The sequence below is a fragment of the Castanea sativa genome, chromosome 9 (genome assembly GCF_040712315.1).
Source record: "Castanea sativa cultivar Marrone di Chiusa Pesio chromosome 9, ASM4071231v1".
Lineage (NCBI taxonomy): Eukaryota > Viridiplantae > Streptophyta > Magnoliopsida > Fagales > Fagaceae > Castanea > Castanea sativa.
Genome location: NC_134021.1, coordinates 9,010,582 through 9,081,686, shown reverse-complemented (window position 1 = coordinate 9,081,686; position 71,105 = coordinate 9,010,582). Strand labels below are relative to the sequence as shown.

Genomic DNA, 71,105 nt, shown 5'->3' with positions numbered 1-71,105 from the left:
ATAATTGCAGTGTTAAGAACTTTAAAGAGATGAAGCATCATTAATAATGTCCATAGCAACTTTAAGGAGATGGGAATGGAAGGTTGAAATGATTTATCATGATATTCACAGATGGATAAGAGTCACAATAAGAAACAATATATAGAAAATCCTCCACTTCAATATAGGCCTACAACAAGGCTCCATCATCAGGTCATTTCATATTCCAGCAGATGCTCCTCCTACCATTTTATGATGCAAACGATTTCAGGTCCTATCCGCCTTATTATTTCAAACATTGCTCAGTGGACTGATAATCAATTATGCTAAATGATAGATCAGACACCAGGCTTCATCAGTCCGCTTCTCCATCCTTATTGTCCCCATTTCCACATTGTGATTACTAAAATTTACAAATGCATCAAATCATTCAAATAGCGTTTCATTTATTATTTTCATTCCTATTAATTGAAATGACTGATGATAGGAAGAAACAAACATGATGATGATAAGTGATTTGAACAGCAGTCTTACCAAAAACCAGAAGCAAGCAACCTCCCACCAATGACCTTCGGAGGCCTACCCCATATAGGTGCTTTGGGATTCTTTTTAAATACATGTTTCTGCTTGTTAGCTCCCCTAAATACCAGATACCTGCCCAGTTGCAAGGAGTGCATTTTTACTAATTGTTCTTAAAAAACATTAGGTTAGGAATTTCCAAGTACCTAGTATAAATTGAAAGAAAGTTACCCAATCAGAAATACAAAGCAATTTGCTATAACAGAAGCTGTTGTAAGCTCTGGCTTGTTATTCAAAAGCCACCAACCCTACAAAATCAAATATTATTGGCACATACAAACTATAATCAATATTTAAATTATTTTCACAATTTCAAGTGCATCTGACAAAATTGTGAATGTGTGTGATTGTGTCCTTAAAGCATGCATAGGAGTAAAAATAAAGTAATGCTTCTTAGGGAGTAGGGATTTATCATTGGTGATCTTGCACAAAGAACTGGGAAAAAAAAACACGTCGAAAAGAATGAAAAGATATGGTTCTAAGGAGCACTAATAATTTTTTTTTTTTAAAGTAAAATAACAATAAAGAGGCTGTTAAAAAAGCATTCGTCGTACTGGGAAGCATAAAACATTGAAAGACTCTTAAACATTTAAGTACAATTCCAGCACTAATGTATTGTATATATGGCAAGAGAGAACACCTACAACACTGAATGCTGGAATGTTTAATGCTGTGATGACTTACAATAGTTGGATAGGACTTGGACATTGAAGTGGCAACAATAATGCAGTGTGAAATACCTAGGTAAGGGTTTGAACACTACTTGGAAATGGAACCATTTTCTATCTTACATAGAACTCGGGCTCAGCCTGTCTTGTGCTACATAGTCTTTAATAATGGTCAACACTCTGAATTCAAAATCACTAGTTTAACCAAGCAATTAAGAACTACTATGCAGTGCATCACGCCTGTGTGTACAGAGAAACTGCAACAACCTCTCATATATCTAAACTTTAGATCATTGTAACATGCCTGAATGCTAAAACTGAAAGGAATCCACACTAGATCTCCAAATACCAACATGAAGCCCAACCTTTCAGCAATTATGTCCCATCTGTAAAAGACAAACACATATGTGAAGATAAAAAAATATGAAGTGAATTATACATGAACTGCCATGGATGCAAATCAGGTGAGCTGAAGTAAGATTTCAATATTGGCTTTTAAAGATTATGTTGGTACTTAAATTAGTTAATTTTTTAAGGTAAATACTGGGTTATTTAAAAAAAATTTGGTCTTTCAACTTCTGGAAAAATATCTACTAGAACTTTCTGGACATGTCAGCAAAGAGAATAGTGGCACCATATGTGCATTAATATGCATTTTTTGGGAACTTAACCAAATCGAAGACCTCCCAGGGCCTCATATTGCCATTTCGTTCAACTCACACTCATTTCTTCACAAAGTTTCAGCAGCTAAAAGTTGATTACTAGGAAAACTAAATTATAATTTACCTTGGGATGTGCTTTGTTTACTGCACATATTCACCATATCTATATATATTTGGTGACCTTCAGTGCAAAAAAGGTGAGGGATGAGCTAGGAGTTAGATTTCAGGCACAAACTTCAACTGTACAAATTGGATTGTCTTAGACTTGCCAAAGTCTGGACCAGCCATTTTAGAGCATTTTATTATGTAAAAGACAGTGATTTTTATTGCCATACAAGAAAATGTGGAATTCTAATCAATTAGAATTCCTTGTCACATAACAGATTTAGGTTTAGCTCTGATTGACCTTTTCAATTGTTATATAAAAGATTACATTTATGACAGACAGCATTTAAATGGGAAAATTTAACGCTGGCATGAACTTGGCCAGAGCTTCAGAATTTGGGTGAAGGTCTTGGGTTTATACCAGGCTTCATCAAATTTTAAGGGATCTAAACTTAGGGCTGAACCCAGGTAAACCTTCACACAGCTCAGCATGGCAATGCCTCTATTGAACTTCTTCAAAAATATCTTCTCTTTTATTCTTTTTAGGAAATGGGTGTTCCCTATAATCCATTTTATGTGGTCTTTTCTTTTTGGATTGTTCATGAATTACTGTTTTGTAACACACCAAATCGGCCAATATTGGATTTTAGTCAATATCTACTTGCCCAAAGGCCTGCCAATACCAAGATCATTACTGGTACTGGAAACCACAGTCAAGCATGCCAATTCCTACTTTTAATATATCATCAGATTAATGTAGGGCATATTACAGTTAGAGGAAGAGAGAAGAGCTGAAGACAAATTATAGCGAACAAAAGATGCTTAAGGATGAATGCAAAACCAAATTTTGACATGGGAGAAAACTAGATTGTGGAATGATTCTGCTGCAAAGACATGGTACTGCACTTACGTGGAGGTCATGTATTCCTCATAAAAAAAGTAGTCCAGGATGTATAACTGGAAAAAAAAATGTGGACAGAATATTCAGCAATAACAAATGATGCCTAAATAAAAAGAACTGAGAAAATATTAATAAAAGGATTACTTAACATCACCAGATTACCACACAGAAAAGCTGGTAAAGAATCATAGATTGGCTTAGCGTGGCATCCTGAATACTTCTTGCAAGAACTGATAGGTTGATAATTAGCCAGCCCATCATTCCAGCTCTAACAAAGAAAAATCTACAGGAGCGTTCCATCATGTTAAAAAAATTATGTCCACTAGAAATTATAACAATGTCAGATTCAATTATGTCATGAAGTCCATCCCCAAAATGTTAATCTGATGAGTAATGATAAGAATGCCAGATAAATTAAGCCATCCCACTCACGATGTTGACAAGGGGATTAATTGAAATGTTGTTATGAACTGATTAAGAATGTAAAATAACATGCCAGGTGGGCAAGAAATGAGAAAAGGCCCAATCCATGAGTGTAACAGGAAAAATAGAGAGCCATTGTATGTGCAGAATAGAAGTCATTACAAAACTCAAATTCATTGCTATATAATATGATTTGTATTCATTGACAGAGAAGAATATGCCCAGAAAAAATGAGAACCAGATCACATACTTGAGGTCAATGCCCATAAACTGAGGATTAAGCTGAATTCCAAACCACCTATTAAATGACAAAAAGGGAAGCAATATCAAGATAATTCCTCAAAACATGTTCTCCAAGTAATGAAGCATGGATACTTAATCCTTCATCATTAATGACAACAAAATAGAAAAAATATACACTTTATTCTTCATCATTGATGACAACAATAGAAAAATACAATTTAAGTTTTTTTTCTCTTCAAAGAAAACCTTGCCAATCAATCTTCGTTGCATCAGAGAAGTGAATGATTGGGAACTAGATTCTATGACAGTATGGTACAGTTACTAGATGATATATACAGTACAAAAATTCAACGTGGGGAGGAATATGAATTGGTATGGATCCCTTTGAAAAATCATGGCTTCTAGGTGAAGAGCTACTACAAGGCATTTAAGAGGAGGGGGGAACTATTTTCCTTGGCAAGGCATTCAGAAAGTTTGTGATCTGCCAAGGTGGCTTTCTCGCATGGTGTGTGGCATTAAGGAAGACTATGACCACAGATAATTCAAGAAAGCAGGAGATACTTATTATGGACTAGTTCTTTGTGTCCAAAAGGCATGGAGAGAGTGTAGCTCCTCTCTTTCTCCATTATGTGGTGGCTCAGAAATTTTGGTCTTTGGTTTTTTGCTTGTCTGGTGCTCATCAGACAATGGCTTACTTTGTTATAGAGTTGTTATCATGTTGGAAGGGACATTTGGGTAAGAAAAGTATTGGAGGAATTTGGAAAGCTGCACGTTTGTGTTTAATGTGCCTTTGGAGAGAAAAATTATCACTGTTTAGAGAGGAAAGATCTACATTCAACGAAGCTGAAGTTATTATTTTTTACAATATTATTTGAATGGATTTCTGCTTCTCATCTGTTTTCTACTATGGATTTTCTAGAGTTCCTAAATACTTTTCATTAATCTTTATTTTACTTTACCTTATTTTTCTTTCTTCTTGCTTGTGGTTTTCCTTTGTATAATTTCTATGTATTAGGGTTGTGCTCCTTTCATGCTTTTTATAATGAATTTAATAACTTCTCAAAAAAAATTGATGTTGACCGAGGAGTTATTAGATCGTTTCACCATGTAGAGTAAACTACAGCTTGGGATAGGATAAGAGCATGAGTTTTGTAGGTTTAACTTGCCATAAAATTACTGCCTCTATTTTAGTAATATGCAGCTTCTCCTTTCACTGTGGATAAAAGAAATCTTTTGTTTTTTTCAAAGATTCGGTAGTTACAATGGGGGAGGGGGGATTTGAATCTTTGATGTCTTTGTTGGAACACCAGGAAATCCCAATTGAGCTAGAAGGCTCTTAGCTAGAGAAACCTAAAAGGATGGGCAGGAAAATATCAATGTAAATAGTAGTCCAAATTCTATTTCCTATGAAAACAGAAGTCCTTGAACTGTTTTGATATTACTTTGAATAAAATATTAGGGGTTTCCTTAATACCAGTCATGAATTAGGTTCCCCGTGAGATGAGGTTTCAGTGAAGAACCCTGATTTCTTGACTTGCAGCCAGCAGCATACAGTGCCAAGGTCACCTAACATTAGAAAACAAGAACAGTGAGAAAATACATGAGCTGATCAGAAAGAAAGAAAAATCTGCAACTTATAGCAAAAGATTGAATTATGGAATATAGTGTTACAGGAAAATAAGGTTTAAATCCTACATATTAAAAGGCCAAGAGCTTTATAGCTAAATGGTGTTGCCCATTTCTTTCCATAATGTGAACTACTTTAGTTTGGAAACAAAATATAGAGTGAAATCCTGAATACTGAAAGATGAAAAAACAAAAGAATTCATAGACTGGAGATGAGCAGTAAGAAATATATATGACACGACATAAGCATGCAATAAGAAAATTTTCATCATTACTTATCAAACAATCATCACGAATTGAAATGAAGATAGAGGATGGTCATGCATTGTTATTGAAGAATAAACCAACTGCTTAGTGCTTTCCTCTCTCTCTTAATATTTTTCTATGGAGGGTGACTACTTTGAACTAAGTCAATTTTCCTACAATTCCCATCCATCCCCATTAGGAACCACTCCAAACATATTCTGTGGTGTTGTAATGTCCCCAAATATATGAAGATTCTCCTGCATGAGAACCATACCAACACAGTTGAACATCTAAGTGACAACTTTACAAAAAGTTTATCACATTTGAATCTTCAATCATTTGGAGAATAACATCAAAGCATAAATGTCGGCACGCATGTCACCAATTTAGATGCATAATTTAGTGCTACAGTTGAAATTGAACAAACTTAAATTCCAAATAATCAATAAGTACAAAAAATATCAATTGTAACTTACAATACAACTTAACAGAAAGGTTGCTGATAGCAGCTCAAGCCCTCTGTCTGAAATCACCTGCACGCATTGTTAAATGTTAAAATCCACATGTGCTGTATGTCAAGACTTGCATTGCTTAATCTCCACATATGTTTAAACTGGCACCACAGGAGAAGAAAGAAACAAAACAAACCCCTGTGAAAGCATTCAAAAATACAATTTACAAGACATTAACAGTGGTTTTGTAATGGGAAATTGATCCAAGTACATCAGGGCAACTAACACACCCACAGAAGTTTATGCCAAAACAAAAAACAAATATGACGACTTAACAACCTAATTGTTATTTTGAAGTAGGATACGCCAAATGCGCATATTGCCTTTGATTTTCCAGCATAGGCTTCGGGCGGCTATGAATCTCCAAATCAGTGCCAGACCATAATAGTATAAGAAATCCTTTTTTCTGCTATATGACACAATATTTTTAGAATTTCTGCCCATTATGGGAGATTTGGTAATTCAACTGCATGTTCTAGAGCTTATTCAAATACATACAATCCTAAGTATAAAACTTAGGTGCTGTACTTTAGGTTCCCAATTATATTCAACCACGTGATTGCATTGACCAATACAGCACAAAAGGTATTATCCTCCCCCAAGGACAACAAAATCCAACTATGGGCCCATTGGGTAAAGCAGCCACGTGGTTGAATTTAATCGGAGAATCAAAGATACGACTCCTAAGGAACTGTACCTAAGTTTTGTCCTAGTCCTAAAAACATTTAGCCTTACTTGTATTAAAGTAATAAAAATAATAATAAAAACAACTGAAAGCAATGAACACATACAGTGGGTGATATGTAATCCATCTTAGCAGCCATCCCCAGAAGTGCAACCAGCAGAAGAAGTGACAGCAAACCTTTTAATACACAGACATAAACAACAAAATTGAATACCCAATTCTCAAGAAAAAGAAAATGTAATACACTGAACCAAACACACATAAATATATAGACAGACCATTGCAGCGATAATGAAGACGGGAACCGTCCTGTAAGATTACACCAGGAACTACTTTTCCAGGTATAATAGTTCCAACAATGGCCGAGTATGTAAAGAATGCGGCTAAGATAGCAAACTGATGACCCAAATGTGTACAAAAATGAAAAATGGTTAGAAAATCTATGGATCAGAGATGGGATTTCGGGGATTTGGGATAGATTGGTTTTGAGAGAAGAGTACTCACTGAGGTTAATGAGGGAATTAGAGCGTGGAGAAGTAAACCCAGATCCATATTCCCTGTGTTTGTTGATTTTCCTCTGAGCTGAGAATAGCAGTGCGGTGTACTCAGTGCGGTGAGCTATATGGGACAAGTCTATGTGATTTGACTCTTGGGGTTCAACTCTAGTCTCTTTTTCTTTTCTTTTTTCTTTTTTTTTTTAATATATTGATATGATAGGAAATGATTAGTTAGTTTAGAAACTATTTTTAGATATATTCTATGAGAAACTATTTTTACTTTTTAGATACTTAGTTTAGAAACTATTTTTAGATACATTTTGATGGGAAAATAGTAAAAATAATTAATTTTTTTAATAATTTTTTTATATTTTTCATAAAAATTGTGTTCAAAACTTTTATAATATGGTTTATTAATAAAAAAAATGTGTTAATAATTGTCTTAAAGACACCCATTGACATAATTCTTTGATAATTATAACAAAGGGAATTTGAACTTTAAATTATTTATTGGAAATAGCAAACTCACGGAAGTGCCAATTATTTAAGCTACAAGACTCTTGGTGAGTTCTGATCTAGTCTACACAACAAAATCATATCCCAATGAGTACTGTAAATAATTAATTTTTCATTTTCTCTATTTATATCACCATAGTGAAAGCATTATGCATTTAAATTTGGTTACTTTACAAGGAAGAAAAATAAAGTGTGAGAGTTTGATTATTGAAGCATAAAGTGATACTCTGGCTTTATTTGGTTGGGAGAATGAAAAATGTTGGAATAATAGAAAAGTCTTAAGATAGAAAGAAAAAAGTCACCATATGTGTTTGGTTTAGGTGATGGAAAAGTTGAATGGTGCAAAATATAAATAAATTTCCTTTATTTGGTTGAGAAGAAAAATGAGATTATGAAAAATATTATTTGTATAAATTTACTTAAGAGGCATTGTAATATGACAAAATGGTAAGTGGTTGTTGGTAGAATAAATTAAAAAAGAAAAAGAAAAAAGGTAACTGTGAAACACCGAAAGGTGTGGAAGTGCAGCTTAGTCATTTTGACTTAACTACACATTTCCACCCAAGTTATTTGGACGTTCTCTCTTCAAAGAATATGGGGACCAAGAAAACACTTACATCGTGTTTGTATCGAGTGAAAAACATATATGGAAAATATTTTACACCTGACAGTTTGTTTTGGGTGGACTAAAAAATACGATCAAACTGAAATCAATTTTAGTTTGACCGTAAAATAGAGGGGGTGGGAGTGTAAATTACTTTATATTTTTATTTTCGCTACAACCATTTTACACCTCACTCCAACCACTCAAGAGAGAGAGAGAGAGAGAGAGAGAGAGAGAGAGAGAGAGAGAGAGAGAGAGAGAGAGAGAGAGAGAGAGGCTCCAGCTAAAACACCGTCTGACGTATTTGCCAGATTATACATATTTTTTAGTAACCATTTTATGTGCAAACCAAACACTGGAAACCATTTTCTGGCGTACTTTTTAGAACAAAACCAAACAATTGAAAATATTTTCCTTTTCAAAAAATATTTTCACTTAAACAAATTTTATATTTGAAAAACATTTTACATTGAGCCAAACCTGATTGACCCCACCAATTTCTCTACATAATTTCACTCTTAACCAAACATCGATCTTTTTTTCTCCTCCTTTTTAAATCCACCTAGATTTCACTCAAAAACAAACACAATGTCAAGGTATGACCGAAAATTTTTATTCATTATATTAATACATAAAACGTAAGGTGGTTTTGATGAGCATTTCACACGACACTTTCATGGACTATTGTATGCATATAATTGATACCCAACTACCCATCACCTATCATACTAGAAAGGGGGACACCATATAATATTGATGTCTTTGGTAGGGATGGCAAAAAGTACCCAACCCACGGGTACCTGGTCCGACCCAACCCTAATGGGACGGGTTTTACCTGACCCGCAAAACAATAGGATCAGGTTTGGATTTTAAAAATGAAACTTGTAGCAGGTAGGGGTTTTAGTGAAACCCACACTGAACTCGAATTCGAACCCAACCCCTTAAGGAGCAAAATTACCAAAAACCCTGAATATATATATATATATATATATATATATATATATATATATATATATATATATATATATATATATATATATATATAACCTTAGAAAAGCCTAACTACTAAATCTCTAACTCTCCTCTCACTCAGCCGCCCTTCTCTCTCTCTCTCTCTCTCTCTCTCTCTCTCTCACGCACTACTGCCAGCCCCCCCTCATGGCCTCGCTCAACAACTCTCTCACGGCCTTGCTCAACCTCACGGCTCTGTTTGTTTAGCCTCATAGCTGTGATTTTTCTTTTTTCTCTTTTAGTTCATTTCATCTTTCATTTTTTTTCTTTGTTTGTGTTTGTGATTTCTATGTTTATGTTTGTGTTTTTTATTTTGAAAATGAAAATCATAAATCTAAAATTTTTGTGTTTGTGATTTCTATGTTTGTGTTTGTGATTTTGAAAGGGAAAATCTAAAAATTTTGTGTTTGTGAAATCCGTGTTTATGTTAGGATTTGTGTTTATATTTGTGATTTTGAAAGGGAAAATTTGAAATTTTTGTATTTTTGAAATTTGTGTTTGTGTTTGTGATTTTGAACGGGAAAATCATGAATTTGAAACTTTTGTGTTTTTTATTTTTGTGTTCATGTTTATGTTGTGATTTAGGGCTGGGCATGACAGTTTGGGGCCTGCGAGGCCGACAGGGCAGGTTTGGGGTTGGAAAAAAACTTGTTTATTAAATAGGGCGGGTTCAGACATAAAGAAACCCGCCTCGAACCCGACCCGTAGCCATTCCTAGTCTTTAGCATTAGAACGAGTGTTCCACACAACACTCACATGGATGACTGTATCCAAACAAACAATATCTGTTACGTATTATACAAGAAAGAGGGACATCCTAGATTTGTAATAATATATATATGTGTGTGTGTGTGTGTGTGTCTTTTTTCATGATTATACTTCCTCGAAAGTCTAATTAAATTCAGTTTAAAATTTCTCCTATATCCTTTTAGATCATAGATAATATTTGGCTAAATTAGATCTATCGATCTAAATTCTTGTATAAGACTATCTTTACTTAACTTCTTTTCATATTTTTTTAAAGTTTGGAAATTTGGACTGTTTTTCATTAATGAACTAGGATTTTGGCTTGATTTTGTTTTCAAATGTTTTGATTATTTAATTATTTATTTTTTCATGTGTAATATTAATATATGTGTTCTTAAAGGCTAAAGCACAATATGATTAGAGACATTACTCAACTTGTATAAGTTAGGGTGTTAACCATTTGAATAAATTAATTCAATATTAAAACAGATGATTTAAATATCAAAATAAGACTTAAAAGTGGAATTTCTTTTAGGTATACAAATACAATCGATTTTATAATCTTGAGTTTGAAATTTAATCATTTTAAGATAACCTTATTTATGCAAATATTATAAAATATTTAACTACTTGAGTTCAAATCACTCTCTTCATTAAGGCCTCGTTTGGGAGGAGGGAATGAAATGGAATAGAAAGGAATGAAAAGAATAATTTTAGAATATTCTTCAATTTCCTTGTTTGGGAGTTTTAATGAAGGAAATGGAAAGTTCATTCCCTTGTTTGGGAGTTTAAGTAGGAGGGAATGGAATAGGTAGAAGGGAACACTCATTCCTCTCTATTCCCTTAAAACCTCAAATTTTCATTCCCCCTAAAATTGGGAGGAATGGGAGGGAATGAAATTAGATTTAATGAATTTTTTACTAAAACTTCCAAAATATCCCTATATATTCAACCTTTTATTTTAAAATAGGGGTCTAATAGTAATATTGTCATAAAATGATTCCATTTCATTCCCTCCATATTACTCCCAAATAAGATTACTTAAATTCCATTCATTTTCATTCCTTTATTTTAAAACATCCAATCAAGGTTACTTAATTACATTCTATTCCATTCTTTTCCCTTACTTAAATACATTCCATTCCATTCCCTTATGATCATTTCATCTCATTCCATTTCATTCCCTTATGAACTCCCAAAAGAAGCCTAATAAATAGGGAATTATAAAAAAAATTAGAAAATTGTTTATTGATAATTTTAATTAAAGGTATTATATATAAAGATAAATATACAAAATTATACATTTTATATAATAATAATCATTCATTTAGTTAGAAACGAGTTCTAAATTTATGTAATAATAACTCATTTAGCTATTATTTCTCAATATATAAAATTCATGACTAAAACCATGTAACCGCATGAGATTTTCATTAGTGAATTATAAAATATATTATTTAAAAGATCTTAATTATACTATAATTTGTGAAAGTTAACATGATAAATCCGACTATATGGTTTAGCTAATGGACTGACTAGCTATATCGCCCATTGTATAAAAGCTTTTCAAGTTAAAAGATATGAACAATCATTCAAACTTTTCCAAAACAAAAAGATTTTTTTTTTTTTTTTTTGTTAAGAAAGTTACCAAAACAAAAGATGATTGTGTAATAAACGAAAAAAAAAATGATCATAAATAATGATAAAAATTAAAGACATTTAATAAATGGTGCCGAAGAGCATAATTTAAGGGCCCTAATAGTTCACATATATTGATTACCCATAGTCCTAAATCCTAATTCATAAGCCCTATTAGTCTATTACTGTTTAGATTTATTTATTTTTTGGTAGAATTAATAATATTTAGATTTAATTACTTAGATTTTGAGTGTTTATTATTTTGTTATATATTTCAAAATGGTTTTAACCTTTCAAATCTTTCGATTTAATTCTTAACTATATTACATGTGTGTTAAAAAGGTCTCGATTCTTAATTGATGGATTGAAAAGTATGATGTGACAAACAAAAATCCTAAAATCAATTACACAACTAAAAATATAATACATTAGGGATTGTTTTTACATTAGCACTAAGTTAAAAGGGGGAAAAAAACATCTATGCCATCATCATATGCCATCATTAGTTGTCACTTGGACCATACATACACATTTATGTTTGTTAGGGGCGTTTTTTATTCGTTGCCCACATGATGTTAGGGGAATCAAGTCCGGAACTCAACATTGGGCCGCACAGACTAATGGCTTTCGGTGTAGTTTTAAGCCTACAAAATAAACAAAGCCCAAAGTCTTAGAATCATGATGATGGTTTAGATAAATAAATAATATATTTAATTGAATAGCTTTGATTAAATGGTGAGTTGAACATTATTATTATGTGTGTTAAGTGATGTCCATTAGAATGTAATTAATTAAGTGTCATATGTCCAGTAATAGGATGAGTCCAAAATAGTCCATATCTAGCTACGGTCTATGGCTCATGTTTAGTATAATAAGATATGTCCAGCAATGATCTATGTCCAAATAAGGTATGTCCAATAATGTTTTATGTCCAAATAATATATGTTCATCGGTGGTTTATGTCCAAATAATATATGTTCAGCTATGGTTGATCAATTTATTAAGATATATGCTCATTAATGAAGTATTAGTGTGATCATGTTTAATTAAATAATGAGATAATATGAAAGTAACTTGCATCCAGCAGTACAATAACAATGATTTAACATGTACTTAATAATGTAATCTTGAAAATAGAGAAATATTGACTTATCTTGTGTGTTTCTGACTCCAGCTGTACAGAATCACTTTATTTTTTATATGATTTATGGCTCCAGCCGTATAGCATGAGTGAGCTAATAACATTCTAGCGGTAGAATAATATGAGTACAACAATACAATGATAATAAATTAAAATATACTCAATAGTATAATTTTGGAGATAAAAATATAATGACTTATCTTCATAGTTCGTAGCTCCAGCCGTATAACATCAGTGGACTTATAATATTTCAGCAGCATGGGAAAATGAGTCCAGCGATGCGGTATGATATTATGAGTCATTTCATGGTGACTTCATGATTGAAAGGGAAAAATGGGTGTAACTGGAGGGAGAGAGAATATGTCCAACCGTGTGCATAAGTTACTTAAGTTTATCCCCTTTATCATGTATTTAAATGATTTTCCCCATGTAATGCTTTTTTAGTTTTTAGTCAAGTACAAGTGGTATTGCCTTCCATAAGAAGGGTTTTTAATTTTATAAGTTTATGTCTTTCATAAGAATCGTTTTAAGTATTAGAAATGTATGTCTTCATTAAGAATGACTTTAATATGAAGTCTTTGTGCCTTTTCGGAGAAGGGCCTTAGTATTGATGTTCATATGTCTTTCATGAGAAAGACTTTTGTAATATGTTCTTAAAAGAGTGTTTGGTATCTTTAAAGATGTATGGAGATAGTAAAAAATATATATGTTTTGTGAGATATGGTGTTTGTAAGATGGATTAAAAATATACATGTGAGAAGTATGTATGGATAGTTTGTGAGAAATGTATTTGTAAAATATACGGAAGTATGAGATAGATAATATGAATGTTGATGATGCCGAAAAATCACCAGTAAGTCGCAAGCACTCCTCTCACCAAAGCAACACCTGCAAAAGAGGAAAAAAGAGGACCTAAAAGAGAGCACCGGTGTGGTGCCGGCCAAAAACCCTCCGAAGGTCAAGTTAGAGTCTTATTTTTCAACCCTAGAATGCCAGAGTTGAGATAATTGTACGTACCTTGATATTAGGGTTTCTGGGGTATTTATATTGGCGTAGAATTTCCTTTCCTTTTAGGATTCTACTTCCTTCTTAAGCCATTTTCCATATAGGAGTCTTCTTATTATGGTCGAACGTGTAACGCAAGAACTCCAAGTGTACACGCTTGTGTGGAGGTAAAGCAAAGCCAAGTCAAACACATCGTGTGGCAAACAACTAAGGATTTACAATTAATCAATTAACAGACGGGTACTCAATGATCGGCACCATCCTATATGCATACCCACGGTATTAATCCGTCTACACCCATTCCGTCCACCTAGGACGGAGGAAATATCCGTCTTATGTTTTTCATCCTCTTCAGTTGCCCCTTTCACTCCTTGGATCCGTCTTTCTAAACTAGACGGATTCATGGAGTGACAAGTAAATTTGTTGAGATATGACGGATCTGGTTTATGAAGGACACGTGGCTTGTATTTATGACGAAGGACACATGGCCCTTATTGATTAGCTGTTCCCCTGAAACAAGGCGTCCCCTCGTATTCTGTGCCCTTCACTCTATAAAAGTCTGCCTTTTCTTCCTTCATTTTTCTCTTCCTATAGAAAGTTTGCAATCAGAGCGCCACCGTCATCCATTTCGTGCATTCGTGTCGTCCTTCTACTTTATCCGTCATTTCGCATTTGCTCAATTCGATCCGGTATGTACTCCTAACCTTTCTTCCGTCCATCTCTTTATTATTATTTTTTATTTTATATATATGCAATTTCTTTAGATTCGTCAGTCTTAGGTCATACCGTCATAAATGTAGGTAATGTCTAGTGCGTCAAGTAATCAATCGTTTGTCCGCGATGGGGTGGGCTACGATGAGAGATTCCCGTCAGGTCCAAAAGATCCTGACACTTCAAGTGAAGAGAGGAATCTGTCCAGTACCTCTTCTTCCTTAGATGATGAAGGTCTGGAGGCAGAGAGTTCAGAGTCGTCGAGTAGTAGCTTAGATGGTGTGGATCCCCCCGTTCAATCAGTGATTGGTCCGGACGGTCTTAGAGAATTCGTCATGTTACCCCTCTGGACAGTGAATGACTTTAGGTCATCAATCACTGAGTCCCACCTCAAAACACTTAGAACCAAGTATCAAATACCAAATAACGTCCGTCTACGTCTCCCCCACAAGTCCGAGAAGTGTTACTACAGGGGGGTCAACGGTGCTGAAATCTACGAGCAAGCAATGAAGGCAGGGCTCAGATTCCCTTTAAGTTCTCTCCACCGTCGTCTGCTTCAATACCTTGGCCTATCCGTCACTCAGATCTCCCCAAACACCTGGAGAGTATTCATAGGCGTAGAGGTTTTATATGGAGCCATGTCCGACGGTGCCCGAAGATTGACGGTGGAAGAATTCTTCCATTGTTACCGTCCGACGGAGATCGTCAAATCAAAAGGAATGTACAGTTTCGTAGCCAGGAGTCGGTTGTTGAGGCTAGTCAGTGATACACCGGACTCCAATAGGGATTGGAAAAGTAGATATTTCTTTTTGGAGGGGGATGAATGGATGTGTCGTCCAGGAGATGACACGTATATGCCCGTCGACACCACATGGGGCATAATGCCTCCGTTGGGTATGCTATTGCTTTGGTTTCCGTCTAATTGAATCTTGAAAGTTATTTCATTTCATTCATTTTTTTTTTTAAGTCTAATCGTCTTTTTTGTAGCTCGGGACCGTCCACAAGTTACCTTAGAGCAGTGGAGCTTCCTGGAGAGAATCTTCAACAAGACGAAGCTTCAAGAGAGGACGTGGGCACAACTCGTCACTCTTGATACCCTCCATTGGTACTGTGACGGTCCTGAACCTTCAGCTGCCACCCGTCGTTACAATAGCAGAGTACGCAAACGTAAGTCCGTTGTAAATATGTTCGTCTTTTCATATTGTTTCTATTTTCTACTCTTGCCTTTCCTAACATCCGTCTTTGATTTGCAGAGATGGACGCTGCCAAGAGAAGAGCCTTCATCAAACAACAAGCAGCGAAGAAAAAACAAGAGGCTGGATCTTCAGCTAAGGCGACGACTCCATCTCTTCCATCAAAACGGAATCAACAAGAGAAGGTGGACCGTCTGCCTAAGAAGCAGAAGACAGGGCCCGTCGTAGCTTTGGAAGCTGAGAAGCCACCCGTCAAGCATGGCAAGGGTAAAGGCTTGATGAAGGGCCCAATTCCCACCAGGGAGAAACCACCCGTTCTCTTCCGAGAAGATTCAAGTTACGCCCTGGAGAAACTTTCGTCCATCCTGACGGCTGACGATTACGAGGACCTCGGCAACCATGCGATGGAGGCGATGGGAGAGACGGGCCTCTTTAACATTGCGCAGGTACTTTCGAGCCCGTCCTTTAACTTTGCAATCTTCATTATCATCCATCATTTACACAGTATTCTATTTTGTTTTCAGGCCATGCTGATGATGAAAGGGCTAATGGGCCGTTGTCTCAATCACGAGACAGTTATGAACCGTCTTAGGAAGAAAAATAAGACGATGGAGGATGAGCTTCACGACCTGAAGACCTATAAGATCAATACGGATAGAAAGCTCAAGTGCTCGGAGCAGGTTAGGGGTGAGCTGGAGAGGGAGAATGAGCAGTTGTGCCAAATCCTAAAAGACAAGGAAAAGGAGCTGACGGATACAAAGATCCAACTCCGTGATGCAAAAGAAGTTGCCGTCCAGGAGTATCGCGACTCCGACCTTCTTCTTGCAGAGCTTGGGAGTTCATTCGCTGACGGATTCGACGATGCCATCCGTCATGTCAAGTCGTCGTATCCGGACCTGGACGTCTCTCATGTCTCCATTAATGCTCAAGGGCAAACACTCGCGCAGTCCGTCCGTTCAGATAGTACAGACGATGTGCTTGTCATCACTGCTTCAGCTAACGAAGGTCAAACTCTCCCTCCAGTTCAACCAGATGACGATCAGAGGAATGAACCTACATCCCCCAAGCATCAGTAGTGGCCCCTTTAACCGTTGTAAAAGTTTTTTTTTTAATTTTTTTATCACGGTCAAAAATTTAACCGTTATAATTTATTTTGTTGAACCGTCGTATTTTAGTTGTAAACATTTCATTTTATGAAATTTTACTTGGCTTATTTTGTTGAATCTTTGTATTTTGTGAACTTCGTTCCGTCGTATATTATGTGATAATATGATAATAATTCTTGTAGGTTGATCCGTCCATTACGTGGACAACTTTCATCCATTTGGGTGGTCCGTTCATAATACGGATTTAAAGATCTCTTCATAATGTGGATGACTCGTCCATAATGTGGATTTTACTCTTGTCCATTTTGAATGACCCGTCCATTATATGGACTTAGTAGGGGTCCGTCCACTATGTGTATTTAGCTAATGTCCGTCCACTTTGTGGACTTTCAAGGTCTTCATCCTTTTGGATGATCCGTCCATTTTATGGACTTGGTAGGGTCTCCATCCTTTTGGATGATCCGTCCATTTTCTGGACTTAGTAGGGTCTCTATCCTTTTGGATGGTCCGTCCACTTTGTGGACTTTGTAGGTCTTCATCCTTTAGGATGATCCGTCCATTTTGTGGACTTGGTAGGTCGTCATCTTTTAAGATGATCCGTCCATTTTGTGGGCTTAGGTCGCCATCCTTTTGGATGATCCGTCCACTTTGTGGACTTTGGTCGCCATCCTTTTGGATGATCCGTCCACTTTGTGGACTTGGTAAATTTTGAGCATCATACACTTCATATGTTCTGAATAAAAACTCTTTTCAAAATGTTAGATCAGTAGACCATATATTGTTCATGGAAAGGAAAACTTAAGTTCTGATAATTAAAAACTACAACTGTTTAAAAATGAACTGGAAATATGGGAAATAAGGAGGTGGGTGCTATCTTATGCCCTACTGCACTACTGGTAGTACTTCTTCAGGTGCTCTGTGTTCCACGGATGGCTCAGTTTCCTTCCGTCTAACGTCTCCAAATAGTACGTTCCTTTCCTACGCCATGAGATGATTCTGTACGGCCCTTCCCAGTTAGGACCCAGTTTTCCTTGGGAGGCATCCTTTGTAGCGCCGAGTACTTTTCGTAACACCAGATCTCCTATCTGGAAGTCCCTGTGCTTGACCTTGGAGTTGTAATGCTTTGCCATCATGTCCTGGTATCGGGCCTTTCTTTGTGCAGCTGCTGCCCTGACCTCGTCTATAAGGTCAAGTTCTAAACGCAATGCTTCGTTATTCTTGCTCTTGTCGTAGCTTTCCACACGGTAGCTCGCTCATCCAACTTCTACCGGTATGAGGGCCTCAGTACCATACGCCAATCGAAACGGTGTCTCTCTCGTTGGTGTTCTCGCCGTTGTCCTGTATGCCCATAAAACGCTTGGTAGGTCGTCCGGCCAGATCCCCTTTGCCCCCTCGAGTCAGGTCTTGATAATCTTCAACAAGGACCGGTTCGTGACTTCAACTTGTCCATTGGCCTGTGGGTGGGCAGGCAACGAGTAGTGATTTTTGATTCCCAGCTGAGAACAAAAGTCCCTGAACGCGTTGTTGTCGAATTGCTTCCCGTTGTCTGAAACGAGCACCCTTGGAATTCCGTATCTGCAAATAATATTTCTCCACACAAAACTACGGATGTTTTTCTCCGTGATAGTAGCCAGAGCTTCTGCTTCCACCCATTTGGTGAAGTAGTCAATACCAACCACCAAGAATTTCAGTTGTCTTACCGCTGTAGGGAAAGGACCCATGATATCCAACCCCCATTGTGCGAACGGTCATGGAGCTGTAATAGGGGTGAGTTCTTCCGTTGGCTGCCTAATGAAATTGCCAAATTGTTGACACTTGTCGCAAGCTCTAACGTATGTATAGGCGTCCTTTTGCATTGTTGGCCAGTAGTATCCGGTCCGGAGTAGCTTGTGCACTAGAGACCTTGTCCCAGAATGGTTTCCGCAAACCCCTTCATGGATCAATCTCATCACATAGTTTGCTTCTTCACGGCCGAGACATCTTAGATATGGTCGGGAGAATCCTCGTTTGTAGAGGACGTTTTTGATTAAGACAAATCGGGCTGCTGTAACCTTCAACTTCCTCGCGTTCTCTTTGTCATCAGGCAGCTTGCCCTCCTTGAGATACACCATAATTGGGGCCGTCCAGCAATCTTCATTGCTTACCGCCTGCATGCTGATATCATCTAGTAATGATGAAATTTGGACAAAGGACAATACCTGTTCCGGGACGATCATTGGTTCGGCCGAAGCTGCCTTTGCAAGTCGGTCCGCTTCCTGGTTCTCCTCTCTTGGGATTTGAATTATCGTGAATTGGAGGTCACTCATTCGACCCTTTACTTCCCCAAGGTACCTTTTCATCCTCTCATTCTTGCAATCATAATTCCCATTTACTTGACTGGTCACGATTTGTGAATCGGAGTAGACGATCGCCTTCTTTGCTCCTGCCGCTATTGCAAGTTCCAGTCTCACAACAAGGGCCTCGTATTCTGCTTCATTGTTAGTAGTAGGAAAATCCAGACGGATCATGCATTCAATCTTGTCTCCTTCCGGGGTGTGGAGTACGACTCCCACACTCCCAGCGTGCTTATTGGAAGATCCGTCCGTGTGAATTCTCCAAATGGGCGTCTTTTCTGCCCCCTGCTCCTCTGCGGTAGTGAATTCAGCAACGAAGTCCGCCAATATCTGTCCTTTCACTGCCGTCCGTGGCTGATACTGGATATCGAACTCACTTAGCTCTATTGCCCATAGAGCCATCCGTCCAGCCGATTCGGGATTGCTCATTGCTCTCCGTAGGGGTCTATCTGTCAGGACGTTTATGGTGTGCGCTTGAAAGTATGGCTTGAGTTTTCAGGCCGCAGTCACAAGAGCAAATGAGAGTTTTTCCATTGGTGGATATCTTTCTTCTGCTCCTCTTAATGCCTGGCTTATGAAGTACATGGGCTTCTGCACCTTTCCTTCTTCTCTGATCAGAGCTGCACTAATCGCTTCCGTGGAAACAACGAGGTACAGGAACAATTCTTCCCCTGGCACTGATGGGCTAAGCAATGGCAGAGCGGAGAGATATGTCTTTAACTTTTCGAATGCCTTTTGAAGCTCGTCCATCCACTCAAAAGATTTCTTTAGCGTTTGGAAGAATGGGAGGCATTTGTCCGTCGCTCTTGACATGAACCTGTTTAAAGCCGCTATCTTTCCAGTCAAGCATTGCACTTCTTTTGCCGTCTTTGGAGGAGATAACTCTATAATCGCCTTTACCTTCTCCGGGTTGACTTCGATGCCCCTCTGGGACACCATAAATCCCAAGAATTTTCCTGCAGTTACTCCGAACGCGCATTTGCTTGGATTCAGCTTCATTTTGTACGTCCGAAGAGTATCAAAAGTCTCTTGGAGGTCCTTCAGATGATCAGTCATCCTGACGCTTTTTACTAACATATCGTCCACGTAAACCTACACATTTCTGCCAATTTGGTGTGTGAACATTTTGTTCATCAGTCTCTGATACGTGGCTCCCGCGTTCTTAAGCCCGAAAGGCATTACCTTATAGCAAAAAAGTCCCTGACTCGTCACAAATGAGGTTTTTTCCTGATCAGACTTATCCAATTTGATCTGATTGTAACCGGAGAAAGCATCCATGAAGCTCAAAAGTTCATGTCTTGCGGTCGAGTCTACAAGGGTGTCAATGCGTGGGAGTGGGTAGCTGTCTTTGGGGCAGGCTCTATTCAGATCCGTGAAGTTGACGCACATCCTCCACTTCCCATTGGACTTCTTGACCATTACTACATTCGCCAACCAATCAGGGTAGTATACCTCGCGTATGAAGTCCGCTTCTTGTAGCTTCCGCACCTCCTCTGCTATGGCTCGATCTCGTTCTGGGGCAAACACCCATTTTTTCTATCGGACCGGAGAGAAGGAAGGTGATACGTTCAACCTATGAACTATAACTGTTGGATCTATTCCCGGCATGTCCTCGTGACTCCACGCAAAAACATCTTGATTTTTTTGGAGGAATAATACGAGCGCTTGTCAAATTGTTTGGTCGGCGAGGGTGCCGATTCTGGTTGTTCGGCCGGGCCTAGAATCATCCAGTTGAACTTCTTCCAACTCTTCTATCGGTTCCGCCGTTGTTCTCTGTTCCTCGATATTCATTGCTTATAGGTGATCGTCCATTTCCATCATTGCGACGTAACATTCCCGTGCAGCCACCTGATTTCCCCGCAGTTCTCCAACTCCATATTCGGTAGGAAATTTGATCATTAGATGGTAGGTAGAGGTTACGGCCTTCCATGCATTGAGAGTGGGCCGTCCGAGGATGGCATTATATGCTGAAGAGCAATCAACCACGAGAAAGGAAACATCCTTGGTTATCTGCTGTGGGTAATCTCCAACCGTCACAGACAACGTAACGACGCCTAAAGGATAGACCCTTGTTCCTCCGACGCCAACAAGGGGTGCGTTTGTTGGGACCAGTCGTTTTTTGTCAATCCCCATTTGCTGGAATGCGGGGTAATAGAGGATATCTGCAGAGCTCCCATTGTCCACCAAAACTCGATGCATGTTATAGTCCCCTGCTCGTATGCTGACCACAAGCGTGTCGTCATGTGGGTGGTGAAGGCGTCGCGCATCTTCTTCCGTAAACCAGATACTGGGACCATCTTGTCGTGTCGCTTTTGGTGAAGCACCTATCGACTGGACGCTTTGAACCGTCCGTAAGTAGGTTTTTCGGGCCTTTTTGGATGACCCTGCAGAAGTGTTGCCCCCTACAATCATCCGTATATCTCCTACGGGTGGCCTGGGACGCTCATTTTCCCGTCTGGGATTCTGCTCCTGGGGTTGATCCGTTCTCTCCTTCCTTACGAACCTCTGCAACCTTCCTTGCCTGATCAGGGCCTTAATCTGTTGCTTCAAGTCATAACAGTCCGTCGTATCGTGGCCGTGATCGCGATGAAAACAACAGTATCTATCTCTTGGCCTCTTGTTCGGATCTCCCTTCAACTTGCCCGGGAACGTCAAGGTTCCTTCATCTTTGATTTGCATTAACACTTGGTCAATTGGAGCTGTGAGGGGGGTAAAGCTTGTAAATCTTCCTGAAGGTGGTTTGGATCTCCGGTCTTCTCGTCGGTCTCTGGTTCTTGCCATTTTTCGTCCATTGTCCGGTTTAGTTTCTTCCTGTCTTTCCCTTTTTCTTGGCTTATAGTCCTCTCGGGCCAGCAAGGCATCCTCTGCGTTCATATACTTCGTCGCCCTGTAAAACACGTCGGACATAGTTTTTGGGTCATTCTTGCATAGAGAGAACAAGAACTTACCCTTTCGCAGCCCGTTTGTGAATGCTGCCACAAGTATCTTGTCATCCGCCTCGTTTATCGAGAGGGCTTCCTTGTTAAAGCGGGCTATGTATGATCTTAAAGTCTCGTCTTCTCGTTGCTTAATACTCAATATACACGCAATAGACCTCTTATGCCGGTGACTTCTGATAAAGTGTGATACGAACTATGCGCCTAATTCCTTAAATGTGCCAATGGAATTGGGTGTCAGTCTACTGTACCAATCCCTCGCAGGCCTTTTCAAAGTGGTGAGAAAAGCCCTGCACATGATTTCATCCGGTACACCCTAAAGATGCATTAGGGTTCTGAAAGATTCCAAGTGATCCAATGTGTCTTTGGATCCGTCGTAATTTTCCACATGAGGCATGCGAAACTTGGAGGAAGGGGGCATGAATTCACAAGCGCTGTGAAAGGCGAATCCGTTCTATGGACTAGGTCGTCCAGGTCACTGGATACCCGTCCTCTAAGGGCGTTCATCATCACATCCATACGTTCCCTCATCTCCTGCATTTCGCCAGCTATGTGAGTCGGCAAAGTGTCTGAGACGGATGGTCGATTGGTTTCTTGCCGCTTAGGTCTAGTTGGAGCGTTGCTGCCCTCAGGTCCTTCTGCGTTCCTTCCTTCCGGACTAGCACCCTCCTGGTCTTCCTCTGGTGCACTTGGGAGTGCGGTCCTTTGTCGCAACTGTTCTTCCAAATCATGATTTTGCTTGGTGAGGCGCTCAACCGCCGCTGCAAGTGTTTGGACCTGCCTCTCTAGAGTTGTGGCGTGCGGTTCGTCGCCTTGATTGTTGTTTGTTGCCATCGATCAAGTGACTAACATGCAACTTTTTGTCTCAGGAATAGAGCGAGGCTGAATTAATCGAAAGATTTCCCACAGACGGCGCCAATTGATGATGCCGAAAAATCACCAGTAAGTCGCAAGCACTCCTCTCACCAAAGCAACACCTGCAAAAGAGGAAAAAAGAGGACCTAAAAGAGAGCACCGGTGTGGTGCCGGCCAAAAACCCTCCGAATGTCAAGTTAGAGTCTTATTTTTCAACCCTAGAATGCCAGAGTTGAGATAATTGTACATACCTTGATACTAGGGTTTCTGGAGTATTTGTATTGGCGTAAAATTTCCTTTCCGCTTAGGATTCTACTTCCTTCTTGAGCCCTTTTCCATATAGGAGTCTTCTTATTATGGTCGAACGTGTAATGCAAGAACTCCAGATGTACACGCTTGTGTGGAGGTAAAGCAAAGCCAAGTTAAACACATCGTGTGGCAAACAATTAAGGATTTACAATTAATCAATTAACAGACGGGTACTCAATGATCGGCACCGTCCTATATGCATACCCACGGTATTAATCCGTCTACACCCATTCCGTCCACCTAGGACGGAGGAAATATCCGTCTTATGTTTTTCATCCTCTTCAAATGTTAAATATAGTAAATACATGAGATTATAGCTACTACTGGAGTGGTTTTTTGTGTTATGTCATGGGTTATGTTGCTTTCTACGAAGGGAGATTTTGTTTGAGAAATAAAGAATGAGATGGAGATGTGTTTTTGGGTAGCAAAATGATGAAGTTTCGAAAAATTAAAGTGTGGGAGAGATGGATAATGTGTAATGGTGTTATCTAAGAAGAGATATTTTTGTAAGGGAGATGGAGAAGTATGAAAATGTTTAGAGATATGTGTAGCAAAGTGAATGAAGTTTCAAAATATTGAGGATGAGAGAGGGATGGATGGTGTGTTAGTGTGTGGCTTGGTCCTCTTTATATAGAGCCAAGCATGTAACTAGATTAGAATTAGTTGAAGGAAAATTTAGCAAATAAGGAAAAGTCTTTGACAAAGTAAGTGGTTTCATTAGTAAGTTTTTGTTTTTTAGCCAAAAGAAGAAAGTTTGAGCCTTTAATGTTGTTGGAGCTGTTGTTAGAGCTATCAGCTCTACAGTAGTAGCTGCTGGATGATGACATCTAAATGACATCTTCTGCTAGAGGAAAATATTTAGCATTAAATTCATGGTTTGACTAAAAATGGTAATATAACCTTTATGGGATCCTTCTATTTTTAGTATTGTAGTTGGAGGTTAAAGATCTTAACTTAAAATGATATGATTTCTTTTATAGGACCCTTGCTTCTTTGGGTATGGCAGCAAGCTACTGAGATTGGGCATTAATGGGTTGATAATGTTACTTTTGGACATGTGTCAGTTGCCTAAGCTGCTGTTGGAGCTATTGCAGTTGTTGTTGGAGCTACTGTAGTTGCTGCTGGAGCTGTTGCTGTTTCTGCTGAAGCTGTTGTAGCTTCTGCTCGAGCTGTTGCAGCTTCTGCTGGAACCATTATTGTTATTTTTGGCTAAGTTTCCTCTTTTGGAAAATTATATGTTTAGTCCATATATAATTTTGGTAAGTAATGGACTAGTTGGTTGATATTTAATATTTGTTGTAGCTTCTGCTCGAGCTGTTGCAGCTTCTGCTGGAACCATTATTAGTATTTTTGGCTAAGTTTCCTCTTTTGGAAAATTATATGTTTAGTCCATATATAATTTTGGTAAGTAATGGACTAGTTGGTTGATATTTGATGAAATTTTAGAGATGTAATTATGGTCTCTTTGTATTTTAACCAAATCTTGGAGAGTAAGAAGAGCATTTAATGCTACATATAAGATGTTAATATATATTTATATATGTGTTTGGAATTGATTTAAATGAAAATAATAATATAATTTATATGAAATAATATAATTACATTTTTAAACTTATATTATATGATGAACATTAATTTTTATGTAAAGAGCATGGAGAGTTTTATCATTTTAAGTGTTATGTGATATGAGAGGCTTACCAAATATTACCTATTGCACACTGACTCGTCAATGTTCAAGGAATTGGGAAAGACATGCCAAGTAACATGCTTTCCTCTATCAATTTTGAACCACTGGAGCTTTACTAAACATACTTCTTGGCCCTCCAAATCACAACTTCCAAAATTCCCTTGATGAGACTCATGAGCTTAGATTATGAGCTGAAAATGAGATAATGTGCCATGAGCTTGAACTATGGGCTTTGATGAGATAATATTGCCATGAGTTTTAGACCATGGGCTTTGACACCTTTTTGTGTAAATATGGGCTCTTAGGGCTTTAAATGAGATTTTTCCAAAATCCATGATAATGTTGATGTGGTGCGGGTTGCCAATGAAATAAAATCATGTGGTGTGAAAAATTTGTTCTCAACAATGTTTAATTTGAGTGTTTTTATTTGTCATGTCATATTTTTCAATTCACCAATTAACAACATGGAATTTTAAAGTTTATAACATCTTTAAAAGATTACAAAATAAAAACGAAACATTTGAAAGGTTTGAGACCATTTTAAAACTCAGGGAAAAGTTGATGACCAAAATGTGTAATTAATTTTTTTTTTTAAAGAAACAATGTGTAATATATACTACTATTTAAGTGGCTTTCCCTGTTTGGATAATATTTTTTTGTTCCAAAATACCCACACATCCCTAGGTTTAAGTAGAGACAAAATTAAAGAATAATTTGGTAAAACTATCATTTAACTATTGCAAAAACATTGCCTACAAAATAGGACCACTCTCAGGTATTTGAAATACTCCAACTACCCATATTCCTTCCATCACTAAACTCACAATTTCAATTTTTTTTTAAAATTTTATTACCTTTATCAATTCTTAACTTTCATCAATTCTCACCAAAAAAAAAAAAAGTCTTAACTTTCATTACACCCCTAGGCCTTTTTTGTGATTGAAAAATATAGTAACTCAAATTATAAAGAATAGAAATTATTGAAGAAGATTTTACCATCTATTACCAGTGACACTCAAAGTGCCTTTGTGCATGAAATATTACTTACTGACAATATATTGGTGGCTTTTGAAACAATGTACCATATCAATATGAGAAAGGGAGGCAACAAAGGAGAGATGACACTTAAATTGGATATGAGTAAAGCCTATGATAGGGTGGAATGGGGTTGCCTTGATAAAATTATAGAGAAATTGGGATTTAAGAGTAGATGGAGGAAGCTATTGTTGACATGCATCTCTACAGTTACTCTATTCGGATTAATGGGAAACTACATGGGCATATAGTCCCTTCAAGGGGATTAAGGCAGGGTGATCCATTATCTCCATATCTTTTTTTATAATGAGCTGAAGGCCTTTCTGCTTTGATCAAGAAAGGGGTTGGTGATGGTCAGCTAGAGGGTATTTCTGTTTGTAGGAGTGGGCCCAAATTATCTCACTTATTTTTTGCAGATGACAGCCTCATTTTTTGTAAAGCATCATTGCAAGAATGTGACTCCCTACAAAGGATTCTCCAGGTTTATGAGAGAGCTTCTGGCCAGCAATTAAATAGAGCGAAGACTTCTCTTTTCTTTAGCTCTAATACAAATTATTCAGTTCAAGAGGAAATTAAACGAAGATTTGGAGCTCAAGTTATCAAGTAACATGAGAAATATCTTGGTCTTCCTTTGCTGGTTGGAAAAAAAAAGCGAACTACTTTCAATGACATTTAGGAAAAACTTGCAAAGAAGCTAACTGGATGGAAGGAAAAATTTTTTTCTAAGGTAGGTAAGGAAATTTTGATTAAGGCGGTAGCACAGACAATACCAACTTATACTATGAGTTGTTTTAAAGTTCCTGATCCTCTCTGTGAGAAATTGACGAGTATGATTCGTAACTTTTGGTGGGGTCAAAAACCAAATGAAAGAAAACTGAATTGGATGAGTTAGGATAAACTTTGCATGCCTAAGGTAGATGGGGGAATGGGATTTAAGCAGCTGAAACCTTTCAATTTGGCTTTATTAGCTAAGCAAGGGTGGAGGTTGCAAATGGGTAAGAATTCTCTTGTTTATCATGTCTTAAAAGCAAAATATTTTCCTAATTATGATTTTGTAGAAGCTTCTCATGGTGCTAACCCGTCATATGTATGGAGAAGTCTTATGGCTGCTCAAAACCTTGTGCAAGATGGTCTGAGATGGCAGATTGGAAACAGGTTCAAGGTGCAGGTGTGGAAGGATAAATGGTAGCCAAAATCTTCAACTTATAAAGTTGTTTCTCCTAGGCTGAATTCTCCATTGGATCTTTGAGTTTCTGAGCTCATTGATATGGAGAACAGGTGCTAGAATCTTCATTTGTTGCAGCAATTATTTCTACAGTTTGAAGTGGAGAAAATTAGCAGCATTCCACTTAGTAATTCACTTCCATCTGATAAGCTAATCTGGACAGGGACTTCTAATGGCTTGTTTACTATTCGGAGTGCCTATAAATTGGCTATGGAAACTTATGGTAATTCTGGTGGTGCATCTTCTTCGAATGATTGCAACTTACGCTGCTTTTGGAAGAAATTATGGCGGCTATCAGCTCCTCATAAGGCTAGACATTTTTTATGGTGTGCTTGCCGTGATATGCTAGAGGCCGAACCTTCGGGCCATTTATTTTGGTCATGTCTGAGAGTTAAAAGGGTGTGGAGTTGTTCTAGGCTTCTTAATTCGAATTATGCAGTTCAGTTCAACAGCTTCATGGAGCTAGCATGGAAAATGATAATGGTTGACCATTGTGAAGATAGTGCAGTTGCTTTGGTGGGAACGATTGCTTGGAAGATGTGGGGTAACAGAAATGAAATTCGTAATAGTGGTAAGAGGCTTGGTGAATTGGATTTATGTCATGATGCTTCACTCTGGCTGCTACAATTTCAGGAAGCAAATGAAATCACTGCTACTACTGTACCTGTGTAGTTCGAATCAGTGCTTCAACATTCTTGGCTGCCTTCCTCAAATCAATTGTATAAAGTGAATGTGGATGGAGCTGTTTTCAAGGAAAGAAAAGAATCTGGGGTGGGAGTGATAATACGTGATATTAATGGTTTGGTTGTGGTTGCTATGTGCAAAAAATTCCATGCTCCTTTGGGTCCTTTAGAGGTGGAAGCCAAAGCATTTGAATCTAGTCTGCAATTTGCCAAAGATGAAGGATTACGTGAGTTTATTTTAGGAAGTTGATTCTCTCAATGTGGTTCGTGCCCTTCAAGGTTTGTCGCCTCCATCAGTTTCTGTGATGTCTATAATTTATGGAATTCAAAGCTCTTGTAATGATGTTAGAAAAGTGTTGTTTTCTCATGTATGTAGACAAGGAAATAGACCTCCCATATCTTAGCAAAACATGCTAGTAGTATTGTTGACTTTATGGTTTGGATGGAAGAGAATTTTTGTTTCTTGTATCAAGCTCTCCATCATAATGTAATGTTCTTTCCTGTTTAACAAAAGTTTTCAAGTTATCTATAAATATATATATATATATATATATATATATAGATCAAGCTCTCCATCATAATGTAATGTTCTTTCCTGTTTAACAAAAGTTTTCAAGTTATCTAAATATATATATATATATATATATATATAGACACACACACATATTAACGTTTACCTTAAAAAATAGGAGACTTCCTGTGCACGCGCATGGGCTTAATACTTCTTTCAACAGAGGCTGAGCCTGCTTCGGCTCGTATTACGGTAGTTGGCGCGTAACGCGGAATCAAAGCTCAAAGCTTGAGGAACTGAAAGGCCACGCCATATATAAACGGGAGCCAAGTCACCGAAACTGTAAACAGTTACTTCTACTTGTGGCACTTGCTCTAGAGTCTTCTAGAAAGAAAAACACACACTCCTCCCTCTCTCTCTCTCTCTCTCTCTCTGCTCCTCTGCTTCTCTCTCATGGAGTTTTGGGGTAATCTCTGTCTCTCTCTCATTTCGATCTTCGTAGTTTTAGAGTTTTGTATTCTCTGCACGTCGTCGTTTATCATTTTCTTTTATTTCATCTTATTTTGTGCAATGTTATGCTTCTTGATTACGGAACTCGATTTCGCCGTTTGGTTGCCGGGAAAATACGGGGAAACGGTTCGGAAACCTTAGATTTTATCTAAATTTGGTGCTTAAGAGAAGGAAATTGGCCGTTTGACCTAGCCTGTTTGCCTTTATTTCATTTTTTTTCTTTTCTACTGAATTTTCTCGGAATCTAAACAGATGGTTAGGTTTTTATAGGCTTCTACTGTTCCCTTCCCTATCATGTATTGATTTCTAATAAATTGTAGACTCTACGTGTTCTACGCTGAGTATTTTGGTCTTGTATAGTTATTTCCCCTTGTTTGCTTGGCTAGAGTTTGAAGGAAAATAAAATTTGAACATGTATTATGTCGTATTGTATTGTTTGGTTGTGTTAGATATTTGCTTTAGGCCAGTGAATACTATCGTACTCTGAATTACGGTGTTTTTGGAGAAATGTACTATGACATGCTCTGTTTTACGTTTTGTTTGATTGCTGTGTGTAAAACTAAAAGATCTTCTGCTTTTCAATTGGATCTGTTGCATGATAGGTACAAAATGCAACTCATCTTAGCGTTCACATTAAATGTGGTTGAGATTTCGAGGCCCAAATATGTTATATAACTCTAGTCTCTGTTCATTATTTGATCATACTTGGAGCGCAAGTAATCATAGTTGTATTTTTTTTGATAACCAAATCATAGTCATATATATGTAGTGAAAATATTGTTACTCTAGGTTAGTCTTGCTATTCATTGTAAATATATAGCTTAATAATAAAAGATGTAACCATCAAAGGGCTTCCGCTACGGATTTAGCTATCTAAGGCCAAACCATGGTCAATTTCTTGCATTCTTTCTTTATTTTCTTCTTCATATATTTTCATATACTTTATTATGGTATAGATAAAAACAAATCAACAAGCACACATACAAAGAAGACATGTCCCAAGGTTCCCAATGTTCTCATTAGGGTACTGTCCCAGCTAGTACAGATACACCCATTGAAACATATTGGTTCAAATACCAGTCCATTCTAGTGTGGACAGGCTGTTTCTGCTGTTACCTGTCGTTTCGGGTGATAAATGCATTGAGCACTCCTAAGGTATATATTAGGAGGCATGGTATAATAGATGATATACAAAATTTGCATTGGTGTCATGGTCCTAAACTATGTGGTATAGGACTCCTTAAGTCAGCTGAGTAAATTTTTGCTACATAAAACAACATCAAGCGAAATAGGGTTGACCTCCATGAACAGCTTGTCCTTCAGGGTGATCACCTTTTTCAGCCCCATCATTCTATGCACAGAACCATTGTGAAAGCAAGTGATGGTGATAACCTTGGCAAAGGGAAAATTTCTCTTGCCACTGAACTTATCCACCTCATACTTGGTGTTCTTTTTTTTTTATTTTTTATTTTTTATAACCGATCAAATCCTAAGCTGGGAGAGAATTTATATTACTTTGATCGCCTTCTCCCCTCCACCCCTCCTCCCCCCCCCCCCCCCTCCCTCTCCCTAGTACTAATAGTTTCCTTTTTTTAGAGCATGTATATTAGGAATTAAGTGGTTGGAAGCAGTCCTTTATTTTGTTTCATGTATGTTTGTGCACTGTGTATTAAAGAGTTTGTGTTTGTTTGTATATTGTGTGACTGTGCATGTTTGCTCTTGTGCGGCTGATGTGTACATGGTTGTATGTGTTACAATGGCTTCTGATTTCATTCTGAAACTATCCCACAATGGTGTTCTTTGTTCTCCATTAACTCTTGTTTGGATTTTTGCTTATATAAAACTTGCTGTTTGATACAAATGTCCAGGTGCCGAGGTTAAGAGCGGAGAGCCCCTTGAGGTGTATCCTGGTGATGGTTTCATATTGCATCTTTCACAGGTTATTATTGATCTTCCATAATCTTTGATTGTCCAATTTACATTTTATTTAGCATTAACCTTGTTTGTGCTATAGTATCTGAAGTATGTTATGCTGCAGGCTTGTCTTGGAGAGGTTAAGAAGAACATAGGAAATGAAAGCGTCTGCCTGTTTGTGAAAGTTGACAAGCAAAAGCTTGTTCTTGGAACGCTCTCTTCTGAGAATTTCCCCCAGTTATCTTTTGATCTGGTGTTTGAAAAGAAATTCGAGTTATCCCATAACTGGAAAAATGGAAGTGTGTACTTCACTGGATATAAAGCTTGTCCACCTGAACAATATCCTGTTACACTCCATTCTCTTTGAATGTGATCTAATCTATTTATTCCCATAATTTTAGCTGGTTTAATCACTTGGTTTTTCTTGTTATTATCTGTAATCTCCTTGACTGATGTTTGTATTGTCATCACGGGTGAAGTTTCTGGTGAGTCGCTGCTTAAATGTTTTGTTGTCATTTTTTTTTCCTTTTTAAGTTCATCTCATTCTGTATGTTTGTTCATGCTTCTTATCTAATTCTTAATTTCATACATACTCAGATTCAGAAGAGGATTTTCCAGGTGGTACCCATAATAGTGGTATGGACAAATGCCCATTCTGGGTTTTTTTCAATTTCACTTTTTAGGCACCTGTGCATCTTATGTGTTTTGTTCCTTGTGATGTAGGAAAATATGAGTCACAAGCTAAACCAGCCGCAAAGCCTGATGGTACTGCAGCTAAGCGGGTGAAGATTGTGGAGCCAAATAAAGATGAAGACATGGATGAAGATGATGTGGATAAGGGTGCATCTTCGAATGATGATTCATCTGATGAAGATGATGTTAATGAAGCTAAGGTATTGTGATCTATCCGATGACCAATCTGTATTCCTTCTCATTAATTGGCTTATGCCTTGGTGAATTTCAACTGATGCAGATTAAATAAATTTATTTCTTGAGACTTCATTTGGTATTGTGCAAATTGGTTCTGATGTCATTTTTGGAAGTTACAGAGCTTAGTTGTCAGCTGAAGATGGCTATGTTGTAATTACTTGATATACACAGTATACCTACAACCTGAAATTATAATGAATAATAGGCTTTTTCCAATTTTTTGTTAATTGTTGAAAGCATTGAGACCTTATCATGTGAGTGATGGCAAAGACTAGTATTGTTACTACAAATATGTAATTCCATTATAATAGATTTTACCATTTCAAGAAGATTTTTTGAGAATCTACTTCAGGCATTAACCAAATTATATAGAATTGATGATTACTGTTTTAGTTAGGTACTCTTATCAGGATACGTCTATGCCAACTAATAGTTTCTATTGAAGTTTAGGTTAGTATCATTTAGTTGGGCATGATTTATAGTTGTTGAAAGTCATATTTTTGAAATGTTACTAAATTTACTTGTTCAAATGTTCTATTGCAAGCTTTGCGTGTTTGGTTTTAGGATAGCATACTGGGAGTTATGTTTGTTGGTTTTGTTGCTCAGGCTAAGGTGAATGGTGAGGAAGAATTCAGTGAAGATGACGATAGTAGTGATGATGAGGACAGTAGTGAAGATGAGGATGAAGAGACGCCAATGAAGGTAAAGACATTCCAATAAATATAGCCAAATTTTCATGTAGTAAAGAGTTGTGAAATGTTTTGAGCCTCTCAATTTTCTTATTTACTCCCAGTCATTGTCACTGATTAATGCACATTTGTTTTGCATGGTTAAAGGCCAATGCAAGCAAGAAGAGACCCTTGGAATCTGCCCAAAAAACACCTGTTCCTGATAAGAAGGCAAAGTTGGTGACTCCTGAGAATACTGGTGAGTTATTTTTTATTTTTTAACTGGTACCAATTAGTAATGACTTAGCAGGTTGGATCTGTTTGGACTTAGAAGGGACTTGTTACTTTTAATGTGTACACCATGCATTATTTTTTTTGTGTAAGATCTTATATGAATATGGTACTCAAATCTGAGCTAGATCTAGCATAAATTCTTGTCATTCTTGTCCTGATGATCACAATTGTTTTGTTTATATTGCTAAAGAGTTCATTGCTGCAGATGGCAAGAAAGGTGGTGGCCATGTTGCAACTCCTCATCCTTCAAAGAAGGCTGCAACAAAGCAGCAGACTCCAAAATCAGGTGGAGCATTCCCTTGCAGCTTGTGTAACAGGTACTTCTGTCTTTTCACTTTTTACCTTGTTCCTATTTGATGGGAGTGTTAACTATTAATATTGCCCTAGCAGGTCTTTCAACTCGGAAATTGGTTTGCAGTCTCATACAAAGGCAAAACACAGTGATGGGAAATGAAGTGCATGGTAAATTGACATAGAAATTCCAAGTTATGTTCAGTCAAATGTAAAGCGAGTGTGTTGTATGTTATATGTCTAGTATGTTATCTGTCTTTTGGTCAACTTCGTTGGAATTAATTGACAGTAACTTCAGTAAAGTTCTATTTGCAATTTGATTTAGGATTGATTGTTGTAATTCTCTCTTTTTTTCTTAATTAGTCGTCATTTAACTTGTTGGTTGTGCAACAAGTTAATATCCTTTGTGTGCGTTAATTTTAAAAGTTGCACTTCAGTTGCGTGATCTTTGCTCCCATAGATGTAATTGTCAAGGGTCTGGTTGTGCCACAAAGACTGGTTGTGCCACAAAGACTGGTTTGTGGATGGGTTGAAAGTTGTAAGGAAGCTAGCCAGAAAGGCGAAAACTTGCTGATTCTTGCGCAGCAAGAGAGTTTACAGGAAGGTGTGATCATGATGATAATTTATCGTCAGGTCAAAACACTAATTGATTTTTGGTATAGACAGTTATGAACTCCAAATTACTTATTCGATAATAAGAGACTATACCAACCAATTAACTTATTTATTTTGTCACCTTAATTAATTTTTTAAAAATAATTCGATTGAGTAAAAGGGAGGAGGATTTGAACCTTGATTCTCCTAATAAAAGAGAGCTAGTCATATTGCTTGTTTGTTTCAACAGTGATTCCATCTTATCATTTGTCGAAGTCTGTAAAATCTCTTCATTTGATAAATTAGTATTACTAATTGTAGGTGATGATTTGTATTTTTGTTTACTGGAAAATGAAAATTGTAGATAAGAGACATAATTGTTTGTTCCGATTATTTTTTAAAGTACAATTTATACGGTATATTGGATTTTTTTAAAATAAGCTATATCTATATTTATTATCTGAAAGTGTTTCGAATTTTGTGAATTTTATTTTAAAAAAAAATATAATGCATTTTACCTTCAATTATTATATAAAGCGAGGTATTTTGTAAATAATATAATGTGTTGTTATAATTTGTTTCTAGTGCATCTTACGAATGATTTATCCTTTAAAACGGTTCAAACTAACCAAAGCCAACAGCAATGTACCAAAAAGGAATGCAATGGGCTGAACTGGATAGAAGCATACGTCAATGGACTAGAATGGACTGAAGTGAATTGGAATTGGCCTACTGTGAACAAAAATACTACATTGATGTGACTCAGTAAGAGTGTAACAATAATAAATGTCTGTCTTAGCTTTTAAATATTATAGAAATTTGTTATTAAAATTTCATGTCAAGTTCTTCCTATGCTACTGATTATAAAATTGCACAATGTTTATCCATCAAGGTCGCCAAAAAAAAAGAAAAAAAAGAAGGAAAACGGATAACTAGCCAAAACACTACCATCGAATCTCAAGCTGCCACCAGACGAAGGCCGACAAGTGAGAACCAATGAAGAGGGTTTCCAACCACAATACATCCAGTTAACCAAGATCCTAGCAAAAGCACCAACCACGAGCATGTGACTCTTGGACGATTTAAGGAAACCCACGATCTGTGCAAAGGAAAGCGCAACAAGGGGGCGCTTGAATCGTTGTTTTGACTTCAGTCTTGTTGATTCTCCCAAAATAAGATGACTTGGGTCTTGTTGGCAAATATTCAGCCGCGAAAAATATAAAAAGTTAACCCTGTAGGAATCAATCTTAAATGCCGCCATATATTGGTTTGAATAAAAGCTTCATCCCAAACAAATTATGGTTTGGTAAATCAAACATTCTACATAACCCCACTGATACAAATTATGGTAGTGCCACTGATACATAACCCCACTGCCAGAACCGTGTATAATGAAATCCACGGGAACTCCTAGTGGGATAGAACCTAGGATGTTTGGGTCTACTGCTCATTTCATGATCTACCAATTAGTGGTAGTATTCCATGGCAACTCTGCTAACCAGCCATCTTCTCCTCTAATAGCTTTCTAGTACTGGACTAGAGAAAATTTAAACAAGAAAACTTTAATAGCCAAATTAATACTTATAGTCTACAACAGAATCACACTCGAAGAGTTCAACATTACAGTAAAAAAACTAAAATATTGTACCAGATGGAACTGCATAATTAAATCAAATCACTACTGTTTCTAAGGTCCTCTATAGCTTAAATCTGTTCTCTACAATAGAAATCTTGACAATATTTTTCAGCAGTTTTCTCCTGTAAGAAGCTCGAGGAGATTTCAGCAATGCTTTCACAACACTCACATCAGGTCCTGCACACAATGCTCCACAGACAATGACAGCCAAACCTGTATACAAATATCATTGTAAGCTGAAAATTGAGGCTCTATCCTGGGAAGCAGGAACACCTGAACCTGCAAAACTTGTACAGTAGGTGAGATCACAACTTTCACAGGAAAATTTTTTTTTTGATAAATAACTTTCACAGGAAAATTGAGTGGAACAAAAACAATACCTCAATCCCCTTTTGTTTTTCAGTTGGGATATGAACAAAATTAATTTTGTACTATGAAGTAGAAAAATATGAACTTCATGCTGAACAGCTGAAATTTTTTGTTTTAAGAGTTTAATATGTTAAAAGAATAAAACAACGAAATTTCCTTATGACACATCCTGTATGAAGTGGCTTATAATCGAGGAAAAAAATCGTATTTTGAAGGTGCTTTCCACTTTGCTCCAAATCCAGAAGCTATGTCAATTTATATATGCTCCATTTTGACACATGAATTCCCTTGACTTAAATAACTAATAATGGGAAGCCAATTGTTTTTCAAAGGAAAAAAAAAATTTAGAGACCTGAGGGGAAATCACTTTGTAATTACATAAACATGCATACAAGTGATCATCAACTGAAGACCAATGAAAAGTAAATGTTACTAAAAAAAAAATCTACGCAATTACCTGAATTAACTTGGAAGTGAAATTTAAAGCGTTACAATACAGGCATAGCAGCAATCAATTTGTAATTTCATATTCAGCTACCTATAAATCAATTCTTTTTGCTTTTCATTTTAGAAGGGGGAGAAATTTTTTAAAAGAATTTTACTTTCAATAACACATGACAGGGAACCTGTACTCCACCTGCAGAGTGGAAATGGGTAGTAAGCTATATTAACTAAATGGGTTGTCTAAGTGAAAAAAAGAAATGCACTTCTCTAAGTCTAAGAAACATTTTTTTTCCTAATCAATTTTAAAAAGAGCGATGGGACAAACCAGACAAGTCTGATGGGCTAATCATCGTATCTATCATGCTGCTGATGCTGCTCAGGCTCATTATACTGATCATTCTGTGCAAAGCCATTGCTGTCATTGTCAATGTTATCCTCATGGTTCGGAACACCAGATTCTGTCTGTTCCCTTTCCCTATTCCATTGCTCAATCTTAGCCCTTCTTTCAGCACTACTTTCCCTGACAGGACTCCTATTCCTCCTTCCTCCAGGGCTTCTGCTTCGTTCCCCTCTACGTCCAGGACTGCGGCTTCTCGGCCTCCTGCCCCTATCATGGAAGGAACGGAAATCTCTGTCATCATCTCTTCTACCAAAACCACGACCACCACCACCACCTCTACCAAAACCACGGCCACCGCGTGAATGCTCTTCATAACCACGGTTCCTGACAGGACTGCGGCTTCTGCTTCGACTGCGACTACGCCTTCTTCTGTTTCTCCCAAATAATTTCCTCCTCAACTCCCTAAAAGTTACTTAAAAAAGCTTATCAGGAAGATCAACATGAATAGGTTTATATAGATACAAAGCCTACTACTTACAAGTTGAAAATTATCACACCAAAACACTCACTTGCTAATCTTTTTCAGATGCATGAAGTTGCAGTAGCCACCACGATTACATACATTTTCCTCGTACTGTCTACATGTAGCTTCACGAAAATCAGTGACTGGCGAGAAGTCAACGATGATAGGACGCCCTAGTACATTCGATATTCATGAATTGTCAAAATAATATTTCCATAATAATAATAATTACACCCAAAATTATTATATTACTACCAATAATGGCAACAAGAAGAAGTTAACAACATTGTTTCTACTTCTATTACTATTACTAGTACAGCCCAAAAGAGCAAAAACCGAGTGAGTGAAATTATTGGTAAAAGTGGTGTAAATGCAATGACACAACAAAATCTACATGCCAGAACTAATCAAGAATATTTACCTTTATGGGCCAAAGCACACAAATAACTACCCCTATAGGATTTATCAAAATACAAGGCCCAGGGGATGCAAGCAGCAATAAGTGGAGACTTGGGATAAGATTTGCAGCCATTAGATTTTGACACAATTATATTTTAACCATGAAATAGTCTGTCCATTTCAAAGAGAAATGGAGAGGAAACTTATTCTTGTGGCAGGGCCCCCTTGGTTAAATCCATCACCCTACCATTTTATAGTCCATCAAGAGTAATGGCCAATCGACAACAATAGCTACAATTTTGGGTATTTCTATGAATCTCACAATTTCATAAAACATAAGTAAAATTAAAACCAAATCCCAATATTATTATCTACCATTTTCATTCTCATAAAACTTGATTTTAGAAAACACATATAATAATTCTTATCAATCTTATCTTGTAAACAAATAAAAAATAAGTCAACATCATTCTAACTACATTTGTAAATTCTTATTTTTAATATTTTGATATGTAATTTAATCCATTAAAGAAAAAGTGCGAAGGGGTGCAACCCTACTACACAAAAGTACACAAAGGCAAAACCAAAGCAAAAATAAAGAAAAAATAAGGTTTTTTTTTAGAGGTAAAAGAAAAATTAAAGCAAAAATACACTTTGACTTTCAATCAAAAAAGAAAAGTTAATTACCATACATATACTGAACTCAATCATATGGATCTAATGCTTATTAGGCAAAATTTTATTTTTATTCTTCAAATTTGTAGGAGGCTATATTAATTAATTTAAAAAGGACTTTACAACAATCTTCCATATTTAAAAAAAAAACAAAAAGATAATGATCAAAGCTAAATGGTTATATGGTTGATATTGAAAATATATATATATATATATATTATTTATAAATTGATGCAGAAAGAGAGGGAGGTGAAAGAGAGAAGAAAGCAAAAGAGAGACAACCACTAACCTAAAGTGAATTATAGAACAATCCTTTTTTGCCAAATTACAAAACTGCCTTCTTTTTTTGTTGCTGAAATTCACTAAGGCTCTTGCCTCAAGTGCCTTACAGTCTGTTTAAGGCACTTGGGCACTTGCATAGGCACTAAAGGCAAGCACCTCATTAAAGGAGCCTTATTGGCACCTCTCCTTTGACTACATTGACTATATCATAGACTAAGGCACTGCCCAAGAAACAACAAATAAACAGAAAACCAAAAATTACAATTCCTGAGTCACTGCACAATGGAGAAAAGGATTAGCTACACTCTCTCCATGGCTTATACACATAAAGCACCAATGCATAATAATGATCCCCCTGCACTTCCTTAGAATACCCATGGTCAAAGTCTTTCCTAACTTCACACTACATGAAGAAAGCCACCTTGGTGGTGCACAAACTATGATCAGCCAATGAAAGTAATTTCCTCCTCTTAATACCTTGTAGTTGCTCTTCACTTGGAAGCCTTGATTTTTCAAAAGGATTAATACCAATTTATCTACCTCCCATATCAAATATTTGTAGCATATGTCATCTAGTAACTATCCCAAAAAAATCCAGTTTCCAATCATTCACTGCTCTAATGAAAAGAGAATTCCAATAAAAGCAACTATTTCTATACACTTGATAATCCGCCACCGAAGAATCTCTTGCATTTTGGGAAAGAATAGGATATCTCTCCTGAAGAGTAGATTCACCACTCCATATAGTTCATGCCAAAAACAAATTTTAGAACTATCAACAACATCATATCTTATAAAATGCAATAAGTTATCTTATCTTCTTCTAATATTCTTCCACAAACCCATACCATTTGGCCCCTAACCTCGTCGAAACACCAACTTCACCAAGTGATTCCATACTTGACATCTATCACCCTCCTCCACAAATCATCATTTTGTTTTATCCTGTATCACAAAAACCATTTACCCAGCAAGGCTTGATATATATATATATATATATTATATAAACCTTATTGATCCTCGAAACTCCAACACAAATCGGAGTGCAACAAATATTCCACTCAACTAAAGTGAATTTGAATTTCTCACCCATACAACCCCAAAGAAAATCCCTCTGAAAATTTTCCATACTATTTGGCACTCATACTTGCATAGGAAATATAGATAAGAAATAAGCTAAAAAGAAAGATAACATGCTTATGATTAAAAAGATTTGTTCCCTTTTTATAAGCACAATTTCTTCAAGCTAGCTAGTATCTTGTGCATTCTCTCCAAAATGGGATCCCAGATGTGTCTTGCCTTGAGAGGAGCTCCTAAAGCCAAACCAAAGATCTTCAACAGAAGAGATGAGACATGGCAACCAAGATTACTTGCCAATTCATTTACATAAACAACCTCTCCAAATGGCACAATTTCATATTTACTCAAATTCACCCTTAAACCTGAAACCGCCTAAAACAAATGAAGATGCATCTTAAATAATGAAGTTGGATTAGGGTTTGCTTCACAAAAAGATGTGTCATCAACAAAAAGGAGATGCTATATCACCACTGATTCACTTCTCAAATTATTAACAGAGAAACCATTCAAATAACCCCCTAACACCGCTCTTGCTGACATCCTGCTGAAAGCTTCCATAACCACTACAAACAATAAGGAATGTGGATCCCCTGACGTAACCCCTTCAAAACCACCAAGAATGCTATTCACACCTTACTGTGAAAACAAAATATGCTATCCACTTTCTCCAAATTTTCCCCAAAGCCACATTGTTGTAACCAATAAATCAAATTTTTTTTTTTAAAATTGACATGTCCATAAACTCTTTCCACATCAAGTTTTCTACAAAAAACCCCTAGGCTTTCAGATTTTTATTTATTTTTGATAAGTAATAAGTTTTGTTGATATAAAAAAGGGGCACCCTAGTACACAAGGAGTGTACAGGGGTCAACAAGCAAGTACAAAAATTACAAGAATCAAGAAAATCAAGGAAAGAAGAGAATGGCTGGTTTCACAAAGCAACCAACCAATCCAATATAGTTCTAAAGAAAAATAACTTGAGGTTTGGTATGAATCTCTCATTATCTTCAAAACACCTACTATTTCTTTCCCTCCAAAGACACCACATTAAACAATGGGGGACAACTATACCTTGGCTTTCAGATTTCAAACAACTATCCAAACATTCATTAGCTATATGAATAGAGCCAAGTGTTTGTTTGCCTCAAATTAATGCATTAGGAGTGTCAAACACAATTTCTCCCAATACTCCTCTATTTGCCAAAACTTTGGCTAGAATTTTATAATAACTACCCACAAGACTAATAAGCCTAAAATCATTCACTTTAACGGCTATTTTTGTAGGTATCAAAGCCACAAAGTAGCATCTAAACCATTTTCCAAATACCCTAGTGGAGAAAAATCCATAAAAATTGCATTATGCATTCTCCTAATGCAATCCAAAAATATTGGAAGAAGGCAATGGTAAACTCATTAGGACCCAGTACTTTGTCATCCCCATGCTATTTAAGGTCCAAATAACCTCTCCATCCTCAAATTGACGCTCTAAATAAGCTACTCATTCTTCATTGATGGTATTGAATGGCATCTCCTCCAATTTAGGCCTCTAAGCTCTTATCCTCGATAGAGATTAATGTAGAAGTGTTCAATGTCCTCCCTAATTGCAGCCTTATCAATGGTGATTGTGTTGCCAAATTTTAAGCAACCAAAAGGTGTAGCACAACCTTGCACAATGGGCCTCATTTATATCACAAGAGCATGTGTGCGTATGTGAATGCGTGGCATGAGAGCTCTGAGTTTAGGACCAAGAAGGGTGTATTTTGCTTGTGCAAGTAGCACAATCAATGAAAAGCTTGGTAATCCTATCCCCTTCTTTAAGCCAAAAAGCCCTTGAATACTATGTCACCAAATCCACCAAGTTTGCTAACAGCCATCCTGCACTCTCCTTTGCCAATAATACATAGAAAATCTTTCCCTCACACTTAGACTCGAGGGATGAATACTGATCCCCCCCCACCCCCCAACTCTTCTAAAATGTTCAAATGATCTAGATTCAATGAAAAATAATCTCAAACCACCATTGCACAATACTTGATTAGTATCATGAGATTACCACATCTTCACTAGGAGGATCTCTAGATGTTATGGCAAGGACAGTGGAGGAGGTCCAACAAAGTGGTTGGCGGTTCCCTAAATAGAGGGAACACTATTCCACATAGGCCAAATTGTATTACAACACCCACAGCAATTACAACACAATTATTGTGAGTTCTAAGTTCTAACCTTGTAATTATTATTTTTAATCTTGTTTATAAGAAAATCCAGTTTTGGCTAATAGCAGGGTGACATTTGGCAGGAAGAGGACGAGATGTGTCGTGTAACCTAAAGAACCAAATTGGTGCAATTATAACATGTGCGTATTAGGTGGCAGCCATATATTGGCTGACTAAATAGTTACATGAAACTTAGAATTCAAATGAAGGGAGTTAGAGAACCGGAGTAGATAACTACCCCAAAAATTAAGGAATGAAAAATAACTTATTGAGAGGAGTGTCTTTGAAGATTGATGAGAACATACATGGATTATAGCAACTGGTAATAATTGTCTTATATATAAGGTTGACATTTCAGAGAAAGTGCGTCATCTCTACCACCAATACCCACATTCTACTTGTTTATCCTTGTAATATCCCATTTTAGTACACATTAAGCACGGATTGTAATTGTTCTGTTACATAAATGCAAGTAACTTCTCTTCCAATGTTTAATTTCCCTATAATTAGTCACGTTTAGCTTGAGGTAGCACCAAATTGTACTTTACTGCATTTTTCTAAGTAGTTTTACTTCAAGATAGCTTGGGAATGGGTTTAGTTTAGCCTCCATCTTCCTTATTTTGCATTATGCACATAATCACAAACTCAATCAACCTAGTTGTCAATTATCATCGAATCTCAGCTCAAGTCCTCTTCATTGAGGCATTACCAAACCTTAATCCTTCAAATATGAAATCAGGTAAAATCCTCGAGGCAAGATCAATACATAGTCTCGAGATCACCTCAAAACATAATTTTCACATCGAACAAACAAATCTTTTGGTTGTCGAAAGCCAAAGTTCTTAACACATAATTAAGGAATTTCAGATAACAAAAATGTAAAAATTGGCATAAATAGACAAAACTCAAAACATGTATAAAGAGCTACATTTACACGTTCCTTGACGCATATAACTACAAAACACTGCTTGCACAGCAGTATAGTCCTACCATTACAATTCAACCAATTGCAACAAAGCAAACCTGGTGAGAAACTTAATATGATTTTTTCCACAAAAGCACAACTATTCACAGAGATTCAATTACCAAATCTTAGGGCAAAAAAGAAAAAAAAAACTAACCTGAGTAGAACCTTCCATTGAGATTCCTCAGCGCATTCGCGGCGTGCTCCTCCTCGCGAAACTGAACATACACATTCCCAACCTGCTCTCTCTCTCACACACAAACACAATATTAGGTCAAAAAATCAAAAAAGTGAAAATCGAAGAGAGAGAGAGAGAGAGAGAGAGAGAGAGAGAGTTATTAACCATGTGATCAGCCAAGTTATCGCAGATGTTGAGGCTCTCGAGGTGGCCGTACTTGCTGAGCTCGTCGAAGAGGTCTTGGTAGAAGTCTTCGAAGTGGTCTTGGATGTGGCGAGGGTCGAGATTGGGCTGAGTTTGGGGGTTAAGAGCCGGGGCTGGGGTGAGCATGTCAGGGCGCTGGTACATGTTGGAGAGAAGGAGCGTTGGGCTGATTGTGGGCTTGGTGTGGAGCCTCGAGCACCGGTCGCCATGCCTGCAGGCTCCGATCTTGAAGTAGAAAGGGCAGTTCACCCTGTCTTTCTCTGTTCCGAATATCGACGCCAAGTGCTCCGCCATATTTGGTTTTCGTGTTCGGATTTGAGATCCGTTTCAGTGTGTGTGTGTGTGTTTGATTATTGACTTGACTTTGATAATAAGAGCTGTTACTGAATCAGCATCAAAACTCAAATCTGTACCATTCGGGCCTTTGGCTTTGCTTTGCTTTACTTTGCTTTTTGTATCTCTCTTATAAACTCTGATCTAGGGTTTTATTTATTTTTTATATTTTAACAAATAAAAACAAATAAAGATTTAGATAATATGGAAATATGTTAATTAAAGCGATCTCTGTACACTATCAGCAGGTTTGCCCGAGTGGTTTAAGGGGGCAGACTTAAGATCTGCTGCACATAAGTGCGCGTGGGTTCGAACCCCACAGCCTGCAAAGGTGACGCTTTTTATTACAGCCCACCTCTTATTATAAGGGGGATTCTTCTTTTTTATTGAAAAGATAGAAAATATATTGATATGTAAACAGAAAGTATACAAACTCGTCTAAATGCAATCAAACAAGAGAAGTACTATGCATACAAATTGGCAGACCCCAAAGCGCCATTAGAAGACAATAAAAGTTTAAGGTCTTAAAAATAAAGCCTAGTAACGTTTGGTACAAGTAATGTTTTAGGATTTTTAAGAATGTTTAAAGATTCTCATGTTTGACTCATGTTTGGTTGCAAATCATACTAGGGAATCAGATACCAAAGGAATTTGAATTCCCCCCTTAAACCAAGGAAGTCAATACCGTACCGGAGGTTGTACCAATTTGGCCAACGGTACGATATATTTCGGGTACCGGTCAATATCAGTGTAACATTTCGAGTTTACCGCTATTTTATATATATATACATACGCAAAATCTCTAGAACCATGTTTATAATCATATAATATTTCACTAATATTATAATAAATATAAAAGTTTATCATAAAATATTACCTCAATTCATAACAAATTATTCATAATTTTAGACTTTAGCATCAATTAAAAGAAAAAAAAACATAATATAAAAAATAGAAAGCTTAAATGTTCATTACATACTAATAAGTTAATATAAATAAGTTATCATTATGCTCTTACAAAAATTCAAAAATTTCAAAACTAAAAAACAAAAAAAAAAACTTTTTCTGTACCGGCCGGTACGCTCGGTACCAACCGGTATTACCCAAAATTGGCCGGTACATGGCCAGTACGGTCGGTATTTAAACTGGTACGAAATGTTATTGTTTCAATACCGGTATACATACCGGTACGGCCGATACCAGTACTGTATCGACTTCACTACCTTAAACCCCTCTAAGTAGGAATGTGAATTCCCTTTAAAACAGATAGGAATCCAGATTCCCAAGTTTAAAGAAAATAGTATTTTTTATAAATTGACAATTCTAACTATTTTTCCTTATCATTTAAGTAATTAAGATAAAATATAAAGCAAATTATTATGGATTAAACTCTTTTAAAAATTATTATTAAGAATAAAAGCATTTGAGAATTTAAATAATTATTTTTGTATTGTACTTGTCATTTTAAAATGTTAGACTATAATTTTAATGAATTTTTCATAATTAATAGTTTATATTTGGTTTTTCATTATTTATTTAGAATAAGATTTTTTTTTTTTTTAAAGACTTGGTAGTTAACATTCAAATCTAAGGATAGAATGGGAAAATCAATAATTCATTTAAGATTCCTGGGAATAAATCAAATATTATCATCTCACATTCCTAATAATCTTAAGAGATTTCTAATGAAATCAAACATAGGAATAGCTACATTCCTATGAATTTGGATGCTAAGAATAATGTAGATTCCCCCATACCAAACGCCACATAAGAGCATTCACATCAACTCAAAACATTACTTTATCTATTTTAGCAACCTATTTTATAATACGTCCTATAGCAAAGGTTTTATATTAACATTCAACACATTAAAATAATATAAACAACACAATAAAATAATATATCTAACATAATAAATAACAACCACAACACTGCCGCCATCGCCACCGCCACCGCCACCGCCACCGTGGCAATCACAACCCAGTGCAAAACAAAACAAAACAAAAAAAAAAACCCAAAAGAAAACCATTGCCAAAACCACGACAACAACCACCGTCATCAACGACCCACCACAAAACCCATTAAAAATAGAGCAACACAACCAAGAAATCCAAACAAAAAAAACCCAGCAACTCCACCAAGAAATCCACCACTACAGTCATTACTGCCGAGAAAAACCTAGCACCAGATCGAGAATCTCACTAGCACCAGACTGAGAAAAACACACATAACCAAACACAGCAACTCGAACCCATAAAACACAACCAAAACCTAGCATTGGCAACCCAAACCCACGAATCCACTAGCACCGGTAACCAAAACCCACTAGCACCAGCAACCCAAACCCACGAATCTAATCTCCATGTTGATGCCTAAGAAACCGATCTCACCTTAACGCTGATGTCAACAATTCGATTTCATATGGATTGAGGCAGGAGCAGAGAGTAGAGGAGAAGTGAGAGTTAGAAAGAAAGGAAAAGAAAGAAAACAAACCTTTTATGCATGTGAAGTGATTTGTGAATGTGTGGGGAATAAAAAATGTTTTTTTTTGGGTATACCTTCCGGTTATAGTAGGTTGCTAGAGATAGCAACCCATTGTAGCAATCAAGTAAAAAATATTAGGCTTACCTCTTTTGCTGTGGTGTGTGTTTTTGGTGTTTTGGTTGCTAAAATAACTAATTTCTTCTATACAACAGTGAGTAACTGATATTTTGCTAAGAATAGAGTATTTAGGGTTTGTTTGGGATCCGCTAATTTTGCTAAAACTGAATAGTACAAAAAAGTGCAGTGAGACTTATGAATAATAGCAAAAATAAATTGACAAAAAATTTTTTTGCCAACTTATTTTACGATTTAGCTTATTTTTACTACTATTCATGGGTTCCACTGCACTTTTTGGCACTATTCATGGATCACACTTTACTATATCAGCTAACTTTTACCTTTATCTACAGTACTTGTGGGGCATTGTGCTGTTGGTTTTGTTATTATTGAATAGGTCCAATAGAAGGGAGAAAGATGTGTTGAGGACGATGTACAAGCTTTATTCGATAGAGTAGAATAAGGAGAGGGCGGTGAGTGCCGGTACGATGAAGTTGTTCATCGCTAGTGGTGGAGCAAGGGTCGGGGATAGCAAAGAAGGTTATGGTGGTGTTGAGTAGCTTGGCTAGGGTTGAGTAAGGAAGGAGGCAAAGGGTTGCTTGTGAGGGTAGGATGGTGAAGGGGAAGGAGTTTGCGGTGGTGACTTTGTTGTAGAGGGCTTTTGGTGACGGAAGGGGCGCTATATTTTAGTTTTTTTGCACAAAGCTTTAACTCGTGAGAACTAAAATTTGGTTATTTATTTAATTATTTTAATATGATATGAATGCACAGTGTATAGTACACTAGCCAAGGCATGGAAGAGTGTCAATGTAGCAGCTCTAGGATATATTTTTAGGGGGTCCATAAGAAGATGTATTTTGGGTATAAAAAAAATTCCTATGGTCTATGTGATTTCCTTATTATAAAGTTGTCCATAGTACGTACTAGAAAGAGAATAAAAGATGATAAATGTTATGTGCACAACATTTTCACAGCACGTTTCCAACAAATCTTAGGTGATAAGTTATTTGTTCTAATTTAAACTCACTATTGAAATTATATTTTGCCCATCGGTAACAACCAATAACAATCTGCTATTTAAAATTTGTTGTAAAAGTGTTATGAACATAACGTTTCTCATATAAGATAAAATATAAGTTCATTGCATATTGTTTATTAATACAAAGAAAATACTAATTATTATTGCTAAGATTGAATATTATAAATCATCTATTGTTTTTCAATACAAAAAACATATTAATTATCGTTTTTATGTTTCAATACAAAAAACTTTAATGTATTAGTTTATTTCAAATTTGTTAAGATCTAATTAAATGAGTTTTTTTTTAAAGGTTTAGATGAACAAAACCGAAACTCGACTTTAGGCTTGAAACATGGCCCAAAAGCTATCGGTGAAGTGTGAAATGCCCATTTTGCTCAAAGTCTAGGTTGCATTCAACAAAGATTATAATAAAACCCAAAAAATACCTTCTGCAAAGATAAGCTCGCACAAAGGATGGCCCACCACAACAAGTGCTTAAATAATAGTCTAGCGGTAAGTAAGAGAAACATCTAACGATAGATGTTTGGAAAATCAATAAATGTATTTGCATAGTAAAAATTATGCATTTCTTCCTTAGTTAGTTAATATAAAAGTTAGCCCATTATAACAAGTACACGAGAGGAAAAATGGTCCAGCAGTGAATATGACAGACCTCTAGCAGTAGACATTTGACAGGTTAATAAGTGTGTTTACATGGTAAAAATCATATATTTTTCTTATTATTATCAATACAACATAAGGGCAAACTTTCATAGTATCCAAAACATTATGGCTTTCGTCATAATAACAATAAATAAGGATTAAAGGCTTCATAATTACAAATAAAAGAGAAAAAATTGGATGGAATGAAGGGAGAGAGAGATTCCAACTCAGTGCAGCGTATATTGAGCTAAGATTTTTAGGGAATATATGTGTGTGTGTATATATATATATATATATATGCATGCGTGTGTGTGTGTGTGTGAGTGGCATGATTGGAATAGTATAGGTTGTTTTGAGTGAGTGGGTATGTAAGCTTGTGATGGTATGATAGAGTTAATGCTGAAACTAAGTCTTTAATGGGTAAAGAGTTGTTTATGACTAATTAGGAAGCATTTATGAGTTGTGAATATGTAGAAAAAGAAAGGAAATGTCTAAAGTTAAGTGAATGTGGGCTAAGGGGAATGATTTATGAGCTTAGGGAGAGCTAAACCACAAGCAAAGTGGCGAGAAAATCAAAAATTTCAGAGGGGGTTTTGGTGTGTATTTTAAGGTGCTGGGACTTTCTGAAAAGATGGAATGTGATGTTTATGGGTAAGTGTATATGAGCATTTATGGACTAAATGCTAGTTTTTTAACTAAGGGACTGACTTATGGGCTGAAAATAGCATGATGGGAGAGGAATTTTATGATAAGATTTGTTGTCCCCCATAAGTTTACGGTAGTTCCTTTTTATAGTGAAGTTTAAGGAATTGATTAGCAAAAGTCCAAAAATGTAGGATTGATTAGGGGCAGGACAACAAACTTAATTATCCTAGGATTTGGCCTAAAATGGGAGATTTGCTTTTAGGGTTGTTTTGATTCTTTCAGCAATGTCACACATGGGTAAAAATCAGCATAATCTTGCATAAAATGCTAATAATTATGAGATTGTGTTTATCCAATGGGATTATGGCAGGTATTAAGGAGGAATCCTGGTACTGCAACTAAGATTTGGACCCTAGGAAGTAGGATTCAATACCCCAAGCTAGGTGTCAAAGTTTAAGTCCACTTTAAAAGGTTCCACTGGAGACCCCTTTATGCCCTCCAAACAACATGTTCCCAAAATTTCCCCTTAGGATTCATGGGCTTGGTTTATGAACCAATTACATACATTTTTAGTAATAAAATAAACAATTTGGTTGAGGATTTCATGAGTTTGGAGGTTTTGGTTGTGATTTTCTTGAGCTGTGACCAAAACTTGGGGAAGAATGGTATTTATTACCCATTAACCTTTAGGTGTCAGCCTCTAGTATTGTTCACGTCAGAGTTGGCAGTGGGACAGGTGGCCAACTCCTAATTTGGTTTGAGAGCTTTGTTGCTTCTTAAGGTGACCTCCAACGGAAGGTAGAACTGAATGGAGTTCTTCAGCTGGGTCAGTTTGCACACATGGACTGTTTGGGCTGAGATTTCATGTTGGGCTTGGCCATGATAGCTGAGTATTTTGATGGGCCTCTAACTTGGTGGTTCTCTCCACTTTGGCCTACTATTTTGCTTTCTCACTGTGAGGCTTACAAAATGGGCAAAGTTACCATATATTGCCATGTATTTTTATTCCACATGAGTTTTAGTTGTTAGTAGAAATAAAATGAATCCATGAGTTTTAAATATTTATGATAGGTTTTGGGTATTAATTTTCATGGGCTTTAAATAACAACTTGTATAATTTCTCATAATTTTTGTAAATGATATTTTCTTTGGGGCTTTTAAATAATGACCTCTAATATAATATTTACCATAGGTTTTAAATAGAGGCATTATCTATGGGTTTCAAATAAAATATGGTAACAACCACTATAGAGGAAAAATGTGATATTCTCATTTTTTTTTTTCATAATATGCTTGTAAGGTGAATAACTGTCATGAGTTTTGAAAGTAAATATTATGAATATTGTGATGTAAGATAGATAGTGAACATGAGTTTACAGTATGATATGAAATAAATAAATGTCATGGGTCTAAGATAAATAATCATAACTTTTCATGGGCTTTTATAAGATGATTGCCATGGGTTTTGAAAATAGATAATTCATAAATTCTATGAGCCTGTAATACTATAGTAATAGGTTCAAAAATCTAAAGTATTGTTCATAAGAGAAATAATTATGATATAGTATTTTGCCAAGTATTAATTAACTTGGGCTTTTGATAAAATAGTGTCACGTAGTTAGCTTGGGCTTTTAATAGTGCCAACGTAAGTTGGGAATATTGCCAATGAGAATTTGGCTTTTGATGTTGCCAATAATAATTGAGTTTTGATATTGCCAATAAGAATTGGGTTTTAATGTTGCCAATAAAAATTGGGTTTTAAATATTGTCAGTGAGAACTGGGTTTTGATATTGTCAATGAAATTTGGGCTTTGATGTTGCCAAAGAAAATTGGGTTTTGATATTGCCAATGAGAATTGGGCTTGGATATTGCCAATGTGAATTGGGTTTTGGATAAATAAATTGCCATGGGTTTAAACCATGGGCTTTGATTATGGATTTGAATTCCATTAATAAAATTGCTATGGGTTAAAATTTTGGGCTTTGATTATGGATTCTTTTGCCATGGACTTGAATCATGAGTTTTTCAAATATTGCTAAGCATAAATATTATTGGGCTTTGAATAGAATAGGATGTGTGTATTGGGCTCGTAGGGCTGGTTTTGGGCTTAACTAAATAATGATAATAAAATTGGATAAAATATGAGTTTTTTTTTTTTGGTTTTTTGTAATAGTTTATATCATGACCCAGTTTAGATAATGAGATATGAAATATTTGCGATTAACATAATAATAGAGCAAAAATTATTTGGGAAACCCCAATAACTTATTAGTGGTATAGATAGGTGGTACTTAAATAAAATTAGGTGTAAAAAAAAAAAGTACCCTAACAGTTTGTTATTGGATTTTTTTTTTGTATTTAAAAAGACCAAGATATTATCATGAACCCAAATGATCATATTCAAATCTATTTAAGCTAGGCTTAAAAAAAAAGATCTAGGGTGTTAAAAAAAAAAATTTGAAGGGTCATTTGAACCCTTGGACTATACTTAGAGCCGCCTATGCAAAAGTGTAATTATGGTGCACTGTTGGCCCAATGACAGTGTGTTGTCACATCTACTTCCTGTTATCGTTGCTCTGTTTCCCTTCTTTTTCTTTGTTTCTTTTCTTTTTCATTTTCATACCTCTCCTCCTCTGCTTCAGTTCATCTTCTTTTTTTCCTTTACTCTTCCACAAGCTTCTCTTTTCCTCCTCTCACTTCTCTTCCTCTCAAAAATCAGCTGCAATCGAAGCATTTGGCCAATCGAAGAGAGCCCATCCAACCGAGGAAGTTGCTGACCAAAGAGAGGCTTGATTTGTGACTGGCGGGGCTCTCTCCCTCAAAACTCTGTAATTTCTTTTTCTTCCTGTTTTTTTTTCTTGTTAAGAACCATATAATTAAGTTTATCCATTTAGACCCATATAATTAAGTTACCTAATGGGTCTTTACCCATTTAACCCAAATATTCAAATGGATTGGGTTAAGACTTTACCCATTAAGTGCCCGTTTGGTTCAGCTTTTTGGGGCCAAAACGCATGATTTGAAAACCAAATCCTAATATTTTGCATTTGGTAAAAATTTAAGGGTCATTACTCATTTAGCTTTCAAGTAACATTATTCAGTGGCATTTTTGTAAATATTTAGAAAAGTGTGGTACCCACTTAATAAAACCTAACATTAACTACAATTCTCTCTCCCTCTCTCATGCTAACCAAGAACCTCCTCTCTCCTCTAATAAATATTAATAAAATAATTGTAAAGTCATAAAGTTGCTACTCTAAATACATACACATGCCAAACTCATAATTATGTTTTTTTACATTTTAAAATATGTTGTTTGAAACAGGACACCAAACACATTTTTTTCATTATATTATATTATATTATATTTGTAGGGACATTGGGCCTAGTAATTTACAAAGAATGGCCCAACAAAGTCTCTTGGACTAAAAACCCAATCCGAGGACATCAAATGATCTAAGAGTACATGAATGTACCTCGTAAAAAAAATGCCAGGTAAAGATGTGATACCGTGTGAACAATTATGTCCGAGGAAAGCTTTGTCCTCGGATATTAAAGCCGAGGTCATAGGAAGAGAGATTTAATATCCCCAAGCTATGTTATAGAAAATCATATAGCTACGGGAAGACACGGTACACGTGGAGGACAATAGAAAGAGCAGTGGAATATCTAAGGTAAAGTTGCTACCACCGCCCACACATTAAAGACTCTGTAATTGATATACTGACTGCATTAATGGAGAAATGGGACTTGAGCATGAGGTTTGGAACTTGGTCCCTGATCCTAGAGGACTTCGGGGAAATCTGATGGGACAAGTATCTAAAGTCAGCATTATAACCATGAGGTGGAAGATGATAAAGGGAGGAAGAGGAAGTATAAATAAGAGGAAAGACCTTCGGAAGAAGGAGGTTTTTTCTTGAAAAGAAGAAAGAATAGCATGTGATAATCTGACGATTTATAATTGTAATTAACCTTGAGAAGCAATATTATAAACTATTCTCGGATTGTGTCCAAGGAAGAGCTTTCATTCATATTCTTACAATTAACTCCTTGTTTGTGCCATTGGGCCCGAGGCCCGTTCTTTCTTTGTTGTTTGAACCACCCTCAAAATTTAGATTTCAAACCCACTCTCTACAAATTTATTGTAAAAGGCCTTTCAAGCCCATTCCCTTTTGATTGTGGATTGGAGGTTCGACTTGTGTCTTTACAATATTATATATATATATATATATATAGAGAGAGAGAGAGAGAGAGAGACACACACACACACACACACACACTTGGAAGGGAGAATTTGAAGTTTTGAACTCTAGTTCTCCACGGGAAAGAGAGCGAGAATGCCATTGAGCTTGTGAGCTATAAAGATTTTGTCATCGATTCTACCATTTAAAGAAAATATAATGTAACAATATTCTAATGGTATAAAAATAGAAGATGTTATAAGAAATCTTTATAAATTTGAAACTCTTTTCTTAGAAGGGTGTAAATTTTAAACTCAATTATATATATATATTAGTATTATATACATAAGAATAATGACTTGTAAAAATGTGATCTTTCAAAAAAAAATTCAGGTCCCATTGGCGTGATGGTTACTTCACAAATATAAGTGTTTATTGAGTGTGTGGGGAGGCAATAGCCACAATTCAAGTTTTTAAGAAGGAGCTTCATAGACATACACTTAGATTAGACTATAATAAAATTTAAAAAAAAACAATGCATTGCTTTTTTAGAAGATAGTCAACAAATATACATAGAAGCCCAGAATCAATAAAATATGGGCAAATTATAACTTACACACATGTGGTTTGGCTGCAATTTAAGTTGTCTATCTGTAATTTAAAATTTGACACTTTACCCACCTGAGTTTTGACTAAAATATAAGTTGTCTACTTGTGAATTGAAATCTCATGATGCAAGTATTACGCTAAACTCCTTTTGATCTTATTTGATCTTGTATATTCATGTTTTTTAAGGAAAGAGACATAAAAATGGAGTAAAATTACATATTTAGCTTTGTTTTTAACTAAGGTGGGTTAAGGAAATTTAAATAAGCTAATCTCAGGTGGGTAAAATGTCAAACTTCAAAACACAGGTAAGCAACTTAAATTTCAGCTAAACCACAAGTGGGTTAAGTTGTAATTTTGGCCATGTCGCCATCCCTGCTTTTTTTGTAAAGTGCAATGTAATCTCTCCCTTAGGTAATAGGGTTATCATCATACTTTTTTTTTTTTTTGGGGCATGCAAACCACATGTGGATTAAGTTGTAATTTCGGCCAAGTCACCGTCCTTGCTTTTTTTATAAAGTGCAATGTAATCTCTCCCTTATGTAATAGGGTTATCATCTTACCTTCTTTCTTTCTTCTTCTTTTGTTTTTTTTTTTTTGGCGCACACAAAATCCATATATTTTTTACTCAAAAGTCAAAATTAAAGAAAGGTTCAATATGTATATGAACAAGTTTGAGATCTATATTATCAAAAAAAAAAAGAAAAAAGTTTGAGATCCATATTTTTCAATAATTTCGAATTTAGAACAGGTACTTTCAACCAAAACTTATTATTTTCCATTCTTAAATAAGTGCATTGATGTAGACCAAAATGGACTAAATAGACCAAAGTGGATTAAAGTGGACCAAATTAGACTAAATGAACTGAATTGGACCAAATAACTAAAATGTAATATAAGCCCTCAGAAACCACGTCGAAGGCACTTGGTATTACGATATCTGTCTGCCTGCCTCACAATTAAGGGGGTAAATGAAATGAGAGAATGCAAAGTTAATATGATATTTAGCTTCAGGAGATGTTAAGGACGCGCCATCTGATTAAGCAGGAAACTACCACTCTGCTTGCTGTAGTGGTTCTCTCCATAGCCTGTCTATGGTCTTTCTCTACTGTATGTGGTCTATTTCCAACCTCCCACACACATTTCACCTTTTCTCTCAAACATTTCACAAATATTCCTAATCTCTTTACCCAACTAATTCCACCCTTTAGTTTTTTTCCCACATCTGGAAAACATCAACCCACAATCCAACCTTTTCACATCTGACAAACTTCAACACAACCCATTTTCTCAATATCATTTTCAAACATCTTTCTCCCTATATACCCACCCAATCATGGAAACCAATACAAATAATCCAGAAATTACAATAATATCCCACAACCAAAAACATCCCCACTACTCCAATTCATCCCTTTTTCTCCCAGCGAAACCCGAAGCAGCCAAAGAACTGTCATCTCTCGGTCTTGCCGGTCGCTTAATAGCACGCAAAACCATCAATAGAAACAAAATTAGAGCAATCCTATCTAAAGCTTGGAAAACAACCAGTGGTGTCTCAGTGAATGATGTGGGAGACAACCTTTTCCTTTTTAGGTTCAATATTGAAGATGACAGACAAACCATTCTTGACCTTGCCCCTTGGTTTGTTGAAGGATTTCTGTTGGTCCTCAAACCATGCAGTACCCTCACGCCTATTTGCAACATTGACTTCACTTGGTCACCATTTTGGGTCCAAGTACACAACTTACCTCCCGATCGGATGTACCAAGAAAATGCAACCACTATTGGGAATAAATTGGGTAAGCTAATGGACACTGAACTCCCTGTCAAGGGCAGCCTCTGTTGGAACAAGTTCCTTCGCCTCAAAGTCCAAGTTGATGTCAATGAACCACTCCTTTGTGGTTTCTTTTTAGACTGCCACCCAAACCCAGATATGTGGATAGATTTCAAATATGAGAAACTTCAAGATTTCTGTTTTGGATGTGGCAAACTTGGGCATGCTAGAAGCTAGTGCTCATCGCCGATCCACCACAAAAGCCCTCTGCACCGTTTTCATCTTGGCCCCCGCGGATTTGGCCCTTGGATCAAAGCAGGCAACTCCGGCCTCAAGGCCCCCACCTGGCTGGAATTTCTCAAAGATGAGGCTGCTGTTTCAAGCCCTCCTTTTTTTGACACAAGCAGTACCCAGGTCAGTCACCTACCCCAAGAAACAAACCAAAACACTCCACCATCCTCCCTTGAGTCAAATCCCCTAGCCACCCTTCCCGTTATTTTAGCATCACCCTCTGACACCTCCCACCCAAATCCCATATCCCCATCCCCTCATTCCCATTCCCCAACCACAAAGATCTTGCCAAATCCCATCACCACCCAAAATCTCTCTGATAACATGTTACACCCAGAAAGTCTTGGAAACTCTCACGCCCACACCCTTTTACCAAACATAACCCATCCAAACTCTTATATCCATAACTCAACAATCACTGTGGGCCCTACTCTTAACCGAACCCAACATCACCTTGAGCCCACAAAAATCCGACAATCTGTCCTAGAGTCTCTAATCCCCTCCCTTGGGCCTAACATCCTTGACTCTAATCCATTAGGATCATGGCTCAAAGCTCCTGAAGCCCAATCCCGTGTCCTCCAATGGATCACCTTTGTCAACCTTACTGAAAAATCATCCTCACCCATCATCCAGCCCAACTTTTCTTGCCCTGACCTCTCTTCCCTCCAAATTCAAATCCCTATGGATACCTCCACATCTACCAAACGAAAACTCCCTTCATCATCAGAAAACTCCAACAACAAAAAGTTGAAGCTGAAACTACTCCCACCTTCATCCTGCCCTCCTTCACCCGAGCATGTCCCCCTCTTCCATCCTGGTTCATACACCCAACACCTTAAAGCTAAACCCAAATGGAAGACATTGGCCAGAAACAAAATCCATCCCCAATCCACCCTTTCAAATTCTGATTTGATTTTACCTATGGCTGAGGAGGCGGGCCTACCCATGCCCCCAACCGCCTCATGAAGCTTCTTTCTTGGAATTGCCGTGGTTTCGCCCGGGCTATGGCAATCCAAAAATTTAAGGGCCTTTTGAGAGATGTCAACCTCGATTGCATCTTTCTTTTTGAAACAAAAATTCCTAAACAAAAAATTTCTCCTCTTCTTACCTAACTTGGTTTTGTAAATTTTGTCTATATCAATCCAATTCGAAAAGCTGGCGGCCTTTGCTTTGCTTGGAAAAATGGTGTGGATATTGACCCCTTTCTTCAAACAATAACCTCATCAATGTCATCATCTTTTCTGATCCCCCAGACACTCCTTGGATACTCTCCCTTGTATATGGTCCTCCATACTCCTCTCTCAAAGTCAACTTTTGGAACAATCTCAAAACCACAATAAACTCTTTTGGTGGTGCTTGGGTGGGGATTGGTGATTTCAATTGCATCCTATCCTAGTTAGAAAAACAGGGGGGTCGCCCTTTTGCCTCATCCTCCGATGGCGGTTTCTCTGGTTTCATCACCAACAATGGTCTCATCGACCTTGGATTTCAAGGTAATAAATTTACTTGGTCTAACAAACGTTCTGTTGACACCATTAAACAGCGTTTAGACAGAGCAATTGCAAATGACCAATGGAGGCTTCTTTTCCCTCGAGCCAATCTCCTTCACCACCCCATTATTGCCTCTGACCATGCCCCAATCTTTCTCTGTACCATGGGGGAAGCCCGAAACACACCTAAACCATTCCGTTTTGAATCAATGTGGACCCGTGACCCCTCCAGCTTTGTCGTTGTCAAATCCGCTTGGTCCAAATAGTTCATTAGCACTCCAGCTTTTTGTCTTTCCCAAAAAATAAAAGAATCCAAATCCTCCTTGAGAAAATGGAACAGAGATGTCTTTGGCAACATCCACTCTAAAATCAAGACCCTTATTGATCAAATAAACACAATCCAAAACCTTCCTCCATCTGCTTCCAACGTTTCCTCAGAAAACTCTCTTTTGTGTGAGCTCAATGAATGCATGATTCGTGAAGATATGCATTTGCGTCAAAAATCAAGAAATCAATGGCTGACCTCTGCTGACCTCAATACCAGATTCTTCTATCTATCCACCATTATCCGAAGAAGGAAGAATGCAATTGATTTTATAAAAGATGAAGATGGTACTTGGCTGTCAGGGCGCCATCTAGTTAGTAATTGTTTCATCAATTACTACAAAAATCTTTTCACCTCCCAACATACCCAGTTCAGCCATCATATCGATCTCTCGGATATCATTCCTCACTCTATATCCTTTGAAGAGAACGAAGCCTTATGTGCCATCCCTTCTGATGATGAAATAAAATCTGTTGCCTTCAGTTTTACGTCCTCCAAATCCCCTGGTCTTGATGGTATGTCTGCCATTTTTTACAAAACTTATTGGGGTACTGTTGGCAAAGAAGTCATAGCCATGGTTCAATCTTTTTTTGCCAGTGGTCTCATGTTAAAAGAAATGAACCACACTTTCATCACTCTCATCCCCAAGACCCCTAATCCATCCACTGTTCATAACTTCCGCCCAATAAGCCTGTGCAATATTTCTTACAAAATAATATCCAAAACTTTAGCCAATCGCCTAAAAATCCTCCTCCCTAAACTAATCACACCACGGCAAGCCACCTCTATCCCTGGTAGAAACATCCAAGACAACTCAATTATTGCGCATGAAATTTTCCACACCCTTCACCAAAAACGCACTGGCACCTCTAGAATGGCAGCTCTAAACCTTGACTTGGAAAAAGCTTTCGACAAGGTCGAATGGCCTTTTTTGCTCTCAATTTTCAAGCATTTTGGTTTCTCAAACAAATGGATTCAAATGATTAGTCAATGTATCTCTACAGCATCTTTTTCCATATTAATAAATGGCACTCCAGCAGGTTTTTTGACCTCTAAGCGTGGCATTCGTCAAGGTGATCCCATCTCTTCATTTCTCTTTATTTTCGTTATTGATGTTTTGTCTAGATTATTTATTCAGAAAGAGGCTGAAGGTTCTCTCCAAGGCATCAAGATTGCAAGGAATTACCCCCCAATTTCACATCTTACGTTTGTTGATAATCTTGTGGCATTTTCTCGAGCTAACCATGACGACCTTGCGGCAATCCAAACTTGCTTATCACAATTTCAAACTTGGTCTGGGCTTTCCATCAACAAGAGGAAATCGGCAATAACTTTTAGTCAAAATGGTCCTCCATCATCCAAAATCTCTCTGTGCAACCTAATTAGTTTGAACCAACCAACTTCCAAGAATTTCTACCTTGGGCTTCCCACTCATATCCAAAGAGGTCACCAAGCTCAGTTCAACATCATTTTGGAAAAGATCAATAGCAAAATTTCTGGTTGGAAAGCAAAGATTTTTTCTCAGGCTGCCAAAACAACCCTTATAAAATCTATGCTATCCTCAATACCATCTTATTAGATGTCATCTTTTAAGCTACCAAAGTCCATTTGCAACAAAATTGATGCTAGACTTCAGGATTTCTTCTGGGGATTTATTGACTCAGGTCACCATATCTATCCAAAAGCTTGGGATTCTTTATGCAAACCAAAATCTGCTGGGGGTTTGGGCTTCCGTCGTGCTCATGATATCAACAATACTCTCATATCCAAACTTGGGTGGATTATTGCATCTAGTGCAGATAAACCTTGGGCCAATCTCCTCCAATCCAAATACCTTCACGGTCGTTCATTCCTAACCTCTACCCTCCAAAATAACTCATCCTACATTTGGAAAGGCATTCACAAAAGCATCCCTTTGATAAAAAAAGGCTACTGCTTCCTCATTGGTTCAGGTTCTTCGGTGAACATTTGGCATGATCCATGGATTCCCTCAATTCCATCGTTCACCCCAACGCCTATAACCTTGCTGCCTGACCAACAATTGGTTTCTGAACTAATTTTTCCTGAAACTAGGTAGTGGAACCATGCTCTTCTCCACAACCTCTTTGACCATGATACAGCCTCTTCTATTCAACAAATCCACATTCCCTTCTCTACAGCTGCAGATTCCATTATTTGGGCAAAATGTCCAAGTGGGAAATTTTTTGTCAAGTCGGCTTACCTTGCTGACCAAAATGCCAGATTCACATTTTCTGGTCCCCTTACCGCTGTTAAATGGAAGAAATTATGGTCCATGAAGTTCAATGAAAGACTCAAATACCACATTTGGAAAATTGCGTGGGATGTACTCCCCACTAGAGAATTCCTTGCTCGAAGAATTGTTGGGTTGGATTCTTCTTGTCCCTGATGTCATCATCCTCAAGAATCTGTGGTTCATATTTTGTTTGAGTGCCCTTTTGCCATTATTGTATGGCGGCACACAAGTATCCCCATCAATCTCTCTTCCATCCCACCAAAGTCAGCTTCTGATTGGGTTAAATCCATCCTATATCCTGTGAGTCTCCTCGGTCTCTGCCCATCAGTTGGCCCATCTTTCTCCCTATTAGCTGCAATAACGTGTGACCACATTTGGTGGAGTAGAAACAAACTGATTTTTGAAGACCAGTCCAACCCCCTTAATAGGCTTGCTGCCGACATCAACAGAGCCTTCAATTCACATTCTAAAGCTTGGCTGTCCTTATCCCCCTCCACTGCCTTCCAATGGCGCCCCCCACCATCAGGTTGGATCAAATTCAATTTTGACGTTGCCATCAGACCAAATGCGACCTTCATCTCTGTTGTGGGCCGTGATCCTAATGGTATGATTACCTCCGTTTGTACAGCCAAGGAACCTTCTTAATCCCCAGTTTGGGGTGAAGCCAAAGCTGCCCTCCTTGCCATGTCCACTGCAATAAATCTTGGCTACAAGTTTGTGATTTTTGAAGGTGATGCCAAGGTTGTCATTGACTCTATTGTTTGCTCATCTTCCGATCCTCTATGGGAAATCTCTTCCATTATCTCAGACATCCGCAACCTTTTTACTTATTTTTCTATTTCAAAATTCTCTTTTTGTTATCGATCTTGTAATGAGCTCGCTCATTAGTTAGCCCGTTGGGCGTGTATTTCTCCAAATTGGGGACCCCAATCCATCTCTTCCATCCCTCCTTGGATCTTTTGTAAGGAATTTGATGGATCGGTTCCCCCTTTTTTGTCTTTGCCTTTTTAGTAATTTATCATCTTTCTTATCAAAAAAAAAAAAAGGACGCGCCATCTTCCTTTCTCCTGGTGTGAGTGTACAGTTTTCTCGGTTTACAGATAATCATGAAGAAAAAATTGCTGAACCTAATCAAGGCATTGTCATTATGCATTTCAAACAAAGTACATCTGGCAAACAATCACAAACAAAATAGAGTAGTTAAATACATAACATTGAGTGGAACTCGCAAAGGTCGGAAATTACGTTGGGAAGGGCAAAAAGCTCGTCTCACGAGTGCGGTAGAAGTTAGGCCCTTGCCTAAGGCCTGGCAAATGTTTTCAAACGACATAAAGGAAATGACTTCCTCAGCATATCCATATGTACCTACCATTCCAGCTTTTGCAGAGTAGCTGCCAAAGAAATGGAAGCCAAAAAGATATAGAAACATTTCCAATGAAAATTACACACCTTCTCACAATTTTTGTATTGTAGTGGGCCAAGTCAAGTGAACCGTGTTGTGACTTGTGAGATTGGTGTGAAACTCTCGGTGTCAAGTTTTTGGTGTTTCTAGCAAAGCTCTTTCCAAAATGAGAAAGACCACTCCGCTAGTTAATTGAGCAAGCATCAAATAGAAAACTAAAATTCAATTATGATTAAACATGCTTCAACTTTGAAAAAAAAAAACTCAGTACAGCACTGTTCAGGCTCTCGGAACAAAACAGCAGTCAAAATTATTAGGGAAAAGGTCTCTCAAAGTTTCCTTTGACTAAAAACCATTCTATGTATGAACTTATTTGTTGCAATTGAATTCCCCTTTGCGCAACTCCCCCGCAAACAACAATTTCTCATCCAACACTTCAAACTCTAATAGGGCTCAACAGGCCTGCGGAAGTTTGCTCCAGCATAGACTGCTTCTGAGCCAAGCTCCTCTTCAATACGCAAGAGCTACACATACAAGAAAATAAAAACGTAAATATGAATGATGCCCAACATATTTTGTTCAAGTTCTAAACCAAATTGTATAAGACAAACAGGAGTTGACGAAATTTATTATGTCTATGATATAATAGCAAAAACTAGAGCCAGTGAAAACCCAGAATCCTAACCTGGTTATATTTTGCAAGACGCTCAGACCTGCATGGAGCTCCTGTCTTAATTTGGCCCTGTTCAGAATGCAAAATATTATTAACTTTATAAGTAAATATTCAAAATGGAACAAAAGTGGGAAAATTGTAATGATACAAGGGTCTCAAATTTAGAACTTGAGCACAGAATTACCGTGGCCAGACCCACAGAGAGATCAGCAATGAAAGTATCCTCAGTCTCTCCACTGCAACCAAATAAAGTAAAGTATATCAATGAAAGGAATTCTAATGGGTTTGGTGAAGACGATTAAATAACACCATGTCTACAGTATTCAAGGTCAACTTCAAACCTGCGGTGGCTAGCCATCACACCCCACCCAGCTCGCTTGGACATTTTAACTGCTTCAATGCTCTCAGTTACAGATCCAATTTGATTGACCTGCTCCCAAACCATATCAGAGTGGTGCATATATTAGTGGTGATAGAAACCCCAATGGCCCATTTGAGAAAAAGAAGAGGGAAAAAAAGACACTCCAATCATACCTTGAGAAGAAGGGCATTGCAAGTCTTTTCCTTGATAGCCTTCTCAACCCTCTGCACAATTTAGAGTTCCACCAGTTAGTAAAGTTCTTGCAGTTGGTGCGCCTAATCTATAAGTTATCAAGATATATATATTTTTTTTTTTTTTTTTTTTTTGATAAATAGTTATCAAGATATATTTACAAGGGGGAAAAATACAGTTTAAGTCAAATCACTGAATCAGTAAAGCATGCTAATGGCTAACCTTAGGATTGGTGACCAAGAGATCATCTCCCACAATTTGTACTTTCTCTCCAACTTCACTGGTCATCTTTCCGTAGTGCTCCCAGTCATCTTGGTCAAATGGATCTTCAATTGATACAATAGGATACTCAGACACAAATGACTTGTACAGATCTTTTAGAGCATCACCAGGGATCTTTTGGGAGCCATCATTTTTCTGCACAGACAAACAATAGAAATAAGTAAATAGATAATGTAAGCAAAGCTGCTGCAGGTCTTGCTCCGATTCATATGCACTGATATGATTTCCTTCAAACATTGCATTCACCTAGGGTCCTAGAGAGTGACACAAACTCACCTCTTCCTTAAAGTTCAGGTCATATCTTTTATCTTCTCCATAAAATTCAGATGCAGCAACATCCATTCCGATGACAACCTAATTAAATAAAGGAAAATTTTAGTCCCTTAAATCCCTAGATATATTGAAGACTCAATTGAACAATAATTAAAATGGAAGAAAAACTAACTTCGCTTGTATAACCAGCTTTAGCAATGGCTGTTTTAAGCAATTCAAGACCTTCCTTGTTTTCCTGAATTCAAGCAAAAAAGGATGTGAAAAAGCTATAAACATATATATTAAAAAGGCACAACCAACATAATCCAATTGCCAAGATGTTTTAGAAGACAATCGTTGACCTGAATGTTAGGAGCAAAACCACCTTCATCACCAACATTTGTTGCATCCTGACCATACTTCTTTTTAATCACAGACTGAGAAAAGAAAGACACCATAGTCAGTGAACAAACCAAAGGGTTAAAGAAAACTTTGTAATTATGTAAGTGCCCCAAACAGGAGAGATCTATGCAATAACTTAAAACTTTCCAGGCAATGTAAAATTATCATATCTATGTAAAACCTACAAGGAGGGACAGACAAAGTACTCAAGCAGGTTCAACTAATTTCACCATGACTTCAGCTATAGTGTGATAAAACTTTGCTGAGAAAAAAATGGTGTCATAAACCTGGTTCAGTCAGAATGATCCAAGTAATCTAATCCATATGCATCTCACCCAACCACCATCTAATCGGTTAAACTCTTGTGTGGTCAAAACATGATACACAAAGAAATGTATATGGATCAGATTAATTGCATCATTCCAACAGAAAAAGTTTTATTACACTTAAATAGCTAAATCAGTCATGTGTGGTTGATCCCAAAGGTCCAAAGTAGAACAATAAGAAACACATTCCATAATCCTAACCAAAATCTAGATGACCCATTGCTTAAATCAAACTAGCACCAACCTTTAAATTGTGATACACTTCCACACCCATCTTCATGGCCTCCTTGAAGGAGGAGGCTCCTACTGGAAGAATCATAAACTCCTGCAGAGGCAAGTTAATCAGCAACTCATAATCAAGGAACAATGTAAAAATATAAATTGAACAAAAATTTCAAGAAGCATGCCTGCATTGCAAGCTTGTTTCCTGCATGTGATCCACCGTTAATGACATTGAAAGCAGGAACAGGTAGCACCAACTTGTTGTTACCAGCAAGGTTTGCAATGTGCTGCATTCACAAGACATAGTAAAAAATTGATCAGATTAATCCTAAGCCATCCCTAACAGAAAATGTAACAATACTGCCACAAAATTCTGTAGGTAAGATATCCCAACACCTAAAATAATTCTATAACAGAAAATGTACAAGTAGAAGTGCAGTGAATGGTCAAACAACTGATTCATGTAATACCTTGTAAAGAGGGATTTTGTTGACACCGGCCCCAGCTTTGCAGACAGCAAGAGACACTGCCAGAATGGCATTGGCACCAAGCTGAAACAACAAAAAGAGAATTAGATTCACATGATTCAAGTTAACTACTACAACAACAACAAACAAAACCTTGACAGATTAGTTTTCCAACATTCTACTCTATCTAAAGTCATACTCTCTATTATGTGAGAGTCCTCTTTTATTACTTCTACTTAATTCACATGTTCTTCCTCTATCTTTTTTAGTTCCCACAACTTGGATTAATTCAGTCTTTCTTACCAATGCATTAGTCGCTCTCCTTTGAACATGATTCAAGTGAACTAATACTAATCTAGTTAAAAATCTGGTATTGTACCTTTTGTTTGCACCAACCCCACTCGTTAACGGTTCCATCAAGTTGTTGAACCATGAAGTTATCAATGCCAACTTGATCAGTTGGGTCCTGTCGAGAGCATTGAAAATAAACACATCACATCACTACACTAAATATGCAGGCAACCATATTGAAAATCAACAAAAAAGGAAACTAGATTCAAGTTTCAACCAACCTTGCCGATCAAGGCAGGGCCGATGATGGCGTTCACATTCTCAACAGCCTACACATCCAGAAGAAAGGTAAGTAAAAACTACACATAGAGATAGATCAGCACAAAATAGCATGTAAACAGCGCGATTGCCGAATCATGACTCACCTTTGATACACCTTTTCCAAGGTAGTCTGAACCTCCATCCCTTAGTTCAAGTGCCTCATAAATTCCTAAAGGAAAACAAAAAAGGACAAAGAGTTTGGTCTATGTGACAAAACACCAAAACATATCTGATTTTTCAAATCCTCTCTCAATTTCTTCACTATATCATGTATTTTCAAAATGATCTAACAACATAAATATGAAAATGATCGTCTCCATAGTTCATTTCACGGCTCAGAATAAATATTACTGATCTAAGACTAATATGAACTACAAAAAAAAAATAAAAAATAAAAACGAAGATTTGATTAAGGAACATACCAGTGGATGCACCACTTGGAACAGCGGCTCTATAACAAGTGCCATCTGAGGTTGTCACATCGACCTACATGATTAAGGAACAAAGATTTGATTGATTAATGATTAACAAAACCCTTGTGTACGATGGTCATAGACACACACACACACACAGAGACTTTCGATACGAAACAAAACAGTCTATATAACACACTATCGACAAAAACAACAGATCAGGGACATGGGAATTATCGAAGAGTCATCGTGCGTGTTAAGAATCGAACCTCGACTGTGGGATTGCCACGACTGTCGAAGATCTGGCGTGCCTTGATGGCCTGGATTGTGATAGCCATAGGAGTTGAGAGATTTTTAGTTTCGAGAGAGAGTGAGAGAGAGAGAGAGAGAGCGAGAAGAGTAAGTGGGGTTCACGGTTTTAAGAATAGTTGCGGCGATTATTTAGATCTATTCAAGTAGACCGTATTTGTAGATGCACTAGGTTAACATGAGCCGTTTGATTAAAAAGTTTATTATTAGGTTTTTACCAGCGACCGAAATCGACAGAAGCGGGAAGCCTTTCTTTCTTTCTTACTTGCTCAGCAAGAAATTTTCAACCTACTTTCAAGCTACTGTCTTTTTTTTTTCTTTTTTTTGAAATAAATGATAGATTTTTTTTCAAAATTCTTTTATACAAGATTCTCCACCCTAATCTACTTCCCCAGCAAGAAATTTTCAACCTACTTTCAAGCTATTGTCTTTTATTTTTATTTTTTATTTTTTTGAGATAAATGATAAAATTTTTTCATTTTTTTTTTCATACAAGATAAAAATTATACTTTACCATAATTTATGTGTATAACTATATATGTGTGTAAAGTTTCCTTTTAAAGACTTGAATTTTCACCATTTTTTTTTTTACACTTCACAAATACTTACATTTGTAAAGTGACTATTGCGCCAAATGTACATAGTGATAGTTCTTTTTCAATTTGTTAAACAAGTTAAGTTTGCTCAATTGTCATTTTAATTCTTTAGATTTTATTTTTGTGATTTTGGTCCTATAAGTTCACTTTTTTTTTTTTTTTTTGTCACGGTTAGCGTTTTATTTGTTTAAAACTTTCATTAATTATTAAAAAATAAAATTTCAAAACTAAAAAAGTTTTAAAATTTCTTTTTCAAGAAAGAAAAAAAATCAAATTACACCATTAAGTTTGGTCCATTATTCTTTTGTCGCGTAAGTTTTATATTTTATCATTTAAGACAAATATAATAGAGAAAGGGCTAATGATAATAAAATATGTGAACTTACATAACTAAAATGTCGAAAATGAAATTTAAATTGCCAAAATAACAATTAACCAAACCTTTGGCCTTTTTTTTTTGGAAAAAAAAAACACTATATATTTCATCATCAGGAAAGATGAGCAAGGGCTACATAGAAATTTTGTCAAGCTCATGTCATGTGCATGTTCTATTAAATTTTTGGGCGGTGCAATCAAAAGGAAAAATAACCCAAACCTTTTTTATAAAAATATATAAATATTCTTCTTCGTCCTTTTGGCTAATCGAACTATCGAAGGGTTATGTTGCACGACGTTTAGAAATGAGAGTTGTGTTGGATTCAAAATTTCAGATTGTATGAACAATTAGAGAGATATATTTTTTAAAAATTAGAGAGATAGGTAATTAAAGCAACAACAAAAATTGACTTATTATTTGGCTGGTTTGAGGAGGTTTCAAATATATATTTTTAAATTGTTTTAAGAAATAATTTGTTGTTAGTTTTAAAAAAAAACAATTTATTAATATCCCATTTATATTTTAAGTGAAACAAGGTAACAAATATATATATATATATTTATTTATTTATTATTCCATAGTTGGAGATAAGGATTAAAACCATGAATATCTTGTTTAGAAATGCTAAGATGTGTCAATTAGTTGAACTGCAAAACAACAACAAACTAACAAAAATCACCTTAAACGAAAAAAAAAAATGTTTAATTGCTTTCTTTAATATAAAATATGTGTTAAAAGGGTATGTTTAGTATAGTAAATAATAATTAAGTTAAAATAGAAATGGTAATTCTCTTCCTCAAGAAAAAAAGAAGAAGAAGAAAAGAAATGGTAATTTATATTACTTTACTTAGAATAAAAGATGATGCATTGTAATAATTGTACTTATTAATATGTTTGGTTGTGAAATTATAATAAAACCCACAGACTTTATTTGTTAGACATATAATATGTTTATACTTATTTTGTAATTATTATGGACATAAAGATATTTTGTATTTTTAGAAATATAATAATTTATAAAGTTATTACATATATAAAGAAACAAGTCAATAACTATTAATTTTTAAATTATTCATCTCTACAATAGATGTAATAGTTATTCACTCATCAAAGGAATAGATATTTCTTCATAAGAAATAAATAAAGATGCAACCAAATAATTAAATAATTATTCCACATTAATAGTTATTTATTACAAAACCTATACCTATTATAACGTACCAAATAAGTAACCCTTTCATTATTGGATAGATCCAATTCAAATAAAAAAAAATTTATAACGTTCCAATTCAAATTCTTAAATGCCTACTATTTGATTTATAGGCAAATAACACTCCCCTCCCTTGAAATTTGGAGAAATGACACTCACTCTCAAATTTGAAAGGAAAAAACACTCTACTCCCTTGAGATTTGATAAAAATAACACTCTCCCCATTCTGTTAATATTAGTAACAGAATATTCCAATTTTTTAAAAGATTTTCTTTACTAAAGTTTAACCATGATTAGTGAAAAGAGCATTCACATAAATTAAAATAAAATAAAAAATGAAATGAACATATTATAAAACATGTTGCTTAAGTGGATTTTTTAGTCTCTTCTAGCACCTTTTTAATTTATTTTTAATTTTTGATGATCTTCTTAGATTTTTTTATCGCATCTCTCTCCAACACTTGGGATCAAAATTTATGAAATAAAACAATTTGTAGAAGCTTTCAAGCTTTTATTGTATAAAAATGACCTTGAAATTTTCAAAGTCACTTATCAATCTAAAAAAACTTTTAGAGCCAATTCAATTAATTGGTGAACGACCAAACTCTTTGCAAGAAGTACACCCCACAGTGCATGACCTCCTTGCTTCTTGTAACCCTGGTGCACATTCACCTTGCTCTCTTTTTCTCTTCTTCTTTGGCCTACCAATCAACTTTTTTTGTTTTGGAGGAAGCATGGTGTCTTGGCCTGTTTCCAGCTCACCCTTAGGAAACATATTAATATTAGGCATTGGGCGGAGGATCTGGCTACAGGCACGAATGTACATGCTCATGGAGTAGAATGGATTACAATAATCTTAAATGTCTGCCCTTTTGGGTTTTGTAAAACTTTTAAGAATAAGTTGAGGGCAATTTTGAGAATATACTCTTAACCAAACGGTAGGATAGTACACAACATTTTTAACATCAATTTAGCAGAGTTTAGTTAAATGAATGTCAAAAAAGGAAAATTATTTTTTCCCTTTAAGTTTGGGGTGAGTGTCATTTTCTCAAACCTCAAGGGAGGAGAGTGTTATTTGCCCTTTATTTATTATTATTTTGTAATGAAATGGTTTTTATTTATTTATTATTATTGATATTTCAATGGTTACAACGGAGAAAGGGAAATTTAAACCCTAAATACTTTCATTAGAAAAACTAGAAGATATCAATCAGCTAAACTACAAAGTTCTTGGCTTATATCTAAATTGTTACTACTATATTATATACTTACATTATAATGAAAGACAACAAATTCCAAAAATATAGTAAGAAAGATTAAATAAAACTAATGTATTAATCTTGTAAAAAAAACCCTCATAAATTGAAAATCCACACGTTGAAATTAAAATTACAAGGGTCAAATTTTGTTTTGACTTTCGAGACTTACTTGTTTGGTTTGGTGTTTTTTTTTTCTTTTCAGTTTATTTAACTTATTAGTTTACAAGCTTTTTAAAATGTTGTTTTATTCAAATATAATATATTTGTATTCAACTTTTAATATATATAAAAATTTATTTTTATCAAGAAAAATGATTGGGAAAGTAGATGAGTGGGGAAGGTATAACCGACTTTCAAACTTTAAGTGGTCAAAGATTGGCAAGTTCCACTTTCTTTCTTATGTCTCACAGTTTGGTCACAAAATAGAGTTTGGTATTGGACTAGAGTATAGGCTACAGACTATAGAGTGAAAGCATCGTCTAGTTAGATGCATGTCGTGATAAATTGGTAAACTACGGAGGAGTTTTTTTTTTCTGCAAAAAAAAAAAAATTCTTTTATTGGGCTTTTATTTTTTGCTATAATTTACAGGTATCGTCTACCATGTACCATGGTAAGGATTACATAATGTGTTTTTTTGCTCTTCATTCCTTTAAAATGTCTAATCAAACTTAATGAATAAAAAATATCTATTACGTCAAAATGTTTGACTGCTAATTGAACCAACTAATAGCAGGTTTATTCATAATAAGAAAACTCATAACAGGTTTTATTTTATTATTTTATTCCTTTTGTAGACATTAAATTTAATTTTTTTTATTGCTGTTTAGTGATGTTTGGGCATCACGAGGCCCAAGTGTTTATCATCAATTGAAAATTTGATATCGAAATTCTACCAACTTGATTACCTTATGCCATAACAAGGAGTATCCACATTGGACTAACCATCTAGTTATTTGTTAAAGGAACTTATAAATCAACTAACATTATAAGATTTTCCAATTGAGATTTTGAAGTCCAAATTCTCCTTCCATAGTGACTATCAAATTTATATATTAAAAAAAAAATCATCTAGTTAATCCAACCGAAATGTTGCTGACAACCCCCCCCCCCCCTCACCACCCACCCATATGACCCAGCATTAGGGTAGCCCACATGGACTTAATACATTTGTGCTACAATGTCTTTTTCTTTTCTTTTTTCAGCTAAGTTAAAAATTCTAATATACCCTACAAATAATGCTCCCCTTCGGAGCTCGAATTTGTGATGCTCTCCACCCCACAAGCAGGTGACCACTACATTCTAGGTCATGGTGGTTACAATGTCTAGTTAAAGTTAAATAGTATTGTAACTTAGCAAGATAACTGTTTTATTATATTTTGTCAACATCTCTCTCTCTCTCTCTCTCTCATGGCAACAAGTGGGACACAAATGAATCATAGTACTATGTCTCCTCTTCGAGGTAACAAGAACTTGTACAAGATGATGTTGGAGTAAGTGTGTTTCAAACTCTTAAACTATGCTTGTGTCTCACATTGGTTAGAGATGAGCTCTCATATAGGTTTATAAACTGTAGACGACTAAATTTCTTAGTTCGAAATAAATCAAACAAGTAAAATAGTTTCACAAATACGAATTTGTATTGATAAATGTGTGGTACAATTCTCTGTAATTACAAAAGAGTGATCCTCTGATTCGATCTCCTTGAAAGATTTATTGATTGTAATTGTGGTAATGTGATTTTGATTTGAACATAAGATATTCTTCAATTTAGCTGAGGAATGGATCGAAGATCTTTGAAACGGAATTACAATGAATCTTTGGCTATGAGCTTGTTAGAAATTCTTTGTTCTTCGTGTTCCTCGTGTTCTTCGTGTGTTCTTCGTGTTCTTCGTGTGTTCTTTGTGTTTGAAGGTTTGTGGTGGAAATTCTTCAGTGCTTTAGAAGCTTGAATCCGTAGAGCTTCACCGATTTGTGGTTTGTTGAGGTTTCTGGAGGCTTTTGAGCTTGATTCCAGTGAACTTTGAGATTTAGGAATATGATTTGGATGATTCCTCTTCGATTGTTCTTCGTATTTGAAGGTTTGTGGTGGAAGTTCTTCAGGGCTTTGGAGGCTTGAATCCGTAGAGCTTCACCAATTTGTGGTTTGTTGAGGTTTCTGGAGGCTTTTGAGCTTGATTTCAGTGACCTTTGAGACTTGGACGAGTAGTTTGGATGATTTTGCTTCAAATGTTGTCCGTATTCGAGGTTGAAGTTCTTGAAATTCCTAGAGGCTTTGGGGTTTGATTCTGGCAGAGCTTCTGGATTTCTGAACTCAAGATCTCCTCTTCCTTCTCTCTGCTGGTGGAAACATGGAATGAGGCTTTGGCGACCATTCACTGACACCAAAGACTAATTTCTGATGAGCTGGTACCTTGGAGGTCATCACAAGTGTTGGATGGGAGACAATTTGTAGGATACCCCAACACGTTTCACCACCTTCACCTAATGTAACTTTGTTGGGAAAGCACAAAAGATGAAAGATGGAGCTAACTTGTGATCCTGGTTTTAGAAACCAACCAAGTTGCTGTTTGTTCCGAACCGCTGCTTCTAATGGGAGACCAAACAGTTGGAGAGAGACTCCGGAAGCCCTGGTCTTAGGAACGGGTGTCTCTGCTGGACTTGGATTTCCTGGTGAACCAAATCCAA

At 36.5% G+C, this 71,105-nt stretch overlaps 5 protein-coding genes and 1 non-coding gene across 8 annotated transcripts in view; 2 read left to right on the top strand and 4 right to left on the bottom strand.

Moving 5' to 3' along the window:
* Positions 1 to 7,303, bottom strand: part of LOC142610796 (delta(14)-sterol reductase) — an 8,106-nt gene extending 803 nt beyond the window's left edge. The window contains exons 1-11 of the mRNA XM_075782741.1: positions 7,134 to 7,303; positions 6,908 to 7,025; positions 6,736 to 6,806; positions 5,909 to 5,965; positions 5,035 to 5,126; positions 3,568 to 3,615; positions 3,057 to 3,177; positions 2,904 to 2,950; positions 1,531 to 1,612; positions 730 to 806; positions 514 to 633 (exon numbers count right to left, since the gene is read on the bottom strand). Of these exons, the coding sequence (XP_075638856.1) occupies positions 514 to 633; positions 730 to 806; positions 1,531 to 1,612; positions 2,904 to 2,950; positions 3,057 to 3,177; positions 3,568 to 3,615; positions 5,035 to 5,126; positions 5,909 to 5,965; positions 6,736 to 6,806; positions 6,908 to 7,025; positions 7,134 to 7,181 (881 nt within the window). The 5' untranslated portion in view covers positions 7,182 to 7,303. The remainder of the gene's footprint in view (positions 1 to 513; positions 634 to 729; positions 807 to 1,530; positions 1,613 to 2,903; positions 2,951 to 3,056; positions 3,178 to 3,567; positions 3,616 to 5,034; positions 5,127 to 5,908; positions 5,966 to 6,735; positions 6,807 to 6,907; positions 7,026 to 7,133) is intronic.
* An 11,243-nt stretch (positions 7,304 to 18,546) lies between these two features.
* LOC142608716 (uncharacterized) lies at positions 18,547 to 19,560 on the bottom strand. The gene is made up of 3 exons (XM_075780407.1): positions 19,353 to 19,560; positions 18,701 to 19,265; positions 18,547 to 18,586 (listed from the first exon to the last, which is right to left on the bottom strand). The coding sequence occupies exons 1-3, from the start codon at positions 19,558 to 19,560 to the stop codon at positions 18,547 to 18,549; spliced, it is 813 nt and encodes a 270-aa protein (XP_075636522.1).
* Positions 19,561 to 28,611: 9,051 nt separating this feature from the next.
* On the top strand, positions 28,612 to 33,319 carry LOC142611452 (histone deacetylase HDT1-like). The gene is made up of 10 exons (XM_075783573.1): positions 28,612 to 28,838; positions 30,751 to 30,821; positions 30,921 to 31,135; positions 31,268 to 31,281; positions 31,394 to 31,432; positions 31,520 to 31,689; positions 32,333 to 32,428; positions 32,563 to 32,653; positions 32,894 to 33,005; positions 33,079 to 33,319. Exons 1-10 carry the CDS (start codon positions 28,826 to 28,828, stop codon positions 33,140 to 33,142), a joined length of 885 nt encoding a protein of 294 aa, XP_075639688.1. The 5' UTR covers positions 28,612 to 28,825; the 3' UTR covers positions 33,143 to 33,319.
* Positions 33,320 to 35,119: 1,800 nt separating this feature from the next.
* Positions 35,120 to 43,347, bottom strand: LOC142610335 (splicing factor U2af small subunit B-like). Of its 2 annotated transcripts, none has more exons than XM_075782138.1 (5): positions 42,842 to 43,347; positions 42,656 to 42,737; positions 36,932 to 37,058; positions 36,348 to 36,824; positions 35,120 to 35,422 (listed from the first exon to the last, which is right to left on the bottom strand). In XM_075782138.1, the coding sequence occupies exons 1-4, from the start codon at positions 43,172 to 43,174 to the stop codon at positions 36,365 to 36,367; spliced, it is 1,002 nt and encodes a 333-aa protein (XP_075638253.1). In that variant the 5' UTR covers positions 43,175 to 43,347; the 3' UTR covers positions 35,120 to 35,422; positions 36,348 to 36,364. The 2 variants fall into 2 exon arrangements, with proteins under 2 accessions (XP_075638253.1, XP_075638254.1); XM_075782139.1 differs by lacking the exon at positions 35,120 to 35,422 and adding an exon at positions 36,023 to 36,215 and having other exon boundaries at positions 42,842 to 43,339.
* A 110-nt stretch (positions 43,348 to 43,457) lies between these two features.
* On the top strand, positions 43,458 to 43,541 carry TRNAL-UAA (transfer RNA leucine (anticodon UAA)). The gene has a single exon. It is a non-coding gene; the product is annotated as a tRNA-Leu (tRNA).
* Positions 43,542 to 60,675: 17,134 nt separating this feature from the next.
* On the bottom strand, positions 60,676 to 65,121 carry LOC142610244 (enolase 1). Of its 2 annotated transcripts, XM_075782005.1 has the most exons (17): positions 64,939 to 65,121; positions 64,679 to 64,742; positions 64,361 to 64,425; positions 64,217 to 64,264; positions 64,024 to 64,110; positions 63,648 to 63,728; positions 63,363 to 63,464; positions 63,200 to 63,280; positions 62,590 to 62,664; positions 62,421 to 62,483; positions 62,252 to 62,329; positions 61,916 to 62,110; positions 61,675 to 61,725; positions 61,482 to 61,570; positions 61,325 to 61,376; positions 61,153 to 61,209; positions 60,676 to 60,991 (listed from the first exon to the last, which is right to left on the bottom strand). In XM_075782005.1, exons 1-17 carry the CDS (start codon positions 65,005 to 65,007, stop codon positions 60,911 to 60,913), a joined length of 1,338 nt encoding a protein of 445 aa, XP_075638120.1. In that variant the 5' UTR covers positions 65,008 to 65,121; the 3' UTR covers positions 60,676 to 60,910. The 2 variants fall into 2 exon arrangements, with proteins under 2 accessions (XP_075638120.1, XP_075638121.1); XM_075782006.1 differs by lacking the exon at positions 61,325 to 61,376 and having other exon boundaries at positions 61,153 to 61,235; positions 61,459 to 61,570.
* Positions 65,122 to 71,105: the final 5,984 nt, after the last annotated feature.

Bases quoted from the DNA above. Each gene is read 5' to 3' on its own strand.
- LOC142610335 (XM_075782138.1), bottom strand. From the start codon at position 43,174: ATGGCGGAGCACTTGGCGTCGATATTCGGAACAGAGAAAGACAGGGTG. The intron at 37,059-42,655 runs GTTAGTTTTTTT...CGAATGTACTAG, and splicing joins CAATGGAAGGTTCTACTCAG to GGCGTCCTATCATCGTTGAC. The intron at 36,825-36,931 runs GTGAGTGTTTTG...AGTAACTTTTAG, and splicing joins CATCTGAAAAAGATTAGCAA to GGAGTTGAGGAGGAAATTAT.
- LOC142611452 (XM_075783573.1), top strand. The intron at 32,429-32,562 runs GTAAAGACATTC...GCATGGTTAAAG, and splicing joins ATGAAGAGACGCCAATGAAG to GCCAATGCAAGCAAGAAGAG. The intron at 33,006-33,078 runs GTACTTCTGTCT...TTGCCCTAGCAG, and splicing joins CCTTGCAGCTTGTGTAACAG to GTCTTTCAACTCGGAAATTG.
- LOC142608716 (XM_075780407.1), bottom strand. From the start codon at position 19,560: ATGAGCAATCCCGAATCGGCTGGACGGATGGCTCTATGGGCAATAGAG. The intron at 19,266-19,352 runs GTGTGGGAGTCG...ACAATGAAGCAG, and splicing joins TTCCAATAAGCACGCTGGGA to AATACGAGGCCCTTGTTGTG. The intron at 18,587-18,700 runs GTCTCTAGTGCA...CAATTTCATTAG, and splicing joins GGAAACCATTCTGGGACAAG to GCAGCCAACGGAAGAACTCA.
- LOC142610244 (XM_075782005.1), bottom strand. From the start codon at position 65,007: ATGGCTATCACAATCCAGGCCATCAAGGCACGCCAGATCTTCGACAGT. The intron at 62,665-63,199 runs GTTGGTGCTAGT...TTCTTTTCTCAG, and splicing joins AAGTGTATCACAATTTAAAG to TCTGTGATTAAAAAGAAGTA. The intron at 62,484-62,589 runs GTCAACGATTGT...GCTTGAATTCAG, and splicing joins GTTTTGCTCCTAACATTCAG to GAAAACAAGGAAGGTCTTGA.